General features: G+C 36.7%; 2 protein-coding genes across 2 annotated transcripts in view; both read left to right on the forward strand.

Annotated features, from left to right (window-relative positions):
* The first annotated feature begins 11167 nt into the window (after positions 1-11167).
* On the forward strand, positions 11168-44745 carry LOC132300390 (WD-40 repeat-containing protein MSI1-like). Its single transcript, XM_059797426.1, has 6 exons — positions 11168-11732; positions 20497-20823; positions 21222-21374; positions 23416-23540; positions 23998-24093; positions 44128-44745. Exons 1-6 carry the CDS (start codon positions 11388-11390, stop codon positions 44354-44356), a joined length of 1275 nt encoding a protein of 424 aa, XP_059653409.1. The 5' UTR covers positions 11168-11387; the 3' UTR covers positions 44357-44745.
* A 20830-nt stretch (positions 44746-65575) lies between these two features.
* The window catches only part of LOC132300391 (uncharacterized), a 12772-nt gene continuing 6258 nt past the window's right edge, over positions 65576-72089 (forward strand). Inside the window, exon 1 of the mRNA XM_059797427.1 lies at positions 65576-65877. The gene's annotated coding sequence lies outside the window, so the exon portion shown is untranslated. The remainder of the gene's footprint in view (positions 65878-72089) is intronic.

Here is a 72089-nt window from a genome sequence, read left to right on the forward strand (position 1 = left end):
AATAACCTACCACATCTTTTACCTAATATGAGCTGATTTTAACAGATTGAGTAATATAATGCAGGTCCACACATTCATATACTTTTCCAACATGAGGCACCACTTATATGGACATGTCATACAAAATCATTCCTAACATACTTCAACTGAACCTCATAAAGGCAAATCATTTCAAGTGCGAAGCAAATGCACTTTTGAACCTAACAACATAAACTTTTACAAATAGGTCTCAACAATCTAATAAATAAATTATCACAACTTTTACCTAACATCTTCACCTAATTTTAACAGATAAAGTAATATAATGCAAGTCCACACATTCATACACTTTTCTAACATGGGGCACAATTTATATGACCATGTTATACAAAATTATTCCTAACATACTTCAACTCAACCTGATAAAGGCAATTCATTTGAAGTGGGAAGTAAATGCACTTTTGAACTCAACAACATAACCTTTTAGAAACATATGTTAACAGTGTAATAAATGACCTATCACATCTTTTACCTAACATAAGCTGATTTTAACAGATTGAGTAATATAATGCATGTCTACACATTCATACACTTGTCCAACATTAGGCACCACTTAAATGGGCATGTCATATAAAATTATTCCTAACATACTCTAACTGAACCTCATAAAGGTAAATTATTTCAAGTGCGAAGCAAATGCACTATTGAACTCAACAACATAACCTTTTACAAACAGATGTCAACAGTGTAATAAATGACCTATCACATGTTTTAATTAACGTCTATTCATTCACTTTTCCCAACATGTGACACCACTTATATGAACATGTCATACAAAATTATTCCTAACATACTTCAACTGAACCTCATAAAGGCTCTTAAAGTGGGAAACAACTAAATTTTTTAACTGAACAACATATCATTTTACAAACACGTGTCAACAGTTTAATAAATAAACCATCACATCTTTGACCTAACATCTATTTATACACTTTTACCAACATGTGTCACCACTTATATGAACATGTCATAAAAAATTATTCCTAACATAATTCAACTGAACCTCATAAAGGAAAATCATTTAAAGTGGGAAGCAATTGAAGTTTTGAATGGACAACATAACCTTTTTCAAATAGGTGTGAACAGTTTAATAAATTAACCATCACAACTTTAACCTAACATCTTCACCTGATTTTAACAGATAGAGTGATATACTGCATGCCTACACATTCATACAGTTTTCCAACATATGGTACCATGATAAGCGCCGAATATTGCATATTCAAGCGCCCTTAATTGCATTAGTTAAGTCCATTGTTCGTTTAATTATGTAGATTACTTTCATTTGTATGTTTTTGTGCATTTTCAGGTTCAATTGCAATAAAGGAGCAAGAAGGGTGTTTTGTAGAGTTTTTGAATATCAAGGTGCCAATTCTGAAATTCTGGCAGCAGTGAAGCCCAAACTTTGTTCACCATTTTGACCTACCAAACTTAAGAACTGGACTTCCATCATAACATGACATATTTAGAGCTCTGAATTAGCTTTCCAAATCTTCAAGCAGTTCGTCATTCGGAGTTCGGAGCAAAGAGTTATGATCTTCTTATCATAGGTGCTCCGAACTGCCTGGCAGCAATGAATTTCTGCCTTGCTCTTCAATTTCGACCAACCATCCTTGAGAATTGGATCTTCACCAAAACATAAAGTTTTTAGAGCTCTGAATTAGCTTTCCAAATCTTCAAACAGTTCATCATTTGGAGTTCAGAGCGTAAAGTTATGGCCATTTTACCAAAGTAGGTCCGGGCAGAGCAAACCAAGCATAAGGCATTCTGGCCAATTTTGGAGTGCTCGAGGCCTTATTTCGAGTGCTCGAAATTAGGGCAGATTGCTTCACGAGATCAGCAGTGGAGTCAGGATTTTGCTCGCCATTTTGACCGAGAAAGCTCGAGAACTGGACTTCCATCATAACATGAAAGATTTAGAGCTCTGAATTAGCTTTCTAAATCTTCAAACGGTTCATCATTCGGAGCTTGGAGCAGAGAGTTATGGCCTTGTTACCAGAGGTGCGCAGAACTGCCTGGCAGCACTGAAGTACTGCCTTTCTCCCCATTTTCGACCAACCAGACTTGAGATTTGGGTCTTCATCAAAACATGAAGTTTTTAAAGCTCTGAATTAGCTCTCCAAATCTTTAAACGGTTTGTCATTCGGAGTTCGGAGCGCAAAGTTATGGCCATTTCATCAAAGTAGGTCTGGGCGGAGCAAGTGAAGCATGGAGCTTTTTACACTAAATTCGAGTGCTCGAGGCCTTATTTCGAGCACTCGAAATTTGGGCAGTTTGCTCCACAAGACAGCCCACTTGTGCTCTAAAATTTTCAACTTTGGATTTCCCTATTAATGAAGTGGTTGGGGATGTTTTTGGAGGAGAGAGAGAGCCTAGCTTGGTGGTAGATAAGAGGGATAAGAGCCACACATTTCATAATCCTACATTTCTACAAGATTAGAGGAGAGAGAAGAGAGCAAGAAAGGTGTTCTTGAAGCTCTAAGGAGGTTGCATGAAAATGGCCATGAAGATGGAGCTTCTTCCTTCTTCTAGCTTGGCAATGGGTAACTAACTCCCTTCTAGAGAGGTGATGAAACTCCTTCTTGTAAGCATGTCTTATTTTTTATTTACATTTGGGGATGTAATGTATATATATGACCTTTCCATGAACTAGAGCTTTATTTGATGTGAAGAGCTTCAATGTCTATTAATGATCATTTTGAGTTTAAGATCTTATCTTAAGATTGTTTCCTCTTATGATTATTTTGCTTCCATTTTCATAGTGACAATGAAGATGAGTTTATGGAAATGTTTTTATTGGCATGATGCTTGGGAAATTTGATAGTCTATAACTTAGGGTTCTCTTTTGATAGATTATTCTTGATTCCTAATGTCATGTGCTTCTACTATGTGATTAAGGGCTTGATAACTCTATGCTTAGTGAGTATGTCTAAGGTTGCAACCTAGTTTAGGTAACCAAAACATGCAATACTTTGATAAGTTATTCTTGCCTATTGATTTCATAAAAATTCTTGAAGGTAATGTAACAATTTTATGTTGTTGCATTTCATGGTTATGTGTATATATTATTCCCCAAGTAAATCATGTATTAACATGCTTATGGATAGGTAGTGGATTCACTTCCCTAGCCCTTTCTACCTAGATCTTCTTCCTTTACATTTACTAGCATTCTTGTTTTATGCACACTTCAATTACTAGCTTAGTGACAAACCAATCAACAACTCCTTATTACACCTTATCATTCTTAAATAACTCTAGATACTTAGGTTGCCTTAAGACTAGCGCAGTCCCAGTGGTTCGACTTACCCGACCAATAGCCCTATTTTACAATGATTCGTGCTATTGCGAAGGTTGATGTATAGTTGATCAACCGATCATACCACTTATATGAACATGTCATACAAAATATATTCACTTATTAGTCTAACTAAATTTTACATTCTAAACCAATTTCAATGACACAATACAATTAAGTTAATTTCAATGCAACAGTAGGGTTAACTGCAGTACAAACTATATTAACATTATCTCTCAATTTCTGATCGAAATTGTACTATAACTAAGTAAATTCCAATGCAATAGTACAACTATAAATCCAATAATCTTAATTTCAGTGCAACAATACACATAACTCCAATGAGACAAATATTATCACACTCACACTGTTTTGTTGGCTATTAATTTATTGAATCAAAACTAATTAATGGGTTCTTTCACAAACCACCTATAAATCAATTGCGCTAATATATTACAAATTCAATTACTATAATCACATGTAAAATAGACTTATAAATTACATGTAAACACATATCTCCGCTACGACATATATTATCACACTCACACTATTTTTTTGGCTATTAATTTATTGAATCAAAATTAATTAAAGGGTTCTTTCACAAACCACCTGTAAATCAATTGCCATAATATATCACAAATTCAATTACTATAATCATATGTAAAATAGACTTATAAATTACATGTAAACACATATCTCTAGGAGAAAAAATTATTATCACAGTTACACTTTTTTCTTGTGTCTTAACTTATTGAATCGTATATAATTTAGGGGTTTTATATTTCATAAACAAAATTACTAATATATCACAAATTTAGTGACTGTAATCCGATGTAAAATAGACTTATAAAAAACATGTAAATAAAACTACAGACTCTACAAATTGAACATACATATGCAGAACAAGAAACTAAGAAAAAATAAGCTTCACTAAATTATAAAAAGATGCAGAAAAACAAACAAACCAAATTCTTCTACAAATATATATGCTTCTTTGCAGACAGACAATGTTTACGCAGCTTGGTCTTTCACCGGATTCTTGATCAGCAGATAAAGACTTGAATTTCAGAGGGAGAGAGATATGAACGAAACTTCTATTTCAGACGGAGAGTTGAATTTCAGAGGGAGAGAGACCTGAATGAAGCTTGGTCTTTGGCCGGATTCCTGAGACTTCAAATTTAGAGTGACAAACACTTGAACGAAGTTTGGGCATTCACCGGATAGACAGACACCATTACCGGATTCTTCATCAATCGCCGAAATCTTGCTCAGTTACCGGATTCTTCATGAGTTCAATTTCAGAGGGAGAGAGAGCTAAAATTCAGATGCAAATAATGATACAAAATGATTAACAATTTTCTTTTGGGGGGAAATAACATCTGCCATTTGGAGGGAAACTTTTGGGGGGAAATTTAAGATTGTATGTATACAGATGTCTTGTACAGATACATAAGAGACCATTTATACATACGAGGTAAATACTTTTTGACTTTCACCTGCCATGTCACCCCTGCCACATAAGCTCCGGACACCCTCCAATGAGAGGGTGCATGGAGACGATTTTTTCCCCATATTATTGTAATGACCCGAATTTTCACGGATATATATATATATTTTTTTCCGTTGTCTTTCCTTTCTGAGTTCAGTTCCTCTTCGCTTAGTGTTGTCTTGAGTGCTCTGGAGTGATTTTTGAGACTCTTTTCTGTGGATTGACAACTTCCTTTAAGGACCGAATCGTTTTCACATTTTTCGTTTTTTCGACACTATTCACTTTTCGTCCTTTTTCTTATTTTGTCTTTTCCCCATTTGACACTTTGTTGGCCTAACCACACTTCTTGTGTTCAAAGTTTATTTTTGACTTCGTGTATCTCCATCTTGAGTAGTTTTCACGAAATATGTATCTTTACTTTTGCAAGGAGGTACTCTGGTTGCTCCCGGTGTCCATAGGGGCATGGATGCAAAGTTCTTTGAAATTATTTTCTTTTCTTGGGGTATTTTTCGTAAATATCTTTTGAAGATATTTTATTTCAGGGGTTTTTAAGAAAATATTTTTGGAAGATATTTTCATTCTGGGCCATTAATGCAGTTTTCACTTTTTGGAGGGGCCATTGTGCAATTAATGAAAGTTATTGCTAAATGCCTCGTTTTGAACCTGAATCCTCGTATGGGATTCATTTTCACTTTTCGTAATCATGTACTCTTAGAAATTCCTTCTGGTCATTGTTTTCCAGTTTCAGGGTTTCTGGCCCTAGTTAGCGCCAAACTTGTTTAGGGCATAATTTTCTGCTTGGGACTCGGTTTTTGACGCCATTTCTTCCGTTGTTCATATTTTTTCATTTTGAATCTTTTTTGTTCACAGAGTTTTGTCATTTGAGCGCGTCTGCTCAAATTTCACTTTTTCGGACCCGGCGGGACCCGTTCAAGGCACTTTTTGAGATTTCTATAGAAGGGGGGTGAGATATTTTATTTTTTCATCTTTCCCACCCTCTTGCACGACCTGAAGCTTCCATGGCAGCCCAAGGGAGGCTACCATCTTCTCTCTCCTCTTTTGAGCTTCATTCCTTCGTCAGAACATAAAAGGGCATTTGCGTTTAGTGTTCGTGTTGACTACGCGCTTCTTTCACCCTTATTAGAACCCATTTCTGACCATTCTTTGAGTTTGAGTTTGAAGTCAAGTTGTGATTTTGATGGGGCTTCCTTGGGGGTTATGTGTACGGTGTAGTCCCTGACAAAACCTAGAAGTTCCGTCGGATTCGGAGCGGTTTTCATTTGATGGCTTTTGAGATTTTCATCTCAAATTGAGGTAGGAAATATTTTAAGATTTTATATGTATTGTATTGAGTGTTTTTCATGATTATACAACTTATATGTATGCCTTGTATCAAATTTAGAAAGTTAGTAATTTTTATTTCTTTGTATAAGATTTAAAATTCATGATGATATATAACTTTGATTTGAATTGTGGCATGCTAGAAAATCATGTTTTAATATGTTTGTAAACATATATTAAATTGGCATTTATTGAATAAAAATTGCGTATTTTATTTAATATTTATCTTTTATGAAAGATTAAATCCCATAGCCGTACCTTGCATGAAATTGACTTGTAATATGCTTTTAAATTATGTCTTGGCATGTTGTTTAACATACTTTAATTTGAGAGTATTTGGACAAGTATGAAAATCTAGAGATTTTAAGTAAAATGATTAATTAAAATCTAATTAAGGGTTCCATTGGCCTAATTAAGTGTTTAACTTGATATTTGTGATAACTATGACTTATGTTCTAGCATATGTTAATTTGGAACCATTTGATGTTGTTATAGAAGTTAGGGATTTGATTATCATGATTTAATTAAATTCCACTTTATTGTTCTTATGGCTTAATCGAGTTTTGATATGGTGTATGTAATGATCATGCTATATTGTTTATCATGTATTAATTGGATGCCATTTGATTGAGATTTGAAACCTAAGGAATTTAATTAGTTTATTAATTAAATTCCGTTTCTATTGTATTATTGATTAACTCATGTATTTGACATTGATAGTATGTTTAAAGCATGGCTTTTGACTTATAATGGATTTATGAGTTATGTTTCAATATTGGATTATATTGTTATAGCGCGTAACGAATCGCGATCTGAAGATTCGACATGTGATGTTATTATAGTGCGTAACGAATTGCGCTTTGAAGATTTGACATTGTCATCCTATAGTTGTTGTGGATTTAGAGCATGTGTTGTGTGGTTACAACCTACTTGTGCATGAAGGTAGTTTCGTGTACTGTTTAATACGTATATAACTTGTTAACTTATTTATTTTGGAGTTGCTTGGGACATTGTTAAGCTGTGATGGCTAGGGTTTGGCTCTAGTACGGGGACAAGAGTTCTCTAAGTCAAAAGTTCGCGCGTTGGGTAGGCTGCCTGGGGGTTAGTAGCTCCAAATTTGCCTTGTCTCGACGGAAATCCGAGCTGTGATATCCAAATCTTCCACTATTTGATTTCGCATTGATGTTGTTAAGTACATTCATACTAAATTGATATATTTAGTTGATTTCACACTTTTAGATTGCTAGTTGATAACCTAGAGAATCTATGTCTTGACGTGTGGTATTAGATATTCTAATTATGCTAAATTGTTATATTTAGTTGATGTTGCATTTTAGACTTCAAGTTGATAACCTTGGGAACCACTATGTTGTTGCTTTGTGTAAGCATGCTCCTATGTTGTTGCTTTGTGTAAGCATGACCCTATGTTGTTAAAATTGCATGAATGAGGTGATTGATGCTAGAAATGATCTTAGGTAGCTAGGATGCTCCCTGAGTCTCACCTTGACATAGACATTAGGTGGAATGAACCACAATAATTAAATCATGCAACTTGTAAAACTTTAGGTCGATGCATGCTCATTTCTTACGAGTAGCTTTATGTTACTCACCCCTACGATACTGGGGCATATTTCAGGTACAGGATACAAGATTGGATATTGCAATTGCTTGGGTGATTTGCTGAGTTGAGCTTCTTTAGAAGCATTCTTGTTCACATGCAAGTGTTAGCATGTTCATGATTTGTCTATGAAATGTAATTTTTCTAACTTGGAGGTTTGACATGTCAAATGTTTTAAATGTATTGTAATGAGGTCATAGGCCATTGTAGCACATCTATTTTATCATATTACATACACTTGCATGCTTACTTTGGCAAACAATACCTTCCTTGATGAAACAAAAACCTAAAGTTGCATATTTTTGAGTTTGACCCTATTCTGTTACAGGGGCATTTCGAGTATTTTACAATGAGTTTTTTTTCATTTTTCCTCACGATTCACGTAGAAAACTTGATTTTGACGGGGTGTTTTTTTTTTTTTTTTTTTTTTTTTTTTTTTTTTTTTTTCCAGAAAACATCATCTTGGCCCTCAAAAATCCATATTTTTCCAGAAAATCCTTACTGCCAGGTTTTGCAAATTTTTAGTACAAATGTAGTTAGTACTATTTATCGACTTTTTTTTAAAAATCGTCACGACCGATCCGAAACTTCTGGAGGTCTTGTGGGTGTATTTTAAGATTGCTTTTTCAATTTAGGCAATTTAAAAAACCTCCCGAATCCCTATTTCCAAAACTTGGGCAGTAGCTCGGATTTTTTTTTTCCTCTTGACCTGATTTTCTCGGGGGCATTTTGGGCATTTTACAATGCATTTTTTTTTTGTTTCCGTCCATGCTCGGGCTAGGAAACTTGATTTTAGGGGGGGTTTCTTCTTTGAGTTTTTCCAAAAAAATCCGTTTAGATGCCCGTTTTTACTCTCAGTTGCAGCAGTGGTGGGTTGTTCTCGTCGGGCCGCCACGACATCATTTTTGTTTTTGACCTTTCTCCCCTGTCCGGATTCCAAATTGAGTAAACTTTTTTTTGAACTTGACTAATTTTTCATTGTCTTTCCAGCGGTGTGCTCGATAGCACCTGAATCCACTTTTTACAAAATAACTATTTTGCCCCTAGGTTCTTTTTGTTCGTTTTTGAAACGACACTTCTGCATTTGTTTCCTTTGGGTTCCGTAACCTCATTGAGGGTCACATTGGTGTCTTAGAGATGCATTGTATCTCTAGAGACCGCTGTTTCACTTTTCGCTTCCGCATTTCGAATCCATTATCGGGTCATTTTTTGGTCATCACTGACGTACCGGATTTACAAAACTTGGGTCGTCACAATTATATTATTCTAAATATATAAAAATTGGGTAATTTACACAGACCTCCCTATGATTTGCCATAATTACAGGCGGCACCCTTCCTGTTCTGGAAATTACGCGGACCTCCCTTACTTTTTAAAATATCCTATACGGACCTCCCTTCCGTTACGGTCAACGCCAGTCAACGACGGAAAATGACGACATCAGCTACTATTTTTCATGAAATGCCGAAAATACCCTTGTCCCCACCCATTGATATTATATATATATATATATAGTGTTTTTTTGAATCCATTGAGAAATGCTCGGTATTGAAGTTGGGATCAATTGAATCGGTTTTTTTGTAAATCATATCAAACTGCAGCAGTTGAATTTCAGTCGCAATTCTTGTTAATCTTTCAATCTCCACAACCACATCTCCGTTTCTTTCTGCAGCTTCCGGAACTCGTGCTTGCGGCGGCTGACTACTTCTTTCAGAATCTAGTTGGCGCCTGCAACATATGATGATAAGAAAGGCCAAAAGACCCACACCCGTCTCTATAGGTATTCATAAATATTATACATGTATATACAGACGCGCACAAGAGAGAGACAGCGTTTGCTTGGGTTGTCACTATGCAGGCTCTGTATGTAATCTATGTAATAGACGAAGATAAGAAGGGAAGGGGAGAGGCGATGACTGTTTTTAATTGTGTGTGTTATATATATATATATATATATATATATATATATATATGGACTAGTATAAAAAAATAAAAATAAAAATAAAAAACTAGTTTCTGTAATTAAGAAATACAAAACTATGAGCACTGCGACAAGAATTTATTTCCAGATATATATATATATCTCAGCTAGTAGCATGATCTTTGTGCAGAAACAAACCTGAAAGAAGAAACACAATTTGGTTGAAAGTTGGGCGAAGATTGAGGTATAAAGGAAGGCACCGTATGCGAGTTTGTTATATTTGGGTTGTTGTTATCTGTGATGACAGCTTAGCGAGGGGAAAGCGTAACGGAAGAAGATTACAAAGAGAGAAGAGACAAAGGTATAGAGAGAAAGCGATGGGCCACATGCCATGACACCAGTCAGAGTTGCCGATTTGCTCTTCCTCGCCGGCGGCTTGACCAGAATCCCCTTGCCGGTGTTCAAGTCGGCCTCGTTCTACTTCAAAACCTGCCTGATCTGGCATGACCTTCGCAAATTCGATTTCGCCAGTAATTGCTTTGAGAAAGCCACTGATCTCACCTCAAACATCGAGATCAGCGCCATATCAGATCACGAAGAGCGAAAACTTCTCTTGGATCTAAATATAGCGAGATCGAGAACGGCTTGGGAGATATCGGACCAAAATTTAGCAATTAGAGCAAAAACTTCACTAAATAGGCATGATAGATTTTCATTCCTCTCTGCCCTCTACTCGGAAACGCAACTCCCATGCTCACAGCCAGTTAAGAGTAAAAAAATCCACTCGTGTCTTTCTCCACCTCACTTTCATACATAAATCATAATAGTTGCCCTGTATTGAATTTCATGGATGAGAATTTGGTGCCAAATCAAGGTCTTTGTAACTATTTTTAGCCACCTGTAATACTCGGACCGGATCAAAAGCTCACCGGAGTTTGGGTTATATTCCATCGGAAACAAACGATGGTTAGGGTACATAAGTAAATTCATTTCATTTTTATTTACACTATTATATATATATAATATTATTTATATAGGTATTTTAGTCATTTATCATAAAAAATTGAGGGTATTTTAGTAAATTTGAAGTGTCAGTTAGTGCATTTGACTGTCGGTTACGGATAAAGGAGGTTCGTGTAGTATATTTTAAAAAATAAGGGAGGTCCACGTAATTTCCAGAACAGAAAAAGTGCCACCTGTAATTATGACAAACCATAAAAAGGTATGTGTAAATTACCCATAAAAATATATGTATACATACATAAATCTTACCTCATATTTACTTATGTATAAAATATAAATTTTATATAACCTCTTCTAAATATATTTTTAAATAAATAAATGATAAAAACTAAAAATTAGTTAAAAATTCTTTGTACTTTTAATAATATAAAATAGTATAAATATAAATATAAGTATATATATATACACACACACATATTAATTTTTCAATAGAGTGACATATCCCCCAATTACATTACGCCAAGTGAAACCCACTTCGCCCTTTCCCCTTTGTCATATAAACCCTTGAAATCACGCAAAATTTCTTCCCTCCAAATCTCCAACCATCCCAACCTTCGCTTATTCCCTTCGAAAACCACACCAAAAAAAATTTCAAGAGAGAGAAAGTGAAGCTCGAATCAGGAGCCCTCGTCGTCATCATCGAGTATCAGTGAGGCAAGTGATGGGAAAGGACGATGATGAGATGAGGGGAGAGATAGAGGAGAGACTGGTGAACGAAGAGTACAAGATATGGAAAAAGAACACGCCCTTCTTGTACGATTTGGTGATCACTCATGCCCTAGAGTGGCCTTCCCTGACCGTTGAGTGGTTGCCGGACAGAGAAGAGCCTCCCGGGAAGGATTACTCTGTGCAAAAGATGATCTTGGGGACCCACACTTCCGAGAACGAGCCCAACTACCTCATGCTCGCCCAGGTCCAGCTCCCTCTCGACGACGCGGAGAACGATGCGCGTCACTACGATGATGACCGCTCCGATTTTGGTGGCTTTGGTTGCGCAAACGGCAAGGTAATGTATATATATATGTGTGTGTGTGTGTATTAATTGCATATAATTTGTGACATTTATGAACTTCTTGGTTTTGATTTATTTATTTATTTTTCTAAGGGTTTTTTTTTTCTTTCTTGATTTCTGAATTGAGGCGTGATTAATTTGAGAAATCACAAATTATTTATACTAGGTAACGCTGCTAACGCAATTAGCACGTTTTCGGTTCTTAATGTAAACTGTAACTTGGATGTTTTATTGGTTGCTTAGGTGATGAATTGATGTTATTCTAAAAGGGTAAATCTTAGATGAGTTCGCGCGTCAAAGGGTACCCAGTTACCTGAGTGCCTGACTTACCGAAACTGATTTCTAAAATGGTGAAATTGAAGGTTTATTAGTTTGATTCTGAGTGGTTGAGTCATGGAATCGTGAAGAATTGGGCCTAAAGGATGCTTCTTGTTCTTGGCTTTTGCGTTGTGTTGTGTTGAGGCATGATTAATTTGAGAAATCACACTTTTCACTAGGTAACAAAATTAGCAAGTTTTGTAGTTATGAGTGTAAACTGTAACTTGGATGTTTATTTGGTTGCTTAGGTGATGAATCAGTGTTGTTATTCTAAAAGTGTAAAGCTTAGATGAGGTCGCATGTCAAAGGGTACCCAGTTACCTGAGTACCTGACTTACTGAATCTGATTTCTAAAATGATGAAATTGAAGGTTTATTAGTTTGATTCTGAATGGTCAAGTCAAGGAATCATGAAGAATTGGGCCTATAGGATGCTTCTTCTTGTTGATTTCTGCATTGCGTTGAGGCATGATTAATTTGAAAAATCACACTTTTCACTAGGTAACACAAGTAGCATGTTTTGTAATCTTGAGTGTAAACTGTATCTTGGATGTTTAATTGGTTGCTTAGGTGATGAGGGTGTTGTTATTCTAAAAGGGTAAAGCTTAGATGGGTCGTGTGTCAAAGGATCCCCGGTTACCTGAGTGCCTGACTTACCGCAACTGATATCTAAAAGATGAAATTGAAGGTTTATTAGTTTGATTTCAAGGGGTCAAGTCAAGGAATCATGAACAATTGGGCCTAAAGGATGTGCTGATGTATGCCTGATATAAGGCAAAATACCATCTTTTTTGTAATCTCATCTCAATAGTATTTTTTTAAGGGGAAAATGGATGAAATTAGAGAGAACACTGATGTATTGTTTCAGTTTTGGATAATTCAATATTAGTATATCTTTAGTCTGATAGAAGGCAAAATACCATCTTTTTTGTAATCTCATCCCAATAATATTTTTCTTAGGGAAAAATGAATGAAATTAGAGAGAACACTGATTTATTGTTTCAGTTTTGGATAATTCAACATTAGTGTATCTTTAAATATCTTTCAGAGATTTGAATTTTCAATGGCCCCTTTGCTACTTAAAACCGTGGTGTTGTGTTTTCACTTTCCACAGTTTTACAGTATGGAAATGGGTTTTTATAAATCTCTCAGAGATTTGGATTTTCATGGCCCCCTTTGCCACTTAAAGCCGTGGTGTTGTGTTTCCATTTTCCACACAGTTTTACAGTATGAAAATGCTCACTCAGTTAAAAAGTTAATTAAGTGAATCCATACACTTCCTGTTAAAAATGAAGCATTATTATTAATTAGTTTAAGTGAACAACATGTAGTTCGTTGGATGCTTTAATTGTATTAATTGTCAAATGTCACTTAAATGCCTAATCGGTACTTGATGGGCATTGGTTTTCATAGGTTGAATTCTAGTTCACTTGTTGCAAGGTTCTAAGTAGTTGTAATGATTGCTATAACGGTAACAGTTGTGTTGCAACATATGAGGTTTGTAACAAATGTAACATGATGGATGTGACTGCTATATATATGTACATATATTTAATTATTTTTTTGCATTGCCCAAATCCCTAAAAGAGCATGATATGGATGTTTTAGTCCCAAACTCTCACAATTTGAGTTTTTGGTGACTTCAATGAATTCTTTTGAGTTTGCAAAGATGATTGAAAATGGGTAATGGGCTTTGCATTATTTTTTAATTCGTCGTCGGCAATAAAAAGTTCACGAATTCTATTAATTACTTTTCTAAGACCAATGCTCTAAGACATGGTATATATAAAAGTATTTATTAATGTTAATATTTGCTATTAAAAAGAGAGACTTAAACATCATCTGATTAGGAACAAAAGTAAAAAATACGAACCAAATTAAAATTAGTAAAATAAAATGAATCATACTTATAAAACAACTCAGCCGACTAAAATTAGAAAAATAAACTGAGCATGATAAATACTAATTCTTGTTTTTTTTTTTGTTTTTTTTTCATAAGTAGCATAATGAGTAAAGTTAAATAAATCAGAAAATTTAAAAACTTCAATGTCATCCGATTTCTAATAAAAAGAAGAAAAAGACTTGTTAATGTACAAAATTATTTAATATATAAATATTGCATGGAAAATTCTAAATAATCTACTAAATTGTAGATGAGATTCATCAGAAAATTTGAAACGACATTCACCCTCTCGTTATTTATTAACCAACAAATTTAGGTGAGAATTGATCTAAACTAAGTGAAAAATGAAAATAAAAAGTTCTGAAACTTACTTGTTGAATAAAATGTAGTGAACTCTTTGATTCAAGATCTAAGCTTAAATCTAGTTTCTTTTTTAGTTTTTGAGAGTAGATAACGGTGTTTTGGGGCAGAATAAGAGCTTGTTTTCTTGTAAAAAAAAAGTGAAAAACTGAGAGAAAGTGGCACCATAATGGTATAATGGTGGTTATTGTTCATTACATCCGTGCATTGCGAAATTGTATATCTATAGAGGAGTTTGTTAATTTTTTTGGGTTCCTTGAGTCCTTAGGACCTCTCTCTTTGACTTCGGCCTTTGTGTAGCTTTTGGGATGCGTATCCAAAAAAAATAATGCAGCCGTGAATTGCTAATGGACTGCTATAGCTGTCCGCAGCGATATCATCTCCTGGTAATGCCATGATTTAACAGCTATTAGGCACATTAATAATTTTACTTCAGACCATTTTCTTTGGTGGAACCTGTTAAGAAATTAGCTAATGATATATTGGATAAACCAAAAAGTCAAGTCAAAGGGAAATCTAGATAGGTTTGTTGAGAGAATCTCAGATAGGTTTGTTGAGAGAATCTCTCCATTTCTCTCTTATTGTTGTAACAACAAACAGATAAGTTTGTTGAGAGAATCTCTCCATCTCTCTTATTGTTATAACTATAAATACACAATAGGACACCATCATTTCAGTGTGGTGAAAATTTCCCAAATTATTGTCTTATTCTCTTATCTATTCTCAGTTTTTCACTTGGTATCAGGGCCTAGAATACGTAGTTTTTTATTTATTATTTATTATTTATATTTTTTATCTCACAATTCCTCTCTTCTTTCTACCACAATATGATATCATGGCTTCTGATTCAACCTCCTCCACTTCAACCAATGCTTCACCTCTATCACTCCCCTCTCTTCCATCACCTATTCCAGGAATCCCAAACTTGGCACAAGTATCTATCAAACTTGATAGATTAATTATTTGTTGTGGAAGAGCCAACTCCTCCCCATTCTTTATAGGACTGAGATGTTAAGTATTGTTGATGGCACAATCACAGCTCCACCAACCACTATCTCCGAAATTCTGTAGTGGCTCCAAATCCAAAATACCTTGAATGGAAGAAGACAGATTAGATTCTTCTTAGCTGGCTACCTGTTATGTTAACTCCTCAAGTACTCGCACAAGTTGTGGGTTACATGACTTCAAATGATACATGGGCAACCTTAGATTGTGCCTACATTCTAAGACAAATACTACGTATTATCAGATCAAGCATGGACTTTCCAATATTTGGAAAGGATCTTCTTCAATCACTGCATGTATGGATCGTATCAGAATGCTCTCAGATGAGCTTTCTCTTATTCGGCGGCCCATGACCGATAGGGATTTGATTAGTTGTGTCCTTGACGGACTCGATCTTGACTGTGATGTTATAGTCAATTCTGCTCAGACTATGTCTATTTCTCCTTCATTTGAAGAACTTTATAGCATGCTTCTTAATCGTGAGAAATGATTGGAAATCTATCATAAACCAAATTCAGATCGTGAAACTATTGCTCTCTTCATGTTTGGCAACCGTAATCATGGAAATTCTTCCAATCGAGGAAGAGGTGCTTATCGTGGTCGTGGTTGTGGTAACAGACCTCCAACCTATTCTCAAAATTCCAACACCAATTCGCCTCTTATCTGCCAGATTTGCAGCAAGGTAGGTCATGGTGCACTCACATGCCATAAAGCACAACTATGCTCTTTTTATTTTTTTATTTTTTATTTTTAGTTAAAATTCATTAAAGAGCGTTCAAAAGGGGAACGCGTACCGAATACATAAACGAAACCAAAACCTACGGGCCCAACAAGGCCAAGGAGTCTAAGAACTCCTCAACAGATGAACAGTAGGTGCCCTTAACCCAACTAAAGATGGAACGAAGAATAAAGAGTTTAAGAGTCACCGTGGACGACTCCTTGCCTTAAAAAAGTCTGTTGTTCCGCTCTTTCCACGTGCACCACCAAACACAATGCGGTACATTCCTCTAAGAATCACGAGCAAGACCCCCTACATAGCAACCCCTCCACGCATTAATGAGGCCCCTTGTAGACCGATGCATTACCTAAGATATGCCAAACAACCCGAAAATCATGTTCCAACAATCAGATACCATAGGACAGTGCATGAGGAGATGATCCACAGACTCACCATCCTGTTTGCATAAACAGCACCAATTAACGATAATATTGCCTCGCCTCCTCAAATTGTCCAGAGTCAAAATCTTTCCCTAGACGGCTGTCCATACAAAGAATGCCACTCTAAGGGGAGCCTTAAAGCGCCAGATTGTCTTCCAAGGGAAACCAGAAATAGGTTAGTTGGAGAGGCACAAGAACATGGACCGAACATCAAAAATACCATGGGAAGAGGGAACCCACAGGAGAGCATCATCACCTCTACCAACTGCATCCTGTTGGTACAACAAATCTAAAAGGCTGCAAACCTCCTCCATCTCCCAATCTTGAAAAGAGCGCCTAAAACGCACATCCCACGTAACCTGATGATCTTCCTGTAGCATTCTTTGCCATGAGTTTCTCCTCTCCCTCAGATTCCACATGGATTCTAGATTTTGGTGCTACCTGACACCTGATGACTCACACATGGTGAATAGACAAGCATATACTGGTTCAAATCAAGGCGTGGTCGCAAGTAGTAATACCTTACCTATACTTTCCATTTGTGATTTGCATATTTCTACTACCACTAATTTTAAGTTAAAAGATACTTTACATGTGCCACATTTAATAGCAAACTTACTTTTTGTTTCTCGTTTTGTCCATGATAATAATTGTATCCTCTCTTTTTCTCGTGATGGTTTCTTTATAAAGGACCGACAGACAGGGAGAGTACTTCACCAAGGCAAGAGTAAAGACTCCCTATTTCCTCTACAAGCACATCCCCATTATCCTTCTCCTTCTTCCAATGTCATTGCAGCCATGGTTCGAAAGAATACTTCTCTTGATAATTGGCACAACCGTCTGGCCACCCTGGACCATATGTTCTTGATTATGTAGTTAGAAATAAATGTCTGTCTTTTGTTGGAAACAATAATATTTCTCGTGTCTTAAGTTGTTCCATTAATAAAAGAAGTCGCTTTCCGTTTTTAAGGTTCACTACAAAATCTTCTGCCCTTTACATCTTATTCACTCAGATTTGTGGGGGCCTGCTCTTGAATTATCTCATGGCGGTTTTCGTTTCAATGTTTTCTCTTCCTAGGCGATACAAGGAAAGACAAACTTTCTCCAAAATCGGTGCCATGTGTTTTCTTGGGCTATGGAACCCAACAAAAAGGATATCGGTGCCTTGACCCACAAACTGGTAAAATATATTTCTCTCGCCATGTTTGGTTCAATGAAGATGTGTTCCCATTTACTCAACTACTTACCACTGGTCCTCTTAAGCCATCCATATTGCTTGAAGATTGGGTTGCACTAATTGAACCTACATTACCTACATTTTGGGGTCTGCTCCTACCTCCATCGTTGTTACCTACACCCCCAGCTGTTACCACAGTCACACCAATTACCGCTCCTACACTGTCACCAACACCTCACACAGTCCCACCAATTCCCATTCCCACAGTGCCACCAAAACCTGTCATCACTTATCACAGGCGACATACTGTACCCTCACAGACTAGTGCTACAAAACATGTTGACTCATTACCACGTCCTAACTCAACCCATCCGCCATTAGACCCAGCCGGATCAAGATCAGTACATCACATGGTGACTCGACTTCGTGATGTTACTCTTCAACCTAAGACCCTCTTTATAGGTCATGTGAGCAAACAGCCACTGCCAAGATGCCTCCAAAGTGTGGTTCCTTCTCTTGTTGATGAGCCTACAAGTTATATTGAAGCATCCCCATCAACTCATTGGCGAGCTGCAATGCTTGATGAATTTAATGTCCTTATTCGTCAATGAACTTGGTCGCTTGTTCCAGCTTCTCAAGCCCAGAATGTCGTTGGATGCAGATGGGTTTATAAGATCAAACGATGTGCTGATGGCTCTGTAGAACGACACAAGGCCAGACTTGTTGCAAAAGGTTACCATCAACAATATGGGCTATGGGCTGGATTTTGATGAAACATTTAGTCCGGTTGTTAAACCCCCTACTATTCGACTTGCCCTCTCTCTTGCCATAAATCGACGCTGGCTATTCGTCAACTTGACGTTAAAAATGCCTTCCTACATGGCATTCTTCATGAAATAGTTTATATGAAGCAGCCACCAGGTTTTATCGACAATGTTTTTCCTAAACTTGTTTGTCGTCTTCACAAATCCATTTATGGGTTGCGGCAAGCACCATGAACATGGTTTGATGGCTTTAGTGCTGCACTATTTGAGCTCGGATTTGTTCAAAGCAGAACTTCTGCGTCTATGTTTCTCCACTATGCTGACCATGATATCACTATTCTTCTTGTCTATGTGGAAGATGTCCTCATCACTGGTTTCAACAATGCTTTCATCTCAACAGCCCTCACCAAACTGCACAAGAACTTTGAGATTAAAGACCTTGGGTCATTACACTACTTCTTGGGGATTGAAGTTTACCGTGATTCTTGTGGTATCCAAATGAGTCAAACAAAATTTGCTCTCAGCCTTCTAAAGAAAGCTAATTTCCTTTTAGCTAAACCATGCTTATCCCCCGTTGTTGGTGGTTCTAAATTATCCTTATATGATGCCGGTGGCCTTGTTAATGCCACATCCTATCATAGTCTCGTTGGTGCACTGCAATACCTCATCATCACACGCCCAGATCTTACGTATGCTGTGAATCAGGTTTGCCAATTAATGCACCAGTCACGTGAGATTCACTTAGTTGTCGTTAAAAGAATTCTTCGGTACATCAAGAACACTCCTCATTTTGGCATGAATCTTGTTAAATCTCGTGATGAACATCTGAGGGGATTTTCTGACACTGATTGGGCTGGTTCTCCGGATGATCGACGCTCTACTATTGGCTTGTTGGTTTACTTTGGTCCTAACCTCATCTCCTGAGCCATTAAGAAGCAAACCACTGTTTCTAGATCAAGTGCTGAATCAGAATATAGGGCATTAGCACACACAGCAGCTGATATCCAGTGGTTTACACACCTTCTTCGAGAGTTGAAAATCCCATTACACCATCCTCCAATCCTTCATTGCGACAATATCAGTGCTACATACTTAGCCTCCAACCCAGTTCTTCATGCAAGAAGCAAACATATTGAGATTGGCTATCACTTCTTAAGGGAACGTGTTTTACGTGGCTCTCTAAAAATCGTGTTTATTCCAAGTGCTGACCAGTCAGTAGATTTCTTCACCAATTCTCTATCAGTACCCTGGTTTTAACTACTAAGAGACAAGCTGCTGGTTCGTCCTTGCTCCACCATGATCTTGAAGGGGGGTTGTTAAGAAATTAGCTAATGATATATTGGGTAAACCAGAAAATCAGGTCAAAGGGAAATCTAGATAAGTTTGTTGTGAGGATCTCTCCATTTCTCTCTTATGGTTGTAACAACAAACAGATAAGTTTGTTGAGAGAAGCTCTTCATCTCCCTTATTGTTGTAACTATAAATACACAATAGGACACCATCGTTTCAGTGTGGTGAAAATTTCCCAAATTATTATCTTCTTCTCTCATCTAGTCTCAGTTTTTCACTGAACCAAACTGAAATTTGAAGTAGGCTGGTTCTGGGTATAAATGAAATCAGACTAATTCTGAACTGTTGACTTTTAAATGTCTCAAGGCACGGGGCATACGCTTATTGGTATTAATTTGATTTGGAGCATTGTATGAGTTCCTTGTATCAATAAGCACATAAAACATACTTTTTTTTTTCTTTGACCATGGAAGATCTAAAAGCTTGCTTAGCAATTATGTTTGTACAGTTATGCTTAGGAATGTTGAAGTAAGCTATATCTGCAAGAGTCTTTACAATAATGTGGTTATATTAAGTGTTTGTGGTTATATTAAGTGTTTGTGGTTGTAGTTATATTTTTACGTTTTTACTTTGGATCCATTGGTATTTGATTATTGAATTCTGATTGTAGAAACAGCTGTTGATGTGGTTTCTTTGTAATTATATCACGTGTCTGAGTAAACTATCAAGTATGCGATTTGCTATGAGCCTTCAGTATTTTTAACATTAATTTTTTCTCATGCAGGTACAAATAATCCAGCAAATAAATCATGACGGAGAGGTTAACCGGGCTCGTTATATGCCACAAAACCCATTTGTTATTGCCACCAAGACAGTTAGTGCAGAAGTCTATGTTTTTGATTATAGCAAACACCCATCTAAGCCTCCACTAGATGGCGCATGCAATCCTGATTTGAGGTTGAGGGGCCATAGCACTGAAGGATACGGTTTATCATGGAGTCAGTTCAAGCAGGGTCACCTACTAAGTGGTTCTGATGATGCCCAAATATGCTTGTGGGACATTAACGCGACTCCTAAAAATAAGGCTCTGGATGCTACAAATATATTTAAGGTATATTTCTCCACATATGTTGGATGTATTGTTCAAGATACTTGAACTACTTAAGTAGTTTACACAACATTCCTTCAAGTAAAAACTAAAAATTTTAACGAATTAATGCATGCTTATGAGTCAGCTCACCTGACGTCGTTAGTGAACCCGCTTCTCATACATGAAAAACCAACTTATGATCAAAATAAAATGTTTAAACATTTCAGAATTCAGGATAAGGTAAGCTGACAGTGAAAAGGTGACTGAATTTCTGTATCTGAAAATATGAATGCATAGAAAGCCAGAAATTTGCATTTTAAGCATGTGAAGATTTATTTATTTTTTATAGCTGCTACCTATGTGATTTATAGTGTTTTTATTTATTTATTTTATCTATGCTTTGATATGTGCTAAAGTAGGTTCATGAAGGTGTTGTAGAAGATGTAGCATGGCATTTGAGGCACGAATACTTATTTGGTTCAGTTGGAGATGATCAATATCTACATATATGGGATCTTCGGACTCCTGCAGCCAGCAAGCCTATTCAATCTGTAATTGCTCATCAAAGTGAGGTGGGTATCCAGAGTTCCATTACTCCATTACGTTCATGTATTAAAATATGTGGGCACACACACAAAGAACCACACAGCATTCAAACCATGGTTTCAAGTAACGATTGCAGCCACCTTAATGGAAGTGGTCATGGTGTGATGAATGTTGGGGTAATATGGGAGTCAAGTAATTACAACAGTCGCTTCTGTTGTGAATTTTTTGAACTTGCACACCTTGGCCAAACTGCGTCGATATAGTTTAAACCACAGAATCTAATAAATATAGGTTTCTAATGATATTTAGTGGATTTTTTAAATATTAAATGTGATGTAGTCACATCCCCAAATTTGAATGCAAAAACATCTTGTCCAATATTTAAACCTGGTGCGGGAAATGGAGTCACAATCCATCCATGTAACAAGTAATCATTATCCTCAGCAAGATTGGAATGACATCTCAAACATTTAATAATGAGTCCACAATATGTACATAATCATAATGTCTCCAAATAATCAGTATGTGGTAGTACATAATCAGAGTCCAGAATTATAACTCTAAACTTCAAATTTCTCCAAACCATAATGGAAAACAAATACAAACTAAGGAAGGTATGATAACAAAACTGCCATGTCCTTTACTCGCAAACAACTTGAGTTCCGCAATAGTTATAGGACATGCTTTACATACTCGATACAATATCTTCGCCTCGCCTAATGGTGTTACTATTGATAGAGTTTTACTATGTCTCGGGTTCAATCCCAGGGCACCCCTAATTCTTATTATAAACTAGTGTGATGCTCTGGCGTTAATTAAACCTCTAGCTAAACTACCATAAATAGTAAGTGTATCTTACACTATTTGCTCTGGTGCCTTGTCCTCTTGTTCAGCTGGTGTAAGCAAAGACCCTAGCTCTCCTTTGCTGCTATTGTGGTTCTGAAACCATATGCTTTCCTTTTCCTTTCCTTTGCTTATGGTTTGGGTCTATCTTCACCATATGTTTTCTTTACTGATATTTTCTTTGAACCATAAAAACATAATATGGTTTCAAAACTTACACTGAATTCCCTTGTTAGTGACGTCCCTTTAACGAGGTTAAAGTCTGGTGTGATACTACTAAAATTGAGTTAATATAACATTTGTTTAATAAACATGTCTTGTAAAATGAGGGCAATATTAGAATTTAAACATTTATTATAACATGATGTCGTCATTTTTTGGGCTTTGACCCATGTTGACTATCAACGAAGGGAGGTAACTGTTGCCAACTTTCGTTTTCTGGGGAGGCCAATGTATTTCGGAAACCATAGGGGAGATTCGTGTAATTTTGCCAAACCTCAAGGGAGGTCAGTCTATTTTACCTAAAACAATACATAAATTATTTATTTCTAAATGCTTTGTCACATGTAGTTAGCTCCTCACAATATTAGATTTTTATATTTAGTCTTCTCTTTTCTTTTTTTCGAAAGAAAATCTCAAGTCAAAGTTTGGATGTTTGGTTATGTAATGTCAACTTTAATATTTTATAGAAATATACGAAGGGTTCTACATCCGCAACCTTTTTATTCTTGCAAAACTTAATATTTTTGATAGAAAATCCCTTTTCCTATAAGCAAGACATTGAGTCACAGCATTTACTGACATCAACCTTTACCTCTTTTTTCATTAATAGGAAATGGATTGTATAATGTCTGTTTGCATATATTTTTATAGAGAGAGAATAGTTGAAGAGTACTGTTCTTCGTAAATGTTATTTGTCTGTAAAGATTGTTATGTTGTTTGTGGAAGGAATGAAGCATGTTTACGTATTGTAATATGTCTCAGTAGTTTTGAATAGACATAATTGTGTGTGCGTATGATATTAGACGGTTGGAAACACATTTCTCTCCATTTTTTTTGCAAATTTCTTTCTTGTTATGCATTCTTTTGTTGCTTTGAGAGCTGTTGACTTTTTGATAGATATTTTCACATTAAATAATTTATCCTTTGGGAGTATCTAGAAATTTTGAGGTTAATACTGTTTGAATATGATTAAATACTTTATTTTCCATGGTTTTGTGGTAGGTTAATTGCTTGGCTTTCAATCCTTTTAATGAATGGGTTGTGGCAACGGGGTCTACCGATAAGACCGTTAAGTTATTTGACCTACGGAAGATCTCCACTGCTCTCCATACCTTTGATTGTCACAGGTAAGGAGCTTCTCTCTTTCTTGTGATGTATTTATTTCTTGCAATATTTGTATGAAATTATTGTATATATCTTTTATCTTTGTTGCTATGACAATTAAGTGGATTGCTGTGATTCCTTAAGTGGGCGCGGGCAGGCACACTGCACACTGCACACACACATATAATAGAAATAGAATGCATACATATGGGTGCATATTTTTTTACTGAAGTTATGACATTAGACAAAGCAGAATTGCGAGACAAGGTCAATGTAGCCGACCCAAATAGTTGGGACAACACTTCATTGAGTTGAATTTAAGATGAGATTTTATGTATGTATATATGTATGAGAATGGTTTAGAGTTTGTCTTGGATGGGACAGGGGTAGGTGCCATACTTAGCAAAAGTATATGTAAAATATCTATATATTTATGGATGTGTATTTCATGAACTCAATATTTTCTGTGATGTGCAACAGGGAGGAGGTTTTTCAGGTTGGGTGGAATCCGAAGAATGAGACCATCTTAGCTTCTTGTTGTCTTGGTAGGAGACTCATGGTGTGGGATCTTAGCAGGTTTGTCCTCCATCCAACTATTAACTGTTTTTGACTGGATTGTTGTTGGAGGATTTTCTTTTTTCTTTACTATGTGGAATTGTTTGCTATAATCTAGCTTTTGCTTTTTATAAATTTTGTTTATCTTCATTTTGGTGTCACTGAAGCCCTTCCTGCAAATAAAAGAAATTTCTCGGAAACTATATAGGAAATTTCTAGTTATTATGGAAACTATGTAGGGGTGGGATCCACTCTTTTTTCACTATAGGAGAACACTTTGAGTTGGGTCAGCAAGGCAAACCATTTGAAAGACATTACAATTTACAAATGGCTTTTATACCAATTCTTGTGGGGTTGGGTCTTTTTGCATTAGTTTCTTCCTTAACATTTCCATTTGCTTACTTTCCTAGAACCAACAGAAAAATACAGGGGAGACTCTAAATTCAGCCTTTCTGGAGTAGTTTGTCCCATGGTTTGCCGACTTGGCCGGCTTGCATCGGAGACTCTATTGAGTTCGAGTTGGGCTGATATAGTGGTGGGACTCAAGACTCACTCGTGACTTGGGGTGACTTGGTGGTATTTAAGACGGAATCGGTGCAGTAGAGTTGGGGGTGACTCGCCCAATTCAGCGGTGAACTCACAACTTAGATTTGATCTTCGAACATCAACTTCATCAATTACCTTACCTTTTGAGTTCTGAAACTTAACAAATCTATTCTAGGTTGTTCTATGTAGGACCAATGAGGGTCCATAGGATTGGAATCGTAGGATCGGATCGAGAATCGTAAGATATCTTCGATATAAGTAGAGAATAAGGCTAAATAACCAACATGAGACACCCTAGAAAAATCAAATAACGTTAAAAGATACTAGGACAAATGGCATACACTTAAAATAAATTTCTTGATTTCAACAAAAGCATCAACATAACAATCAAGCAGAATCTCACAGAAGAAATTAAAGTAAAGCCTAAATAAATAGAAAAAGGGAACAGAGAAGCAGGGATAGAAGTACAATTTAGTTGCCTAATTGTTTGAGCAATTTAGTTGAAAAGTTTACTTTTTGGTTAAAAAAAGGGGAGCAAAATGAAGATGGAAAGAACAACGCAAAAAAATGAAGTCTAGCTTTGTTTTTGTTTCAAAATGGGGGAAAAAAAAAACAGAAAGAAAGAAGAAGAAAAATTAAGACGAATAAAACAAAATAGAGGAAAATTTTGAAGTTTTGAACCATACCATTGAAATTTAGAGTTGGATCATCTGTATTTTTGACGCGGGTCTCTGATTTTTATTTTTATTTTTTAATGCAATTAGGCTAAAGAGTTGGACTTTATATTTAAAATGATTAAATATATTTGTCCAAAATGAATTATAGACCCGAATAAATCCAGAAGAAGAACAAAATAACATGATTCAGTAGGATTGGTAAGATCATGTGATCCTATGCGATTCTATGATCCTACTTCCGATTCTACATATCCTACCGCGATTCTACTTTATAGCGATTTTCATAGGATTGGGATCGGTTTGACAATTTGGGATCTTAGAATTGTGAGATTCTATGATTGTGAGATTCTATGATCCGAATCGAGATTTTAACAACCATGGATCTATTAGGCTACAACTGCAAAAAAATTCCCAACACTGGCGTTCTTTATTTGCCTTTTTATTTCTTTCCCCCTTTTTAGCTGTGGCTCCTTAGCTTTTCTAAAAGATTAGGTAATTTTTTGATAAGCAAAAAAAAAATGTCTATATGCCCATTACCATGTAAACTTATTTATATGAATTTTGTTCCCTTGTAAGACGTAAGAGGAATAAGTGGCACATCTATATATATTCTTATAATATTTATCTCACATGAGATAGATCTTTATTTTTTATTATTATTTTTATTTTTTTATAAATCCAATCCACGAGCTTACCAAAAAAAATTCTAATCAACTCTCATAAATTATAAAAGATAATAATAGATAATTATATATATATATATATATATATATATATATATATATTAATAATTGTAAGTTTCTTTTGAGGTTTGATATAGTATTTTGGATTTCTAATATAGGAATTTTTTTTTTTTTTAAGTAAAATTTATATAAAAGACGCTCAAAAGAGGAGCGGATCCCAAAGAAACACAAAGGCCAAAAAACGCCTCAAGCCTTCAAAGAGGGCAAAAAAAACACAATCTCTTCTAAAGATCTATAATCTCTCCCTGAAACCCAACAAAAGAGAATGAAAATAATAGAGAACTTGAGCATAGAGACAGGCTTCTCCTTTCTATCGAAATATCTCTGATTTCTCTCCATCCAAATGCACCACCAAATACAAAGAGGAGTAGCCCTCCAGGCATCCCGAATGAGAGTCCCCACTGAGAAGCCTCTCCAAGCCTTAATCAAACCTCTAGTGGAACAAGGCATAACCCAGGGAACTCCAAACAAACCAAGCATCAAAACCCAGCAGTCTCTGGCCATACTGCAATGCAACAAAAGATGATCAAATGTCTCCTCATCACTCCAGCACAAGTAACAATGGTTAACCACCACCTGATTCCTCCTTCTCAAATTATCCTGGGTTAAAATCCTTTCCAAAATAGAAGTCCAAGCAAAGAAGGCCACTTTGAGGGGGGCCTTAGAACGCCAAATAGACTTCCAAGGGAAAGGGCCCCCAGCATCAACTATAAGACACCTGAAAAAAGACCTAACCTCAAACTGACCCTGAGAGCTAGGATCCCAAAGCCAACCATCCGAGTCACCATTCGTGATCACCTGGCTATACAAAACCTCCAAAAAACGAGAAACGTCCTCAATCTCCCAATCCTGGAAGTGCCGTCTAAAATGAACATCCCAAGTCAGTCTCCCGTTATCAAGATAATAACAGTCAACCACCATGGCCTGTTTATGCGAAGCAATCTTGAAGAGCCACGGGAAAGAGAGAGCAAGAGAAAGCTCCCCACACCAAACATCCTCCCAAAATCTAATCCTCCTACCATCCCTGATATGAAATCGAACATGTTTGCAAAAATCATCCCACCACCCTAGGACCACGCACCTCAAGAGAACACCACCCTCCGCTGCTTTCCCCAAATTTGCTTGCGATAACTCTCCTCCAAAGCCAATGCGTCTCAATCCCAAACCTCCAAAGCCATTTCCCGAGGAGAGCTTTACTGAAAGGCAATAACCTCCTAAACCCTAAACCTCCACATTGAATCGGACGGCAAACTTGTTCCCAACGAACCAGATGGTACTTGAACTCTCTCCTCTCTCCCCCCCACCCCCCCCCCCCCCAAAAAAAAGAAAATTACGCTGCAACCTCTCAATTCTCTCAGCCACAGAAGAAGGAATCTGAAAGAGAGAGATGAAATAAGTGGGGAGGCTAGAAAGGGTGCTCTTGATCAGAGTGATCCTCCCCCCCTTAGAGAGATACTGCTTCTTCTAACCCGCCAGCCTCTTCTCAAATCGATCCACAACCGGGTCCCAGCACCCCACACATCTTGAAGGGGCTCCAAGAGGCAAACCTAAGTAAGAAATGGGGAAAAAACCAGTGCGACATCCAAGAATCTGAGCAAACATCTCAATCTCAGGAACCTCCCCAACCGGAACTAGAACGCTCTTTCCTACATTCACCTTTAGCCCAGAAACAACTTGGAACCAAATCAAAACACATCTCAAATATCTCAATTAAGACACATTAGCATCACAAAGAACTAAAGTATCATTCGCAAACATCAAGTGGGAAATTTCTAACTGACTAGCAACATCTCTGCCCCCCCGAAAACCTCTCAAACCCCCAAATCAACAGCCCTCATCAACAATCTATTAAGAGCCTCCATCACAAAAAGGAATAGGAAAGGAGAAAGCGGATCCCCTTGCCTCAATCCCCTCGAGCTAGCGAAAAACCCCGCCGGAACACCATTCACAAGGACAGAGAATCGAGCGCTAGAGATACAAAAATGGATCCATCTCCTCCATCTCTCACCAAACCCCATCCTCTCCAACAAGTAGAGGAGGAAGTTCCAACTCACACGGTCGTACGCCTTCTCAATATCCAGCTTGCACAGAACACCCGGAATCCCACTGCTCAATCTGGAGTCCACACATTCACTATCAATAAGAACTAAATCCAAAATCTGACGACCATCCACAAATGCATTGTGAGAGTCAGAAATGACGCCATCCAGAACCTTCCTCAACCGAGATGCCAAGACTTTTGCAGTCAACTTGTAAAAGCAACCCACCAAGCTAATAGGGCGAAAATCCCTAACATCCAGCGCCCCTCCCTTTTTCGGAATGAGAGCAATAAAAGTGGCATTCAAACTCTTCTCAAAAGAGCCCTGAGAATGAAAGGCGTGGAAAGAACCCATCACCTCCTCTCGAACAACCTCCCAGCACTCCAAAAGGAATCTCATTGTAAAACCATCAGGACCTGGGGCTTTATCCCCATTACAGCTCTTCAAAGCGGACAAAACTTCCTCTTCAGAAAATGGCTCCTCCAAAATAGAGCTCTCCTCACTCGAAATAGAATCAAAATGAAGCGCAACAAGAAAAGGTCTCCAACCAGAAGGTTCAATGAACAACGTCAAAAAGTACTCAGCAAAACTTTTACAAATCTCCTCCTCCTTGCAAAACACCTCCCCATCCACCCGAATCCTCCCAATGTGATTGCCCCTTTTATGAGCATTGGCAAGTCTATGAAAAAACTTCGTATTATTGTCACCTTCCTTGAGCCACAACGCTCTAGATTTTTGCCTCCACGAAATCTCTTCCATGATAGCAATCTTAGCAAACTCTGCCTGACACTCCACCCTCCTAATCTTCAAGGAATCCGCCAAAGTACCCTGACCCTCCATCCTATCAATATCGGTTTTTTCTCCAAACCAGATTTTCGAAAACCTCTTTGTTCCGGTCTTTAAGATCATTCTTCAAAAGACGTAGCTTACTTGCAAGAGAATGACTAGGGGTGCCAACCACACCATACCCCAATCACCATGAACGGACTTGCTCCAGAAAACCGTCGGCCCGAAGCCACATATTCTTAAATCTGAAAGGGGTACGTCTACTACGCAAGCCACCACAATCCAACTGCAACGGGACATGGTTAGAAACAGGGCAAGCCAAAGTGGCCTGAACAACATCAGAAAACTTCTCCTCCCAATCACTCGATACGAGGAATCTGTCAAGACAAGAGGGGGTAGGAGGAGAGCGACCACTACACCAAGTAAAGGGCCCACCCACCAAAGGCAAATCAAACAAATGAAAATCATCAATGAACTCCGAGAAGGCCTCCAGTCTACCGTCCACCTACCCCCCGTCGACCTTTCAAAAGGAGAACGAACAACATTGAAGTCCCCACCAATACACCAAGGAAGCGACCATCTCCTTTGAACCTCCCCCAATTCCTCCCAAAGCAAATGACGCTCACAATCCTCTGTAGGACCATAAACACCAGAGAAGACCCAACAAAAACCATCCTCCAACAAAGAGAGAACGCATGAAGCAGAGAAAAACCCAACCCGAGAGTCCATCTAAGAGACCCACCGGTTGTCCCACATGATAAGAATGCCGGCCGAAGAACCAATCGCATCCAAAGCAAACCATTCCACAAATCTCCCCCCCCCCCCCAAAAAAAAAATCTACGCACCAACAAGTCTGTCATTGAAGCAATTTTGGTTTCTTGAAGACACACAACATGCCCACCCCCTTTACGAATCACCGACTTCACAACTTTCCTTCTAACCAGGTCATTGAGACCCTGGACATTCCATGGAAGAATTCGTAGCTTCATAGGGAAACACATGAGTTAACTGCCCCTCCCCTACCCCTTTCCCTCGGCCGCCCCCCCCCCCCCCCCCCCCCCCCCCCCCCCCTCCTCCTCCTCCTCCTCCTCCTCCTCCTCCTCTCATAAGTGACAAGAGCCGAGGGGCTCGGAACACCCCTCTCATCCATCCCCACCGGGAAGCTTCCCCTACAATCACCAATCTGCGAATCAAAAACATCTAGAAACATATTTGTCGCCTCTTCCAACCTACCCTCGAAAGAAACTCCCAAGAGGGAACCAATCTCAACTCCCTTTTCCCTCACCCAATCCTCCTCCATAACAGCCACATCTGCCTCACAGCCAACCCCCACCTCAAACTCCCCATTTGGTTTAACAATAGCCAAAGGGGCAACAAAATCATAATCAGTCTCACAATCATTCCACTGACTCATCCCCAAATCCCCATTAAAAGAAGAACACGACCCATCCTCCCCATCCTCAATAAACGAAGAGGTAGAGCAGGAGGCCAGTGGAGTCCCAAAAACCTCTTCAGACAAAGGACCGCTCGGGTCATTATGGAGGCCTTTCAAGGCAAGATGAGCCTGCAACTCATTAAGAAAAACAGTAGCAGTGGCATCGTCAAGACAAATCTGAACAGTAACACAGTCACCCTTTTGAACCACAGACTTCGGATGACTCCTCCCATAAACCTGATTACACTCAAGCAAACCCTCCAAACCACACAAGCCGTCCTCAAAAACCGAGGGAAGGTTCCTGGAAACGGAAGAAACAGACCCCTTCATCCTCTCCAATGGCTTCCTCAACACTCCTGAAGAAGGAGAAGGGGGAACAGAAGAGGGAGCAAACTGGGAGAAGTTATGCAGAGGAGCAGACTTACCCGGATCACAGTCAGCACAAGGAATCAATTTTTGTTTCTCCTTCCGAGTCCACCTTCGACGAATTGCAGGGAGAAGAAGCCTCTTAGCTTTCATACGTTGCCCTTGCGGTTGTCTCTTGACACTCCGTCCACCATTGAGAAGAGGAGAAACCGACTGCAGGGGCGCTGGACCAACAAAAGAAGAGTGAGGTTCAAATCGATTGGCCACCTCAGGTCCAGAACTCAATGACTTAAGCCCAGCAGGCTCAGAAATTGGCCCAACCAAAATCCCACAACCCAACCCAGAAGAAGGATCAAACGAGCAATCAGCTTCTTTAGAATGTGCTGTCCTATGACGTCCACTACCACTTAACAAAGAATCGGACAAATTGCAAACAGAAGGTCCAGTAGTAGGCCCAGAAACCGGTCCACAAGGAAAAGAAAATTGATCCCTGACAGCCCTCGCCCCATTCGCTGGCTTAACGGAAAGCCCATCAGCACTTGAACCCAAATTAAAATAACTCACCCACTGTTTTGAATTCAAATTGGATACAGCTGTATCCCTATTTGAACGGCCATCTCTTTTGCGCCAACCACGTGTTGGTTTGCCTCGTCTCTCCCTCCCACTCGTTGAAAGCATGTGCAATCCACCTTGTGAAAATTCCTGCTCCATCTTTGCATCAACGCCTGACGGCCAAGACCACCTCCCCTCTGCAACTTCCGACCACCGTCCGACGAACGAGAAAAGCTTTCCTTCCTTCGTTGAGTGAAAAAACGTCGGAAGAACACTGTGTTTCGATCCCAAAGCTTATCCCTCCACTCCTTCCATCTCTGAAACTCATCCATCCCCTTATCACCCATTGAAACCCATCTCAACCACTCCGCCTCCTTCAGCAGGTGAAAACTATCGCCCCCTTTAAGACTGTCCGTAGTCGGAACAAGTTGTGGAGGCGATTCCTCCCAAATAGCCACCTTAAAGCAAAGACGATCATCATGAACGAAAATGAACGGCGGGCAAACACGACCGTCAGACACCGTGATACGAACTCTTTCAGCGTCAAGGGACTCATCAGCATCCACCCAAATGAAACCTCCACACAAATTACCCACCGTCACATAGAGAGCATGGCTCCAAAGGTGAAGAGGCAGGCCGTACAACGTCACTCTCTTCAGCCCTTGCTCTTTCAACACCTTGGAACATCCCACCCTGAAACACCATGGATCCACACTAAGGGTGGCCTTCCCCTAATCACGCCTACCTTCCTTAAGCACTCTCTTTGCCTCCGCCGAAGAAGGAAAACGAAAGAGGAGCAAAGAGTCCGGCAAAGGTGACACTACAACAGCCGGCGAAACCTTCCAAGCACGTGAGGCCCAAGCTGCAATTTGGGCTCGATCACCTACTTCTTTGTCAAATTTCCCCACCAAACAAGACTTTAAATCATCTCTTCTCTTACCAACCGAGTCATCATCCAAGAAAACTGAACAACCTCTGTACGTAGATGCTGATCTTGCAGAACCACCCTGAAACAGACAAGGCAGTCTAGCAACCTCCAAAAACGAACGCATAACCAGAGAGAGAAAAGAAAAACACCAAGGAAAGTAGCAGAGGATTTCACCGGAGTTGATGACTCCGGTGACTGGTCGGAGCAGTCGGCTCAGGCCGCGTCTCTGTTACGAGAAGTTTTCTCTCTAGGCCATTCGTCTACTTACCTGAAGGATGGTGTTCTCAGCTTAATTAATTAGTTAATGGTTTTCCTTCCAATTGTGAGGAAAAATTTTCTAATTTAGGAAAATTAAAAATAACTAAATATTTAACAACTTAGAATTCATGTACAGCTAAATGAGCTTAAAAATTGAACAAATATCTGTAAAATTCATTAAAAACTCAAATTTATTGAATTATGTTGTAAAAGGTTGCATACTTGTGCGTTTTGGCTACTTGGTCAAAAAATATTTAGGACTGCAATAATTTAATCCGTTATGTTATGCCGGATACGCTTTGCGGGTCTACGAACCATGCTATGTCCTAAAAAGCTTCTTTCTATTACTTGACTGCAAATGAAGGCAGTCCTAAATATTTGACTTATTTGACAATGCACATGGTAGCCACAAGGTTAGGTGTTAGCACTAAATAGGTCTCAAAAATCTTGGAGATCTATCAGTTGTCTGTAGAAAGTCTGTGATTATTCATTTTTCCAAAAGTAGATGTCTACTAAAATTAGTACCTTAGAGGGAAAGGGGATTCATTTGTGATGAAAATATGGGAAAGATAATGGCATGTTCTTTTAGTTTGATGTTTGGGAGTGAACTTCCTGAAACGGTACAACATATCATTTCAGAGAGCAATTCTGCCGCAAAGAGAGGAAGGATTTCAATTGCAGAGTCTTGTTCGGGAAATAAGACTTTTGATCTCTATGACTGATAACCTAGTAGGAAACCACAATGTTACCTTATGCCAATATGGGAATCTGTTATGAACAAAATCTCTTTCTTTGAGTACATTCATTTAAATGCCTTGGACACAAGTAGCTAGCTTAAAATCCAATTCACTCTGCTAGTTGCCTTTCAATCTTGAAAAGGTAAATGAAAAACTATATGAGACACTATTGGTTGATTGGAACCATAGACACATATTTTAGTTAGATTAAAATTTAGTTTTTTTAGATAAGGTTAGATTAAAATTTTGTTGTTTATTGATATTTCTTTTCTTTTCTTTTTTCTTTCTTTCTTTTAGTTTATTTTATATTTTTCAGTTGTTTGAAGTGCGGAGAAAAGGGGGGAATGATAAGTCCCCCACCCCCAAGAGGAGTATGTAATAAATAATATTAGTTATATTATAAAATTACTTTAATAATTAATTATATTAAACTGAGGAAAGAGATGCATTTTGACCCAAGGGATCATTCTATGCGCATTTGAATTGGTCCGTATGTGGATGACATCAGTTCCTAGATTTGCAAATGAAAAGGATTACATTTCAGTTATTGAGAGCCAGCACTGAATTATGTAGCTATATTTGGCTGGCAATTATTAGTTTTTATGTTAAGCCTACATTGGTAGGAAGGAAGGAATGAGGAGGGAGAGGAGAAACAAGGGAAGGAAGGAGGAGTCAAAGAAGAGAGGAGGGATTGGCTGAGCTTCCATTGTTTGGTAGAAGGGAGATTAATGCTCTTGCGATGGAAAATTGAATGGAAAAGAGATGGGGAGGGCTGGATGAGGCATCCCTAGGGAAGTGAGGATGTTCGTCCTTCCTTTTGTTTGGTTGGATGGAAGGAAACTAAATAGATACCATTATTATTTTACTAATATACCCTTAAATATATAAATGAGAACATTAAAATGAGGCTAAGGACGTCTTTCCAAATTTATCTAACTCTTTATTTTTCTCTCCACTTCCTCCCACTTCTGGATGGAAGCAAAATGGTGGGCCAGGAGGGATGGCTCATCCCTCCACCCTTCCCTTCCCTGCAGCTCTCCCTCTTGCCAAACAATGGAGCCTTGTTCCATCCTTCCTCTCTTCCCTCCTTCCTTCATCCTTCTCTCCTGCCAAATGAAGCATAAGAGAGAAGGATGGGAAAGAGATAGAGGTATCCCTCTAGATCCACCATTTTGCTTTCATCCAAAGGTGAGTAAGAAAGGAGAGAGAAATAATTATATTTGACAAATAAAATTGCAATGACATGATTAATGTCATTTAATGTATAATTTATATATTTATGGGTCTAATGATAATATTTGTTAGGTCAATAGGACTTAAGTTGGCAACTTTCGTTGGACAAAACTGGAGTCCGCAACTTCTGCTTTAGTTTCTAGCTCAGGTTGGAAGTTTTTAAAAGTTAGTGTTATTAACTTAGTTGTTACCTCCCAAGGTCGAAGAAGAAAATTGAAGTTATTCAAGGCTAATTCAGTAATCTTCCTCTGCAGAGGTAAAAAGGTTAATTTAACACACCCACCAAAATTAGGGTTCTCATGCATAATTAGGGTTTCTAAGTTTTCATGATTTTGAATCTTATTTGATTCCCTAAAGCTTTCAAAACATGCTTTAAAATAGTTTTTTGAAACTTCTGGTTTGAGAAATTTTTCTAAGTTTACATTGTAGTAGACTTCGATCGATTGAGGGTTTGGCCGAAGGCTTCTGGTCGTCGATCGATCGATGGGTATTTAGATTGATTCAGCTTTTTGGGAAAACAACTTCCAAGTTGGTTTTAAACTCTTCCAGCCCTATTCTCTCTATACTTCTAGTTTGCCGATTTTTGTACCGTGCTAGGGTAGAGTACTAGACACAGAGAATGCATATAGAGAGAGCATATCGTGAGCTTTAGAGTGCTAACATTATTTTTTATTTTTTACATTCATCATACTTAGTTTTGGCGAGTGTTCCTCAATTATGTGTTGGCAGCTGTTGATGCAAACAAAATTGAAGATTTCATCACCGCATTCAACTTTTAATCTGTAGGGCTGTAAATGAGCCGAGCTGAGCTTTGGGCTGTTTGGGCTCAGCTCGTCACAGTAAAAAGATGCTCAAGCTCAATCGAGCTTTGCTAGTCTAGGATCAAGCTCGCCTCGGCTGCTCGTTTATTTATACCAATAAAAAAACAAACTGTTATACTCCATATATGTGTACCCACTGAAATCGATTTCCATATCAATATTTGTTTCCATCTCCAGAGTCCACTAATATAGATTTCCATATCAATCTTCAAAGTTTCCATATCAATCTTCAGTGTTTGATCTCCAAATCTTACACACTTAGAAAATACTCCCAATTTTGATCGTGTCAATACGAAGAGAAGTGAGGCCAGATGAGAGAGAGGGAGAGAGAGGGAGAGAGACAGCACTAACCTGACAGTACTGTTTTGCAAGCTGTTGCTGATCTCGGTGGGTTCGTTTTTCCGATTAAAATTGCCGCTGCTGTAGGATGTTTGGGGAGGGGGTGGTTAAATAGATAATGATGTGGTTAGGGTTTATAAAAGGGGGAATGGGCTTGGAAAAGAAATGGGTTTGGGTTAATTTATTTTCAATAGGGTGAGAGAGCTAAGGGTTTTACACACAAATGGGCTTGGGGCTTGAAATGGATGAAATGTTATAAATGTTGGATTGGGCTGCATCGGACTTAGCCTTATTTAATGGGTAAAAGTAAAATATTAATGTGGATTAATTAAATATTATGAACTCATATATATATATTTATATATATATATATATATATATATATATATTATGAACTCATAATATATATATATATATATTTCGAGCTTTAAACAAGCCTGTTCATGGCCGCGTTCACGAACAAACGAGCCGAGCAGAATAGTGTTTGAGATTGGCTCGGTTATTAAACGAGCCTAAAATTTTTCTTTGAGCAGTTCATTTATTAATCAAACGATCACGAACCGAGCCCTTGGCGAGCCGAACTCGAGTTGTTTGTTGAACGTTTGGTTCATTTACAGCCCTATTAATCTGAGATTGAGCCTGGATGATTAGTGGCTAAGATCAGTCATTAAAGGAGAAGCAGCTTCGTGAGGACTGAAGGCTGTTGACAAGCAGACAGACAGCCTAGAGATTTTTGGGAGAAAATTTGGCGTCATCTGTGTCAGGGAGGTGACTAGGGAATTCGTTGGTTATAGTATTTAACCTAGGTTATAAACTTCCTTTTTCATAGTGGATTTTGGTTTGTTTGGACTTAAGTCCTATGTTTTTTCCTTTGGTGTTTCCACCTGAAAATCTGTGTCCTTTGCTTTATTGTTTTATCTGCTTATTATTGTTGTGTATTGATTGATTTTTGTTTTTTTGCTATGAACTGAATTAAAATTCTGGTAATTTAATTTTAAATATCGTTAAATTAGGTAGTTACTTCTGCAAGACCTATTTGTCCCTCCCCCCGGGGTTCTAAATTACAGATATTGTGCAACTCTCCGTCAGTGCCTTGAGTTCCAGTCCTTCTATCAATATTATTCATTTCCTTTCCTTCCAGTTAACTATGATGGATACTCTTCCTTCCCGAGGGTTTTGTCCATCACTTCTTCTTTCCCATCCATCTGTCTTTCCATCCGTTCTACCAAACGAAACATAACTGACCATGAAAGAGGTCAGATTTTGTGTGGCACACATTGTAGATGGTTGAAGGTTCATCATATCAAGCCTATGAGTAGATTCATAATATCAGTATATCTTTGGGGAGGGGGAGGGGGTTCTTGTGGAAGGAAATTTGGCACCCCAAAGCCCCTCTAAAGGTAGCTTTCTTTGGGCAGCCCTTGGAAGGATTCTAATGATAGACAATTTGAGGAAAAGGGGACAGATAATTGTTAACTAGTGTTGTTTGTGTGCCTTCTCTCGCATTGCCCTATGGCGAGGGATGGATGGGCCATGTTTTATGCTATTTTTGGGTCATGCCAGAGGCTGTTAGGAGCATGCTTGAGGCTTGGAGAGGTTGACAGTGGGGTCTGAAGCGAAGGTTGCCCCCCGCTTGTGGTGGGCATCGTGGAGGGTAAGCATTAGGAGATCGTTTGATGGGAAGGAGACTCATATTGGGGTAGTTTAATTCTCTGTTCTTAGTTCCTTATTTTTGTGGGTTCGTAGGAGGGATTGGAAATCTGTGGAGATTCTTTTGTCTTTTGTGGATAACTTAAGAGTATAGTTTTTTGTGGTTTTGTGATTATTTGGGCTGCACTCCCCGTTTTGATTGCTTTTCAATGAAATTTGCTAATTTAAAAAAGAAAGAAAGATATAAAGAAAGAAAGAAAGAAAAAATTGGGGTTGATATTGTTCTATGTTGGGTAGGTTATTTGTAAAAAGCAGCTTTGTACTTTTAGGGTGTTGTAAGCCTATAAATAGGTATCTTGGGGGATAATTGAGTTACGCTATTTTAGATAAAATAATGAATATTAGAACACCTTTAAGCTCTCTCTCTCCTCCTACCCCCAACCCACCCACCCACCCACACACACCCCCTACTTTTACCTTTATCAATATTTTCTCTTCTCAACTATTTATTAGGCACAGAAGTGGCTTCTTGCAGTTTGCCTCTCTTCTCTCTTTTCTCCCTCTTCTCTTGCGAACGGGAGGCTTGGGAGATATGATGCATGCTCTCTCTTCTATCTTATTCTCTCTTTCGTTTTCCCCTATTTTCTTTCTTTATCTCTCATCATATTAAATATTTGCAATAAATAAAATACAATCAGCGTCCTTTACCACCCTTAAAGTTCTTGTTAGAGTTGGTTTATATCGAGGTTGTAATATCCTTTTAAAGTTTTTGAGCCAATGGAGAAATTGCTATCTTCAAATAATGCTATTGTAGTGAATCAAGATGCTTATTATTCTGCAATCAATGACGTCACTGTGTGCGATTTCACCACATTAGGGGCGATTTGTGGGGCGATTTGTGTGATTGCGGTATTGTTAGGTTCGGGATGAAATCCTTTCTGGAAATTGCAAGATTACCAAGAATCTCGCTTGGAGGGGTAGTGAAGACGGCAATTCTTCACCAAGGGCCGTCGTTGTACATAGACGGGGAGTCCGTCGAAGGAAGTCAGTTCTCTCATCCTGTTTGGTCGGACGATTTGATAAGGAGGTTAGGGGTTGTGATCGAGTAAAAGAATGGGTTGCGCGGCTTGGAACACGATTTGTGGAGTGGGGGTAACACCCTTATCCGACTCACTGCTCCTTTTCCGGTTTCCTTCTCAGGCAGAGGCCAAACGTGTGCTGAAGGAAGGGTGGCGAGAATGGGGATCTGCAACTCTGAGGATCGACGTGTGGTCCTTCAGAGTTGGGTGCTGTGGCGTTCTTAGCAACAAAGGTCTTAAACAGATCGGGCTGTTTGGCCTTCCTTTGCATCTCTGGTGTCATACTTTGTTCATCGAAGTGGGAGAGCTTTGTGGTGGGTACGTGAGATCTGATGCAGATGAGACTAGGGACGCCGAAAGTGTTCGGATAACAGTGAGATCCGGCCTTGATTGTCTGAAGTTCGTGTTTATTAATGACGACACCTTTTTCTAGAAGGTCGCAATCTGGGAAGAAATCTCGCCGGAGCTTGTTCCTTAAACGGAGAGCCTTGAAGGTAGTGACAGATCACACCTTATAACGGAAAAGGAATGGAATAAGATTCTCAATAAAAGAAAAAAGGGGGTTCTCGAGATTCAACAGTGGTTGAAGGATAGTGAAATCCAACGAGCAGTGAAGTATATAGGGGGTAGAAGACGAAGTGTTCATCACGCGCCGGCCAAGCGCGTTGATGATGAACAGAGAAGGAATACACGTGGAGGTCGACGGGATGCTCATCCGGATTCCCCCTTATCCTTATCTCGCGTTGATGATAAGATAGGGGAGGAAAATTCTAATTGGGCTGAGATGGGCCAGAAGATGTCAAGGCAGGCCAGGGGTGAGATCCGGCCTGGTCTTAATTTTGGACTCACTTAGCCTAAACCCAACAGAGCGTTTATTGGTTTTCGGCCTAATCGACGGGTACAGACATGGCTGAATGGATCCGGGCCAAATAGACAGATCCAGACAGGGCTATTGGATCTTGGCCTAATAAAAGGGTGCGGAAAGGGCTAAATTCTTTAACCATCTCTTTCTCAAACACCAAACCAGGCCCTAATCCTTTGGGGGCCATGTAATGAAGTTCAAGCCCATGCTAAGCCTTCGTCTCATTTGCCTAAGTTTAGTCACGTGTCTTCATCGGATAAACCTAAGCGGAGGATGATAGATGTCTGTCGCCATGGTTCTCGGTGGACTCGGACTAAAAAGCAGAAATGGGTTGCACGACCTCATGCCTCACATTCAGGTTTGATCTCTGTTCATTCTCCAAGTTCTCTTTCTACTTCTACTCCTCCTTCGGGTGGAGTGGTGAGAACTGGGGGTGATGTGGAGGATGTAACGACTCAACAGAGGGGTTTTCTTGGGTCTTCAGGTTCATGGTGTGATGGGTCAGTGTTGGATGCCTCAAAAGCCACAACTAGGAGTGTAGGTTGTTTCAATGGGGTGACAGTTTGCGTTGGGAAAGACCTACACTTCAAACTGACTAATGACTCAGTTGTAGCTGCTTAAAGAGCTTCGGCTCTTTGCTGCGTTTGAAGGGCTGAACTGTCAACCAGAAAATACAGAACCTAATCGAGGCACAAAAGAAGTCAAAGCCAGAAAATAGAATGGGAACAGGAAGTGAAGAATCTGATTTCTTGTGTTAATTATGACGGGAAGGATGGGACGACTAAAGAAAGGGGAAGGACCAGAAGTGGTAAATGGGGAGGAGGAGGGGAGTTGATCGTTTTTGGTTCTTCATGAAGCTACGACTTATAACGTGGAATGTTCGTGGTCTAAATGATCCGGACAAAAGAAGAGTAGTCAAGGTAGCTTTGAGGAAGTGGAGTGCCTATGTCGTATGATACAGGAAACTAAGATGGCTTCTATCACTGTTGAGATTGTCAGGAGTCTTTGGGGTGGAAGGTTTGTGGAATGGGAAGTGTTAAACGCCTCTGGCACTTCGGGTGGTATTCTTATCATGTGGGATTGAAGGTGGTTATCAAGTATGAACAGTTGGAAGGGTATCTTCTCTGTGTCATGTCTGTTTCAGATGGAGGAAGACAGTTTCAGATGGGTGTTTTTAGGTGTTTATGGGCCTGTTATTGATAGTGACAGATCAGTCTTGTGGGAAGAGCTTTGCTACGTTAAGGGGGGATTGTGGTCATTTCCTTGGTGCTTAGGCGGGGATTTTAATTTTGTTAGGTCCCCGTTTGAGAGGTCCATAGGGGGCAGGTGGTCCTCTAAAATGACCATGTTTTCGGAATTCATTGATAGTCATTTTCTCATTGACCTACCATTGGAAGGAGCAGCCTTTACTTTGTCTAATGGTAGGGAACCGGTTACTTTTTCACGGTTGGATAGATTTCTGATTTCTGGGGCGCGGGAAGAGCATTTCCCGAATGTTTCTCAGGTTGTTGTGGTTAGAGTGACATCTGATCATGTGCCTTTAGTTTTTGATTGTGGTGTTATGAGTTCTAGACGCACACCTTTCCGTTTTGAAAATATGTGGCTGAGATCTGAGGATTTCCAATGGAAAGTTCAGTCTTAGTGGGAGGAAGCGAGTTTTATAGGCTCTGCTAGCTATGTGTTAGCTAGAAAGTTTCAGTTTCTTAAAACCGAGTTAAAGAGGTGGAATAAAGAAGTGTTTGGGAATCTTTAATGGAAGAAGAATAGCGTTCTTGCTGATATTGCTGAACTTGATCGTCTTGATGAGGTGGGGAAGGATGGGGAGTCATTACGCTTTAAACGAGCCTCTTGTCAGCTGAATTTTGCTAAGATAGCTGTTATGGAGGAGATTTCGTGGCGCCAGAAGTCTCGGGCATTGTGGTTAAAAGAAGGGGATCGTAATACAAAATTCTTCCATAGATTTGCCAACGCTCACAGAAGATGTAATCACATCGGGCGTATCCATGTTAATGGTTTTGAGCTATGGAGAGAGGATGAGGTGTGCGGGGGAATTGTTTCTTTTTATCAGCAGCTTTACACTCAGACCTTTTAACTCTATTTCTGTGTTGAATAGTGATAGGATTGAGGCTCTATTCACGGAGGAGGAAGTGTTTAAGGCACTTTCTAGCTGTAATGGGGACAAAGCTCCAGGACCAGATGGGTTTACTCTGTGGTTTCTTAAGGAGAGTTGGGAGGTGGTGCAAACTGAGGTGATGGGCACCTTTCAGGATTTTTTTTCTCATGGCACATTTGAGAAATCATTGAACGCATCTTTTATTACTCTCACTCCCAAGAAGGGCGGTGCCTCTGATATTAAGGACTTTCGGCCAATTAGCTTAATAGGATGTTTGTATAAGCTTATTGCCAAGGTTCTTGTCAGGATGAGTAATGTTTTGGATGGTCTGATTTTAGAATCACAGAATGCTTTTGTTGGTGGACAACAGATTTTGGATTCTGTTCTTATCGCAGGGGAATGTGTTGACTCTAGATTGAAAAGTGGGGTTCCTGGCGTTTTATGTAAGCTTGATATTGAGAAAGCCAATGATCACGTTAATTGGAAGTTTGTTCTGTATCTACTTCGGAGGATGGGGTTTGGAGATAGGTGGATAAAATGGAATGAAACTTGTATCTCGTCCGTTATGTTCTCTGTGCTCGTGAATGGTTCTCCTGCGGTGAATGGTTCTCCTGTGGGTTTTTTTGCTAGCTCGCGTAGTCTGAGACAAGGAGACCCATTATCGTCTTTTCTTTTCCTTATTGGCATGGAGGGATTGAGCAGATTAATGAGAAAAGCGGAAGATTTGGGTTACATTAGGGGGTTCAGAGTTGTCAGAGATTTTGAACATCAGATGCAGATCTCCCATTTGTTGTTCGCGGATGACACTTTGGTTTTTTGTGATGTCGAAGTCTCTCAACTCAGATATCTAAGGTGCATTCTTGCTTGTTTCCAAGCAGTTTCTGGACTAAAGATTAATGTTGAAAAGAGTGTGCTTGTTCTAGTGGGGGATGTTCCAGATATTTCCTCTTTAGCTGTTGTTCTTGGTTGTGGAGTGGGCGCTTTTCCTCTTCCTTACTTAGGATTGCCTTTGGGAGTTTCCTTTACGCGAGTTGGGAATTGGGACCCAGTGATTAATAGATATGAGAAGAGATTATCAGGATGGAAAAAACAGTATCTTTCTAAGAGAGGGCGCCGAGGGGGGGGGGGGGGGGGGGGGTGTTGGAAAGTCACTCTCATTAAGAGTACTCTCTCATCCCTTCTTACCTACTTTTTATCTTTGTTTCAAATTCCATGCTCTGTTGCTGAAAGGATTGAGAAAATTCAGAGGGATTTTCGATGGGGTGGAAGGGGAGAGGAGTTTAAGTATCATCTCGTTAATTGGGAACAAGTCTGCTAACTGTTGAAATTAGGCGGGTTAGGCATTCGAAAGCTAGTCCCTTTTAATCGAGCTCTCTTGGGAAAGTGGTTATGGAGATTTGGAAAGGAACGCCATCGTCAGCGGAGAAGAGTTGTCTCGTGTCGCTTTGGAGAGGAGAGTGGGGGTTGGTCCTCTCTCCTAGTCACTATTACGGGAGGCGTTGGTGTGTGGAAATTCATTCGGGGCTGTGATGTTTTCTCCTCACACATTAGATTCAAAGTTCGTGATGGTAGACATGTCCGTTTTTGGGAGGACCTATGGTGTGGAGATCAACTGCTGTCTCACTCCTTTCCTAGACTTTACAATATTGCAGACAATAAGCATGTCTCCGTAATTGATTGTTATCAACTCGATAACAGTGGAGTTACGTGGGATGTGCATTTAGGCGCCCCTTTCAGGACTGGAAAATGGAAGAAGCTTGTGTTTTTTTGGATACGTTGTCTAGACAGAAGGATGTTGGCAGAGGGTGCGATGATATATTATGGGTTTCTTTAGCTCATGGTTGGTATGGTGTCTGATCCATGTTCTTGTTTTTGTCCAACTTCATTGGTCACGATTTCCCATGAAAGTCTGGTTGGTGTACTAAAGCTCATCTTAGAATCGCATTCTTCGTTTGGACTGCCACATGGGAAAGATTTTGACATTGGATAACTTGAGAAAGAGAGTTAACATCATCGTTAATTGGTGTTGTTTATGTAAAGCAAATGGTGAATCCGTGGATCATATTCTTTTGCACTGTCTTGTGGCGTATGATTGTTGGAGTATTATCACTTCTCTTGTCCTTTCATTCTGGTTCAAGGTGTGGGAGGTTGGAAAGATAAACCACAGACGATGTTTATCATTTGGTAGTTATTCATTGAAGTTTGTATCCAGATGGCATTGAATTGCATCTTTTGGCATTCATTTTGTTAGACGCATTTTTGTTTTAGGCTTCTTTTAATTTGAAAATGAACATATGCCACGTAATATTTCATTCAGGTTTAAAAAAATACTACACATTGGCCAAAAAAAAAACAAAACAGAGAGAGAGAGAAGAAAAGAAAAATAGAGCGGTATTACGTTTAGGATTCATAGTAGTTTGTCACTGCGACTTACAGATTTCTGGATGTACTTTGAATTTGGTACTTTGCTACTGTGCTTACTGTAGCATTTTTACTCATGAATTGTTTTTCAGAAATGAAATCATTAACTGAAAAAGAATAAATGAGTCCCTTAATAGATATCCAGTTCCTAAATGACCTATCTTAAACAAATACCAGAAAAAAATAATACAGAAAAAACTGTTTGAAATGCGATGGAAGTCATGTCTGTTCCTGGATTAAGCACTCTACTGGTAGTTTCACTTGACTTGGAATGCTGATAGTTTCACTTAATTGTGCTTTGATTCAATACTGAAATTAAGCTTTAGGAATATTTATGGTTTATCTGAACTGATCTATCAGACATTAATAATATCACGAAGCGTGCAGTTGGTACTGTTAACATATTCAGCACGTGTAAATACAATGATGTCCTTGCTTAGATAATTTAAATTGTGTTTTTCCTATCCCAGGATTGATGAAGAGCAGACACCAGAGGATGCTGAAGACGGTCCACCAGAATTGCTCTTCATTCACGGTGGTCACACGAGTAAAATTTCAGATTTCTCGTGGAACCCATGTGAAGATTGGGTTATTGCTAGTGTAGCTGAAGATAACATTCTCCAAATCTGGCAGATGGCGGAGAACATCTACCACGATGAAGATGATCTACCCGGAGATGAACCTACCAAGGGTTCGTAATCAAAGTACCCTATTTAAACAGTGCTGAAGGAACTGAAAAAGATCATCATCTGTTAAAGGCGACATCTAGGGTTTTCGATATTTTCTTTCTTTAATTGTAATTTTCATTTTCTTTTTGCATTCCTTCATCTTTGTGTCCATGAGATGTGTTCTAATATGTTGTTTCAACTGCAGTGTTATTAGTTATGCAGTCATTGTTTGTAAAACTTAGCTTAGAATTTATAGGAGGATGGTCAGAAACTGGGCTTCAGGCTTGAAGCCCTCTCAAGTCAATCCTACCTTTTACTTGCCCTTAATGCAGGTTGCTAGTGTTAAACCATTAATCTTTTTCTTAAAACAGATTTTATAAACTTATTGAATAAAATTGTCTCTGAATTGCCTGTCAAAAATTCAAACCGAATTGTCCATATTATATGGTTAATCCATATCTAATATCCGTATCGAATGAACTAATTTCTATCAGATTTGGGTAAAACCATATCCATCTTTTAACATCAATATACAGATCCAATTCGGATTCAAGATGGATGTTCTAAAAAAAATCCATATTCGAGATGGTGTCAAATATCAAAGGACATCTAATCTAATGTTATAATCTCTTCTTCTTTATTTCTCAAAGAAGAGGGGAGGGGTTTGAGTCGGGTTGTAAGCGAAATGAGTATGAATTTATTTCTTGTCAATAAAATATATATGTATATACACACACACATGTTATTATACCCTATTTGCAACACACAATCACATATTATTATGTCCATAGGTAAAGATTGTCAACAATGTGGCTGCTCTTTTGTACAATTTTTTTCATTTATTCCTTGATATCAGTTTTTATTTATTTATTTATTATTATTGTTTTATTTATTTATTTATTTTTGTTGTTAGATTGTGTGTGTGTGTGTGTATATATATATATATATACACACATATGGTATTATACCCTATTTGCAATACACAATCACATATTATTATGTCCATAGTTAGGTAAAGATTGTCAACAATGCGGCTGCTCTTTTGTACAATTTTTTTCATTTATTCCTTGATATCAGTTTTTATTTATTTATTTATTATTATTATTTTATTTATTTATTTATTTTTGTTGTTAGATTGAATGGCTAAGGATATGTTACTTATTTAAAAGATTGTCGACAATGTGGCTGCTCATTTGTACATTTTTTTTTAAATGTCTTCCTTGATACCAGTTTTTATTTATTTTGTTAGATTGAAAGGCAAAGGATATGTTCCATATATATTATGGCAGTAATGTTAGAAGTTAGTGGTTAGAGGGGAGGGGATGGTACAAGCTTTGAACACGGACTCCCGAACAAAGGTAACAACCCAACTGCTCAGACAACACAACATTTTGTGTTAAATGACGTAACGTGATTTAATGAAAGTTTAATCCGACATTTTTATCTAAAAACAAAAAAAATAAAAATAAAAAGAAAAGATAGTGTCATCTGACATGACCATAGAGGAGGAAAATAGTAAGAGAGGAACCAGAATCAATTAGAAAATATTAGCAGAAGATACTAAATCAAATTAAATTACATAAAATAAATTTTGCATGTGAATGTTAACTAATTAAATTGTTAAGCATGTTGGACACAAAATAAATTAAATTAAATGTCACATGAGATGTTAACTAATTATATTGGTTACGCATGTTGGAAGCAAAATAAATTAAACTAAATGTCACATGCGATGTTAACTCATTATACATGTTAAGCATCTTAGAAAGGTCAAGTTACATTGAACACGCCAAAGGTTTGACACCATAAAATCGATCTCTATCATCAACAGTTCTCTTTCATGATATTTATACATTTCCACCTTTAATTTTAAATTTATTCTTTCCGTTGACAAGTTAACTTTTAAGTTGAATATTTATTTCAACGATTTTTATCGTCGACTAGTGTTGATTATTAATGAAAGGAAAAATATGTTACCAATGTTTAAATGTCAAAAGAGTTATGTGTCTTTTTCAAGATATATATATATATATATATATATATATATATATGTTTTGACAATGTTTAAAATTATTCACTTTAAACTTTGAATACCTACAACTACTTCCTAACCACATAAATCAAGTGGAATTGGACATCTACAACGTCCAACCTCCAACCACATGTATCAAATTAGTATGATGTAGAAGTTTAATTTCAAGAGCATTAAATTTCTGCATGGAAATTAGTAGAGAAGTAACCAAAGGATCATGAGAATCCACTAAGAGTAGATCCGCCCTTTTAGACAATGTCTTGTTGTAACAGGTTTCGATGTTCTACCTTCCAAGATACAACATCAAAAATCCTCTACAAACGTACACTCGTAATGCAGAGAAAGTTGAACAGCTTCAATTTGGCCCTCTGGTGAATGGAATTGCAAGATAAGAACAATGGCTAAACACTCCGAACAAATAGTAGTCAAAACAATATCGGGTAGAACACTCAAATAAGTATTTGGAATTAACACTCTAGCCAAAATAGTATTTGACAATGGACAGAACGTGAACAACAATATCTGGTTGAACTTGAACGAGGAAAAGAATACCAGATGAACAGAAAGTATTATGGATTATATTTTTCTGAAGAGTGAAAGACTCGTGTCTTGTATGTTAAAACCCCAAAGCTCACCCATGTTTATAGCCAAAAATCATAACGACCATATGCAAAATATCAGGAACTGAACGTGATATTGTGAATATTTGTAGACCCAGTGTAACGCATAAATATCCTCAACGTAATGGATATTTGGGAGACTTGGTCTGTTTAACGTATATGATGTAATTTTGAAATACTCAACTCTTATTAAGGACACTAAATATACAACAATCCTCACATATTTCAAAATACATTAAAAAATAAATAAATAAATAAACTATGGAGGGTAACCAAAGAAGAAAACATGGGAGTAACCATGGAAATTACCAGAGAAGTAACCAAGGGACCATGAGAATCCAATGCATCGAAACTATTATGTTCCAACCCTAAGGGAAGTAGGCCATCATTTACACAAAAAAAAAAAATTCTACGACGACTGTGGTGAAAATATGTTTTTATGAACCAAAATTTCTAATTGTAAATCATACAACTAACCATGCACATTGTTATCTCTATATCGAAGTTGTTCATAACAGGTTGGCATAAATAGGCCTTATGCCCTACTTGGATTTTCACGAGTGCTTTAGAGAGCCTGGCTAAGCTCTCATAGGAGGCGGTCCCACCTCCACACTCATATAGGTCAATCCATCAAGTGTGTACCGCAACTAGACACACCACTCATAAGGGATATGTAATTCATTAAGAATTTTAATTCAACCTTTTACGCTACAGTTTTGCACTATTTATATCATAGGGAGGGATTCTAAAAAATAAAATTGATAGTGCACTCTGTTTGATCAACCTTTAACTTATTTTTACGTTCATATAGGTTGGGCTACCATCACTGTTGACCTTCGTTATAGACATAAGTTCTATCCCCCTTTATTATCACTCATTATAACCGAGTGATTTTGTCAAAGAATCAAGCAAATTCATCACTGACCATACAAAATCTATAGATATCACCCTAGTCTCAAGCAACTGCCTCACAATATTATGTATTAGGCGTACATGCATGTTTTCCCATTATATATATTTTACTTTTTACTCTGGCTATTGCAGCCTGGCAATCACAATGCGTATATATGGACGGAGACAGTCTCATCCATATAAGGATATTTGCTAAGAGCTTTCTAAGCCGCTCAGCCTCAAACCTAGCCTTTTCTAAGGCTATGAACTCGAATTCCGTAGTCGACCGAGCTATGCATATTTGTTTAGAAGATTTCCAAGACACTGCACACCCAACGAGAGTAAATACATATACATTCGTGGATTTCATCTCATTTGAATCAGAGATCCATAGTCATGAGTACCTCTCAAATATTTAAATACTCGGGTTAAAGTTGTCCACTGATCCTTATTACGATTCTGAGTGTACTCACTCAATCTACAATCTGCATATGCAATATCAGGTCTAGAAAAGTTCATTAAATACATCAAGCTACCAATAATTTGAGCAAACTCATATCGTGATTGTGACGGCCCTGGTTTTTCAAGCTAGTGCGTCCTGTGATGAACCGTAATTTGATCCGATAACGGATCCGAAATGCGGAAGCGAAAACAGAAAACAAGACTCTAAGAAGTCAAAGTGACCTTCCATGAGGTCGTGGAACTCAATGAGAACTAATGCGGAAGCAAAAGACCAAAAATATGACAAATAAGTCCCCAGGGGCAAAATAGTTATTTCTGAAAACTATGGACTCGGGTGCCACCGAGCACACCGCTGGAAGGACAACGAAAAACTAATTAACATGGACTCAAGAATCACTTGATTCAGAGTCCGGATGAAGAAGATATGAAACTCCAAAGTTTCATAAAATCAAACTTTTGGGTTTGAAATTAATGCGGCAAAGGTACTTTATAAGGGGTAAAATGGTCTTTTTAGATATAATTTGATACAACCATGTATACCGTCATATAGACCAGCAAAAATTAATAAACTTAGCCTCAAAAATCACTTAATTTGGAGTCCGGATGATGAAGATATGAAGCTTCAAAGTTTCAAAAAAATCAACTTATTTTCTGGGTAAGAAATTTGGGTAGGAATAGTGTTTTTACAGCAAACAACATTTGATTTTTTTCTCGTAACTGAGGCTAAAAACGGACCCTTAAACGAGTTTTTCTAGAAAAACACGAAGAAGAAACCCCCCTTAAAATCACGTTTTCTACCCGGCATCGCAAAAGGAAGGGAGAAAAACACTCTGTAAGGTCCCTAAAATGCCCCTAGATCAGCCTAGGTCAAGAGGGACCCAAAAAATTGCTACATGAAATTGCCTCAGGATCAGTCCACAATTGAGAGCAAAAACGGGCTATCAAATGAATTTTTCTGGAAAAACACAAAAAAGAAACCCCTCCCAAAATCGAGTTTAAAAAAAAACTCAACGTAGAATGCCCAAAATGCCCCTCCATGAAATCTGGTCATGAGGGTTATAAAGCTGCTAAATGTAAAACTGGAAGCTGAACTTTGCAATGGATTTCCGGTATCAAAACGACATTTTCTGGAAAAACACGAAGAAGAAAGCTCCTCTAAAATCACATTTTCTAAGCGACCATGTTGAAAGAAGAAAATAAAACTGATGTGAAAAGTCTAGAAAGCCCCCAGATCAGATTATGTAACAAAGTTTCAAAAGCCCATAGGAGGCTCATTTCACCAAAGAAGAAGGTTTGCCGGGAAACAACCATGCACACAAACATAACTTACCTATTAGGATGTGCTACAATGGTTCATGGCTTAAAATTACCACCGATGCAAAATCCGATCCCCCAACGGGCAAAAAGGCAAAAATGAACAAGAAAAGGGAAATTTGAAAACCAAAATTAACAAATGATTTCAAATCACCATTTAGCCCTTGGCCACACTTCAAACATGATTTATAAGACCCTATGAAAGAATAAAAATGGAATTCCCACACCCGATGCAAGCATAGTGAAGCAATGACTCGGCATTTTTCAATATTTTCATAATATTTCATGAAGTTAAAAGTTACATAGGATACAAATTAGATATCATTGGCCTATGGCCTCATCTCATACATGTCAAATACATTGTAAAGAGTGTACTTATGTACACATTACAAAAATAGAATCAAATTTACACATTGTGACACATTTTGACATATAAAGCTATAAATGGCATTTCAAGCCAACATTTACAAGAAATGAGAACTTCAAGTTTACAAATCATCCAAGCATGATGTGAATCCCGAATCTTGATCCCGGTACCTGAAAAATGTACCCACTACGTGGGTGAGTAACATAAAGCTACTCGTAGGAGATGGGCATGCATCGACCTAGCAGTTTATAATTCTATCACCTTAAGGTGAAACATGTTAAAGAGGCTCATGCCACCTAACGTCTATGTCAAGTGAGACTCGGGATCATCCTAAGCTACTCATGCAATTTAAAGTGAACAATGACACACAAGGATACATGCTCAAGTATACTAAGCATTGTTAAAACATGCTACACAATATACAAGCATACATTTCCAAGTATACTAAACCATATTAAGACAAGTCATGCAATGTCTAAGCACATGTACACAAGTATACATTTTATATGGAAATCTCGTAAATCAAGTATACGAACACAAGTATACTAAGCTAAAAGAGATACGTCTAAAACAAGTATACACGGCACAAGTATACTAAATGAAATTTAAACTCACGGAGCAAGTATACAGGTTCAAGTATACTAAATAGGATTCAAATATCCAAAGCAAGCATCAATTCTCAAGCTACAAGTAATCCATGATTAACAACTTGAAATTAAATGCGAAATCAAAGAATGGAAAGACTAATACATGCGGTCGCTAGACCAAGCAAGTGTTTTCGGGTAATTACGACCCACAAGGCACTACCTAGTGCGCACATGCATAAGTTATTCCGGGCAATTACGACCCACCAGGTACTACCTAGTGCGCACTTATAACTTAGAAAACTCTTGTCTCCGTACTAGAGCCAAACCCTAGCCATCACGTGAAATATGTCCTTACAAGCTTCCCAAAATCAGTAAGTTCAAAACTTATACCAAAATCAATAAGTTAGACCAAACTTATATCAAAATCAATAATGCATAAAATCATCTTCCATGCACAAATAAGGTTGAATCCACACAAACCATGTCTAATGATTCAAGTCTAAATAGCATATGACATGTCAAGTCTCCAATATGCAATTATACACAAAGTAAGAATATTTTACAACAATTGAGTCACATTACTATCCTAAGCCACAAGTACTAAATAAGCTTCAATTTAGTAACAAGCTTTTAAGGTAAACAATTGTAATATTCTAACAAGTTATATACCTACACAAGATATATTTAAACAAGCTTTACAAGTCAGTGATATTCTAAATCATGCTAAGTCCAATTACCATTTTAAGAGGCCCCAAGTACTAATTATACATCCAATTAGCAATATGCTCACAAGGTAATTAATTCCACTACATTAAAAGGGATTTTCAACCTAACATGAAAAGTCTCTAGATTTCATATTAATCCCAAATAAACTCAAATTAATATATGTTAAGGAAGATAGCATAGTCTTTACATATATTATACCAAAAATTAATTTAAGTGACTACAACACTTAAAAATAAAATTAATTAAGTTAATTAATTAATTTTCTCTAGATTTTCAAACATATCTAAATGTCCTCAATTTAATATATGTTAAAGAACTCACCAAGGCCTACTTTAATATCACATTACAAGTTGATTTCATACTTGATACAACTAGGTGAATTAAACTTTCACAAAAGATAAATATTAAATAAAATTTGCAATTCTTATTCAAATAACCCCAATTTAATATATATCAACCATTATACCAAGGCCTAAATTTCTAACATGCCACAATTTAATTTTAAGTTGCCTAGCATTGTGAGAATTAAATCTTAAACAAAGAAAATAATTAAATTAAATTCTATAACTTGAACAAGGCATGCTCACAAGTTGTATATGCTCATATAACAATCAATACAACATTAATATAACCCTTAAACATCCCCTACCTTGATTTGAGATGAAAATCTGAAAAGCCCACCAAAAAAAAAAGTGTTCCGAATCCGACGATACCGCGGGGTTTTGTCGGGGACAACACGATCTACATGAACCCTTAAGAAGCCCCATCAAAATCATAACTTGACTTCAAACCCGAACTCAAAATTTAACCAAAAACGGGTTCTAATAAGGGAGAAAGATGCGCATGGTCAAGACAAACACAAAACGCGAAGGCATTTTGACTTTTTAACAAAGGGAAGAAGGTTCAAATGAAAGAAGAAGGGTGGCAGCCCCCTTGGGCTGCCATAGTAGGTTCCGGTTGTGCATAGAGAGGGGAAAAGATGACTTTTTAATTTTAAGTCCCCCTATTTATAGAAAATCTCAAAAAGTGACCCGAACGGGTTCCGCCAGGTCAGGAAAAGTAAAATTTGAGCAGATGTGCTCAAACAACGAAATTCCATTAACGAAAAAGATTTAAAATGAGAAAATATGAATAACGGAAGAAACGGCGTCAAAAATTGAGTCCCGGACAGAGAGATATGCCCCGAACAAGTTCAGCGGCAACTAGGGCTAGAAACCCTAAAACTAAATAAAAACGACCAGAAGGAAATTCCAAGAATTTACGAGTCGACAAAAAGTGAAAATGAATCCTGTAAGAGGATTCAGGCTCCAGACGAAATATTTTACAATAACTTTCATTAATTGCAAAATGGCCCCTCCAAAAAGGGTTAATTGCACTAATGCACCAGAATAAAACTATCTTCCAAAAATATTTTCTTAAAAACCCCTTAAATAAAATATCTTCAAAAGATATTTACGAAAAACACCCCAAGAAAAGAAAAAGATTCTGAAAAATTGTGCATCCATACCCCTATGGACACCGGGAGCAACTAGAGTACTTTTTTGCAAAAGTAAAGATACGTATTTCGTGGAAACCACTTAGAATGAAGATACGTGAAGTCAAAAACTAACTCCGAACACAAAGAGTGAGGTTATGCCAATAAGGTGACAAACGGGGAAAAGACAAAATAGGGAAAATGACGAAATAGGGAAAAAGATGAAAGTGAATAGTGTCGAAAAACGAAAAATGTGGAAATGACTCGGTTCTCAAAGGAAGTTGTCAATTCAAAGAAAAAAGTCTCAGAAACCATTTCCGAGCACTCAAGACGACACTAAACGATGAGAAACTGAGCTCATAAAAGAAATTTCAACGAAAAAAATTCATCCGTAAAATTCTAAGGAAAAAGGAAAGGAAGGAAATGACCGGGTCATTACAGTGATACACCATGTTCTCTTTTCTTTTTTTCTTTTTTTTTTCCTTCTTTTTTTCCTTAATTGGGAGTTAGTATCATAAGGTGTGGAATTATGTTTACAATCAAAGTGATCAAAATTCCTTAGTATATTTTTAACAAAATGCTCTTGAAAGAGCATGATACCATCACATATCTAGTTATTTTTATTCTTAAAATTATATCTACTTCTCCCATATCTTTCATATCAAAGTGAGAGGCCAAAAACATTTTAGTCTCACTGACTATCTCAATATTAGTTCCCATCTGCCTCATTAATCTATAAACCATTTGATAATAACACACTGTCAAATTTATTATACCATTGTTTGGGAGTTTGTTTTAGGCTATATAGTGACTTAACTAATTTACACACTTTATGCTCATCGCCCGAAACTATATAACTTTCAGGTTGATCCATATAAATTTCTCCTTTTAATTCACCATTTAAAAACGCAGTTTTAACACCCATTTGGTAAATAACAAGATTATTAATTGTACCTAAAGCAATCAAAACTCTAATAAAATAAATTCTAGTTACAGGAGCAAATGTGTAAAAAAAGTCCATGTCATTCATTTGTTTATACCCTTTAGCAACCAACCATGCCTTATATTTATCTATTGGCCCATCAGGTTTTAACTTTCTTTTAAAAATCCATTTACAGCCAATGGATTTAGCACCAGGTAGTAAGTCAACTAACTCCTATATATGATTAGAAATAATTGACTACAATTCATTATGAATTGTTTCTTTCCAGAATGGTACATCAGGTGAAGTTACTACATCATTATAAGTCTGAGGGTCATTATCAACTAGGAAGGTACAAAAATCATCTCCAAAATTAGTTTATTTCCTTCTTCTTTTACTTCTTCTAGATTCTCTATCAAAATGCTCAATAGTTTCTTTTTCAGTTATGTTGTGAGGGACATTATCGAGCTTTTCCATATCATATTTCATTAGAAAAATATTTTCAAATAAATCTACATTTTTTATTTCAACTATTGTATTAACCACCATTTAGGTTAATATCACTGTTAGGAATTTAGCAATTCTGATATTGTAATTGGCAAATTTCATAGTACAAAACTCACTCTTGTAATTTAATGATTATATGTTTAGTGAGTGAGATAGAAATATATTAGGTAGATGATTTAAGTGTGAAGACTAAGATTGCTTGAAGGAAGCTACATCAAAAGGGTAAAAGGCAAAATAGTCCAGAGTTCTACTACAAGTTAGTCCAAGAACCATTGCAAGGGAAAAATCGTCTGGAGTTCTATAAAGAGGGGCAGAATAGTTCAAAAATCAACTTTAAAAGTAAAGATGTCAATTTTCTCATGTATGAACTTCAAAGGTAAGAATCACACTTGAATTTATCTATCACCATTGAAGTTCATACATTCATATTATTTATGATCAAATGTTTTGAGGTGCATGGTAAATCCTATAATTATATATATATATATATATATATATATATATATATTCCTAAATGAAGAATATTTTTTAAATATATAACAATATAGTACAAAGCAAAAAGTAAAGACATTCCCCCACTGTGAGCATGTACCTATGAAAGAGGACCAAAACAAAAACAGGGAATGACTCCTTGCTACAAGGAATAAGAACCTAACCCAACCTTAGTTTAATATATCTTGGAGACAAACCCCCAAGACATCCAAAACATCCCAAACAATACACTTAATAAGCACTGTTGGGAACCTAATTGTATTATTGTGTAGTTTTCCATTTCTTTCATTCTAGAGATAGTACAATATGGCTGAAAAAACAATCTTGAAGAACTTATGTCTGAAGGACTTCACTGCAAACTATCGTACCATATCAGAAGCAAAACTTCTTAGATAACCTTGTTTCTAAACCCTTCATTTGAGTAAATGAGCAATATCACACTAGACTTGCCAAGCATAATCGCAACCCAGAAATATATGATCAACAGTTTCCTCATACTTGTAGCAAAAACAACATACTAGAGCTAGGGAAATGCCTCTCCTCTATAAATTACTACCAATCAAAACAACATTCTGTAGAATTAGAGCACTATAAATAGACCACCTAGGTCTACCTCCATTCCAAACCAATAAAGACCAAAAAACAGCTAGATTAGTTATTCTACAGGCCTCTTAAGCTGCTTTAAAAGTAAACATATTGTTCGGCCACAAAATCTAATCCGTTTCTCCATATATTTTAAACTGTTGCATACATTGTCAATGAACCTGCTCAGGGCAACCTTCTTATCAGTAAACATAAGCCTTAAAGTCCTCAAGCTAAATTTTTCTGATAGAAAAAGCCCATCACACCAAGGATCAAGAAATAGTTTTATCAATTTACCATTTCCAATATGATACCTGCAATTGTCTTTCAAAACCTCCTTAACTTTCTACTAAATATACACGTGATATATATATTTTCCTATAAGTTTATAGAAAGTCAATATTGCTTAAGAATTAATTTATTACGAATGTTAATACCTTCCATATTGATATAGTAGCATATACTTGAGTATCAAGGATATATTTTTTGAAAGATTGCATATACGTTATTTTGATAAAGTTCTAAGTTTCCTTAGATACTATATATAAGTATGCATCATGAAAATATTGCTCTAGAATCTTTTTGCATAATTTTCTATGTTTAATACACGTGCATAATTAGTTTAAGTCAGTCACTAATTAATAATGTTGAAAATAGGAAGTTGTTGTCTCGATGGAACTTAGCACTTTTCAATCGATCGATACTATTACCCAATAATTGACTCTAGAGGGAGGTGAATGGAGTCAATGGCTAATTTTCTTAATCTATAGAAAACATTTTCAAGTAAACTACTTATCACAATTATGCAATAATCAAATTAAACAAGTAAGCAATTTATAGCATAATCTAAGAGAGATAAGGGAAGAGAAATTGCAAATTATAACACATCAATTTTTGTGAGGTTTGGAAACTCATATTCCTCAGCTCAAAATCCCTTTTGAGACTTACCGAATCCACTATGGCTTCTTCTTACGGGTAGAGAGCAAACTTTCATAAGAAGCAAGACATTACTTCTCCTTTGCTTGCTAAAGAACAACCTTCTCCTAGTCTTCCTTTGGGTCACACCAACCCTTACAATAGTTTGTAAAAATAAAGATGAAGTACAAGAAGCATCTCTCAAAGATTGACGTACAAATCAAAGCTCACAACTAGAGTAATAAATAAAGCTCAAAACTCTATAATGATATGAGAGGATTAAAGATGAAATGAATGCTCAAGTGGGGATCTTTAATGCTCTTTGAATGCTCTCTCAAAGTTGTGTATATAACACATAAATGTCTTATGTTTATATAGGCAAAATTCTAGACAATAGAGTTGTTATTTGGTAGCAGGGAGCATTAAATGCAGAAGATAGCCGTTGCATGTTGCAATCTGCCGATCTGTCTCAAATCGGTCGATGGATGAATATAATCGGTTTGTCGAATGAACTTTTTCCTGAGCATGGCTACTGTCTAATGTTTCTTTTATATCGGTTGACGGATAGCTTATGCCTATGGAGAACCAGTTCATGGATACAACACTGAGTTGTATTTTGATTCCTCATTTGCCTTAGGTCTATGGTCATATGATTTTGTAGTTGATTAGGACCATGAGAGAGGGTTGTGTACATGATCATGAAATGAGAATATACATAAGTATATGCATGATTCGAAAGAGATGAGCTTCAACGCATTCATAAATACTTTAACAAAATTCCTAAAACACTCACCAATCTATCTACCCATTTTTTCGAGCTTTGGCATGATTTTTTAAGCTTTGAGATATCTTTGCTTCTTTGAGTGTAACTTGTGTTAGGATCTTGCAACCTCAAGTCTTTTTTGTAAGACTTACTTACCGTGATGTGTTCCTTGGATGATTAGATGGTGTCTTTGCTCATCTTAGCTTCCATTGTTGTATATCATCATTCCTTGCATTAAACTCAATGTAGACATTAGTGTATAAAACACTATTAAAGGTTTGTTATCATCAAAAGTACTAGATTGCTCGTGTACAAAATCCTTAGGGTCAATAGACACCTTCACAACTTCAATCAACAGAATACGCCAATGACATCGATCGAACCAAAGAATATCTCGATCAATCGAAGGCCCAAATAGTTAGATCGACAACAAACATTTTAACTATAAAACTTAATTTCTATATTGACTTTACTTGATCAATTTTAAATGTTTTAATATATTATGTGGGTCTAGTTTAAAATATTTTTCATAAGAAAAGATGCGTGTCTACTTTATATAATATATTCTTTGAATTATCTTTTCTTATATTATATTGTGGTATCTTATTTACAACTTGGTAAATGAGTTTACTTGGAGACCATATTATTTGAGTGGGGAATAAGTATTTGTTCTCTATATATACACAAGGTCTGAACATTTAGAAAATGTGTCATGCTTTGCATCTCCTGTGTGCCAAATAAAATAGCCCTAGAGTGCTTAACACCACTAAGAGCATTCTTTTATTTGTTTGTTTATTCACGATGTTCTGTGTGAGAATTCTACTTGTGTGTATCCATAAGAGAGTCTGTGTGAGAGATATTTCTTATATGAGTTGAGGGCACCACACTTGATATATCTACACATACACCTTATATATCTTGTGTTTTTTTTTTTTTTTTTGGCATCAATCATACATATCATACACTCTGCAATAGATATGGTGATTATGATGTATTCATTGTATTGATAATTTTGCTATAGTATGTGATGAAAGTTTAACATCAACACAAGGCTTAAAAATGCATATTCACAAAGCCAAATTCAACCAAAAACAAAATGGTTAAGGGATTGGTTGACGGAATGGTGAAAAAACTGTGCATGATGGGATTGATGTGGATCAATATGATTATGTAGCGGTTTGATGGATCAGCTGGAGGACAACTGAATAGATCTTCTAGAGTATACTAGTCGAACAATTGCCTAGATAGTTACTAAAGAGATCTTCTGGAGTGTGCTGTAGTAAAGTGAGATTGAACCAAGCATTGAATATTTGTTGTCTTGTTATTAATCGTGAACGACACTGAGGATTTGTTGTCTTGCTGGGCCTAGAGGTTAGCTGGTGTTCATAGTGAGTGAACCGGAGTAGTTGTAAACTTTCTTTCTTCATAGTGATTTTCTTGGCCTTGCCAAGTGCCGAGATATTTTAATCTACCGTTGGGGTAGGTTTTTTCTCGTAAATCTGGTGTGTACCTCTCTATCTCTATTTACTTTACTGCACATATTAATTGCTTATATATTGCTATGTGATTGATATATGATTGGATGTTTATCATGATAAGATCGTCACATACATATGCATAATGATTGAAAGCGCACAATTAAGAATATATTTAGCACTTTGATAAGTACACAAAACCTATTATTTCATGTACCAAAATAAGCTTGTAATTGGACTTTTATATTATTTAAATATTCTTATATGTGTTTTTTTTTTTTTGTGTTTTGTAGGCGTTAATGCATGAATGGAAAGAAAGCAAGCAGAAATGGAAAACAAAGCATAGAAGGTTATATGTTTTACTAAGCAAAAGAAAACACAAGGAGCATTGTAGCTGAGATGGAATTGTGTTTAAATGTCTTTCATGAGTTCCCATGTTCGAATCCTTACAAAGACAAGAAGCATTATTTTTTTGGTCCTCTATCTAGTCAGCATGCCACATCATCATTAGCATAATATATATATATATATATATATATATATATATTGAAAGAAGACTGAAGAAGCCACATGAAGAAGGAGAGAGAAAGAAGAAAAGAAAAGAAAAAGAGAATGATGAAAAGGAGGAGAGAGAAAGAAAAAATCAGAAAATGGGTAAGGATTGAAGTCAACGGAGAAAAGAAAGATGAGGAGTGGTGGCGTGTAAGGAAGTTACATGTCAGATTAGGCAATAAAGAGGAGTGGCCTCTGATGGAAGAAGTAGGAATAAGCAAGTGGATCCACACACCATTTGTGTTGTTCATTCGGCTATAAATAGGGGACCATCTTGCACAAGAGAGAAGTGTAGAGTTGGAGATAGAATAGATTTGTAGAAAGTTTTTCTTGCTTGTTCTAGTTGTAATTTCATTCTCAGTTAATGCATTATTGTTTTATTACTTATCAGTTCTTGCACTTGAACTTTCTTATTTAATATTGCTTTAAATATTTGTTTTTCAATATTTCTCTATTATTTGAGTTAATTCTAGTTAGTGACAAACTCTAAAATCAATGTTTTTAAATCTCTTGTCCGAAAATAAAAACTCACTTGAATGCGTGGTTCGACCCTACTTACCATTTGACATTTTTACTTAAATGGTTGTAGGTATTTTATCTTGATATGGAGTGTATTTGACAACGATAAGTCCATAAATACACGCCTATCAAATGGTGTGTACGTCTCTATCTCTATTTACTTTACTGCATATATTAATTGCTTATATATTGTTATGCGATTGATATATGATTGGATGTTTATCATGATAAAATTGTCACATACATTTGCATAATGATTGAAAGCGCACAATTAAGAATATATTTAGCACTTCACTAGTAAATACTTAGCTAAGCTAAAATCAACTAAGGGCTAGTTAAATAAGTTTGTTATTTGTTTGTTTAGATCAGATTTATTTATTTTTTAAAATAAATAGTTTATTTATTTATTTCTGATTTATTTGTGTAAGGGTTTATTACTTATCAAATAACTGAATATAAAGATTGTTTAATTAGATTCACGAACTTAACATTGAATTAATATGTTTATGATATATTATCTTCCGCATTCAAAAGATAAGATAAAATAAGTTTGTGTGATTTATAAGTGTTGAGTGATATAAAATAGTCATGGTTTGTTGAACTTTCTATGAGAAGAAAAACCTACTCCTTTTTCATGTTAATATCTTATATGTATACATAAGAGTATATAAATAATGAAACACTATAATACCCCTGTGGGTAAACTAATTACAAGTGTGTTCTAATAATAAATATTCTCACACTCCCCTTAAGCTGGAGAATATATATCATATAATTCTAACTTGGAACAAATAACTTTTAACCGATTATGACGAGAGCCTTAGTCAACATATCGGCCAATTGATCTTTAGACTTCATAAATGGAGTAAAAATGTTCCCACTCAATATCTTGTCTCGAATAAAGTGACAGTCAACTTCAATATGTTTGGTCCTTTCATGGAACATTGGATTAGAAAAAATGTGGATAGCTGCTAAATTATCACAAAACATCGAAAGAGGAGTATGAACTCCCAGACCAAGCTCTTCAAGAAAATGTTATAGCCATGTCAACTCACTAGATGTATGCGTCATTGTTTTGTACTCTGTTTCAGCACTAGATTATGCTATAATTGTCTCATTCTTACTTTTCCACGTAATAAGATTGTCTCATAAGAAAGTGCAGCATCCTGTAGTGGATTTTTCTATCTGAGGGTGAACTAGCCCAATCAGAATATGTAAAACCTTTCACCTTAAGGTGCCCATTGGATTTGTATATCAACCCAATACATGGAGCTTGCTTTAGATACCGGATAATATGAATAACAGCATTCCAATGTGGCACACTAGGAGCTCCTGAATCATTAGACTAACCGCATACGAGATATCAGGTCGATTTATAGTGAGATAAATTAGTTTTCCAACCAGTCACCGATATCTGCCAGGGTTGTTAACTAAATCACCATCATCAACTAAAAGTTTTGTATTCGGATCCATGAGGACATCAATTGGTCGACTACCTAACAAACATGTTTCTTCCAATAAGTCCAACACATAATTTTTTTGTGACAAACTTATACCTTTGTTCGATCTAGCAACTTCAATTCCTAAAAAATATCTGAGTTTACCCAAATCTTTGGTATGAAACTGATATTATAAGAACTCCTTCAATTTAACAATGCCCACAAAGTCATCACCTGTTATAATAATGTCATCCACATACACAACAAGGAAAATGGAACCTGTTTTAGTATGTTGATGAAATACTGAATGATTTGTATGGCATCTACGAAGACCAAATTTGAATGCCGCCCCAGAGAATTATCCAAACCAAGCCCTTAGTGATTGTTTCAAAACATAAAGATCCTTCTTTAAGTGACAAACACTATATTGATACCCCCCCGAGTAATAAATGTAAATGGTTGCTCCATAAAAACCTCTTTAACTAAGTCGCCATGTAAAAAAACATTATTATCATCCAATTGAAATTGGGGTCTGTTACGATTAACAGCAAGAGAAATAAGAACTTGAATAGACGAAATCTTTACAACAGGGGAAAATATTTCATCATAATCAACACCATATAAGTTTGTGTGTACCCCTTTGCAACTAGTTGCGCCTTTAAACGTTCAATAAAACCATTAGGAAGGTATTTCAAAGTGTACACCCACCTACAACCAACAGCTTTGATACCAAGAAGCAAAGGAACAAGATCTCATATCCTATTACGACGGAGGACATCCATTTCATCTTCCATTGATTTTCTCCAACCCGAATTAGAAAGAGCATCCTGCACATTCTTAGGAACAAGGGTAGAAGATAGTTGGGATGAAAAATGTTGTAAGTTTAGATATAACCACTCACAAGTGCACGAATTTTTACAGATTGGGCTTTTTGTAGGGGTGTCGTACCCAAGAAACTTGTATTAATTAAGTTGTTAATAGACTTCTTAAATTCTAAATTAATTTGAAGTAGGACAAAGAGTTATGATAGAATAATGATTTAATTTAATGAACTAAATAGAAAATTAAATTAAAAGAAAGAATTAAATTAGATGAGGAAAATATGAGAGAAGAGACTAGGGGCATGATTTCACCACTAACGTCGCACTACCAGTTAATTGCATCAATTTATTGAAGAGAGATGAAACATGCATAAGAAATTAATCATAACTACAAACACATATTAATTTAGCTAGAATATAATATAAAATTAAAGCGAAGCATGGATTATCTTCGATTAGTATAAACCATCTACCTAGCTACTCTACTCTATGATGTAGTATGGTCTATCTTCTTTAAGCATAATCCATCAAAATCCTAATATTATATTCAGTGAAAAACTATTGCATAACCATCTCATTCACAACTACAAAAAGTAAATAAGTTGTGTTCAATTACAAGCATTAAATACCCAAGACAAGATAGAAAATACTTTACAATTGAATTAAATATTTGAAAATGATTTCTATTGAAAAGTCAAATAAAATCCTCTAAGTTACACAATCATGCTTGAAAAATATTGTTTTTCCAATAAACAAATACAATCAAACCAGTACTACTAAGTTAAGGCTACATCACAGCCCTAGCATAGCTTTTAGCCGCTCATGACTGGAATGGACTTCTTCATGGTTGGGAAGAACATCTTCGCCGCTATACGTCGATCCTTTATTTATTCTCCTCCTCTGAATTTAGTCTCTAGCTCCTCTGTATGATGATTTCCTAATGGTGTAAAGAACTCTCTTTAAATAAGAGAAGAATAGTCCCAAAGTTACTTTTTCCAAAATAGGACATATATGAAAATTCTGCCAAACTAGGACTTCAAAATTCGTGCTGACTTCTAGCCCAGTTTTAACAAGGTAAACAGTTGTTTCATGAAATCTTTGTGAAATACAAAATTGTAGATCTTCAAATTTCCTTACAGTTTTGCGCGAAAAATTGAGTCATTTTGACATTCGAGGAAAATGATACAAACAGAATACCAAAACGGGATTAACTTCCCAATTTTAGAGAAAGTTTCCTAATTGGAGAATGATTCTTCTTTTTCTTTTGTTTCCATTCTTATCAACTTGTGGCTTCTCTTGAGCTTTTTTCTATGTCTAATTTGAGTTGGATCTTCATCATTGTGTGGCCCAATGGATTTGGTTTTCTAACCTTTTGCATATCATCTTTTAAAGCCCAAAATCACTGGTTTTGACTGATATATATTATAATTAAAGTCCAGAAATAAAGAAAAACACTAAAACAATATAAATTCACAAATAAAACTATTATTAAGAGAATAAAACATGCAAGTTAAGGAGCTAAAATGTATAACATTCAGTGCCTAACACACCCCCAAACTTATATATTGCTAATCCCTTAGCAATAAAACTAAAAAAACATAACTACTCCTGACTCCACTTTCGTGGGAGATACGATTGCATTTAAGCGCACACAAAGGTGGTCACGAGTCTGCCTTAGCTTGAGGTCTTGTGATCAATGGTTAGGATGGAGGCGTATATTCCCAAAAAAGATAGGTAACTAGATTTAGTGATGTGAGTGCCCTGGTAGAAGGAGGACTTATGACCACCTTTGTGTGCGCTTTGCATGAGATACTCACAATTCGGTTGAGTCTGCCTTAGTCAAATAAGAGTTTGTAGTGTGTTTATTATATATACCTATCGACTATGTAGCTATTGCATGAGTTAACAATAGATGTATAGTTTCTTCAGGTCTCTGTTTGGGTTGTCGTAGAAATGATTTGTTGTGGGTTTTGACCCACCATTATTATATCTTTCAGGTCCTTGTTCGTAGCAGGATTAACAGTTGTTCGTGTAAATTAGAGACTTGGCATCATCACTTTTCCAGAGTCATCGACGTAGGATTCTTCTTTATGACTATTTATTTCCGTTTAGACAGTTATATTTTATTTCGGTTAAGGGATTATTATTAGGGGTCCATGCTGAGGATTCCTGAGTTGTATTTTGAGGATTATTTACATTTGGGATTTAATGGATTTATTCAGAGGATTATTATTTAATTTATTTTTTCCCTTCAGTGATATTATTTCTTTATTATCTATGTTTTTGTATTATGTATTTGTTTATTACCTTAATTATTTAATACTCGCCTTGGTCTCGTGCGCGGACTTAATCAACCCGTGTTCTATTACCTTAATTGTTTAATATTCGCCCTTGGTCTCGTGCGAGGACTTAATCAACCCGTGTTCTAGAATCGAGAGGTATCACATTTTATTACCTGATTAACTCTTACGTAAAGGTTTATTTATTTATTTATTTTGCTTATTTGATATAAACTCATCAAATAGTGTTAAACGGGTTTGGCAAATTAGATTGATATACTTTAATCGGTATTAAGATTTAAATTGCTGAATAATAAGGAAATTTATTGTTTTGACATATTATTTACCTGTTTGCTCTAAGTTGCTTATTTGATAAATCTGTTTATTTATATTAGAGCATAGTTACTTGTATTCAATGGATTTCCCATAAGAAGAGAATTCAATTAATAGACCCATAAGGTAAAATATTTTTGCAAGCCTTAGGTGAAGATGTTTGGCAAATGATTGAAGAATGATATAATCTTGCTACAACTGGAATTCGTATAGGCAAGTATATTTTTGACTATACAGAAAAAAGAAAGTAAAAAAAGAACGTTAATTATAAAGCCTTACATACCATAGCGTCTGCCTTAGTACCTTCCGAGTATAATAGGATTATAGATTGTACAACCGCGACAGAGACATGGAACATATTAGAGAAAACACACGAAGGCATAGATATATTGAGAAAGACAATGGGTATAGGTGGGTGAGAGAGATCATGGGGTGTAATTTACCCTAAAATAATAATAAAAAAAATTAAACTCTCTCTCTCTCTCTCTATATATATATATATTATGCTCCTATCCAATATATTGCAGTGTAGTATAATTTTATCATACATCTTTCAATATTGAATAAATGTACGATGTATATAATTTATACTCCGTAATATATATAGACCTCTATATATTTATTAATTATGATTGGATATGATTTAGTTCGATGCTTTTAAAATCAAATTCAAATTAAAATTAAATTGTAGTTTATAAAATTTTAATTTTTAAAATTAAAATCGAACAATTTCATTATAAAATCCAACCAAACAACGCGATTGAATTAGGTACAGTTTAATTTACCAATTCTAACTGTTTACATGTTATATACCTTAAAGTTACACGCTTTAAAACTTCAGAAGATCCAATCAAACATTATAGTCATTATGTGTAATTGTGTCAGAAAAAAAAAAAAAAAAAAATCAAGCATTATAGTCACGCCCTCCCATGTGGAAGTTTCCTGCAGCACACGTCATGTATTTGAAAAACACCCTCACAAACGCATGAGAGCGCGTGACTTATCTCCTAACCAATAAAAACTTAAACGATGCCACACCCATCTGCATCACTTGTTCCGATAACATCGCGCGTTACAACCACGTACCCAAAAAGCGCGTGTAGATTTCACTTCCCAACCTTCCACATCCCACCACTCTCTCCGGAGCGTCGTTCTTGCTCCCTCTGCAAGCGCGTCGAACCCCCACTCTTCCGTTTTCTCTCTCTAAAAATTTCACCATTTTAGCCACACTCAACAGAGAGAGTAGCGTACACATGACTCGACGAATCCGATAAAAGTTGCTTCCTCTCTCCTCTCTCTTGTATTTGGCGAACAGAGATTACGAAGGAAAGTAGAAATGCTTCTCTCCCGCTCTTAATCCCCTCCATTCCTCGATCTCTTCGCCTATACCCTCGATTTCGTGCTATGAAACCCTAACTTTCTCTCTCTAAAATCATCCGCTCAACATCATTCATTCTACACATCTTCGAAGAATTCCCCGGTACGATGCTCGATTTTAATCTCTCTCTATATCTATATCTATATATCTATATCTGTATATTTGTAAAAAAGAAGTTTTTTTTTTTTTTTTTGAAGAATAATTCCTGTAACATTATATTTTGAATATATATGATTCATTTTTGGGATAAATTAAGTATAGATCTCAGATGGTTGGTTAAAGGTTGATTATTAACTGTATGTAAATATAGTTTGCTTAGCTTTGTATGGTTGTTATTACTTTAATCATTATTGTAATCGTCTTCTCGCGTGATTGTTTGGTGTTGCACGTTGTTTCTTTTCTTACGGAAGAGTTTTGCGAATCTCTGAGTTGCGTGTGTGCTTATATGTGTATATGGGTTTACTATTATTGTTGTGTATATGGCTGATGCATTTTGGTCGCTGCAACTAACTTTTATTGGATCTAGATTTACTCAAAGCGCGAGGTCAGCATTGTTTTGTTTGATTTTTATCTTCGTTTTTTTTATTTTTTATTTTTGCTGAATTATGAGCTTTAGAATTTGCACAATTTGGGAACTAGTTTTTTTTTTTTTTTTTGATAGTGTCCATTGTTTTCTGCTCTCTAATGTACATTAACTATTCACAAATGTTAATTGAGGTTTTTCTTAGGAGGGGTTGTGGACAAATTGACTGAATTTTCGCCGGAGCTATAGTTTAATGGTTTGCTTCCCTGTTTTAGACCTCAATTTTTTAGCTTTTTTATTTATAGTTACATCATTTTGGATCTTTAAGTGTTACTTAGTTTTTTAGTTACATCAGTTCGTCAGTGTTTTCAATAAATAATGCCATAATTATTTGAGGTTAGTTATGTTAAGTGTAAAATTTATAGGAATTAGTGTGAAATTTATATATGATTTGAGACCAGCTTCAGTTATGTTTAATGCATCTTTCATTGATTTTGTGAAATGTTATTGAAACAAGAGGCTTCGTTATTTGTGATTGGGTCATTCATTGGTTCTCTGTTAGGAAAGCTCTATTTCCTGAGATATCCTTTTACCCTTTTCACATAGTTGTTATTTGATAACTTATTTCAGAAATAAGTTATTAACCAATTATGTATCCAAGTGTGTTTGATAATGCAATTTGCATACTACTTATAAAAATAATTTTCACTTAAAATGGGTTATAATTTTAAGGGGGACTTCACTTATCCATAAACACTTAAATGTTGACGAGTATCAAAAAAATTATTAAGTTGCAATTAGCACTTAAAACTTCAATTTAAAATTCTGCTCTGGAAATTGTCTGTTCTTAATTTTCATATTTATCAAGCAATACCTTAAAGAATGTTCCTCTATGGAAATGAATTAGCTGCTGTTGATTGCTGTAGAAGCAATAATAAGCTTTGGCATATGTCTAATCCCCTCTTTTTTCAACCTTTTATATTTATGAAAATGGTTGGGGCATTTTTTTTTTTTTTTTTTTTTTTTTAAGTTTTCATTGATTTTACCTTTTCACTTTTTCGTTTCACTTGTTTTTGCATTTGAAAATGGCAAAAGATCTTGGTAGATTCTGAATAGAAATTATAATTTTCAACTTTTGGAGTCTTTCAGTTAAGTTTCTTGGGCTGTAATACAAATATTAGCCTTTGGGAATCTGTCATTGAAGAGCGTACCCGGTAACACTTTCTCTTAGAGGGTAACTCATACTTGATTGCAGATTCTGTTTTCAGATTTGCAGCCCTGCAGCACCTTGACTGTATGACACGATTCTATCCTTTCTTTTGGTGGTTTTTGGTGTATGTCAAGGAAGTGTGCTTGTAGTATAATTTGACCATGGGAAAAGCAATGGTTTTGGGTATCACTTCATTGTTGCTTTTCTCATCCTTTTGGCTATATGAAGGCATGTTCTCCTGGGCCTCGTCAGGTGAGCTGGAAGAGTGCATTTATAGCCTCTTTTGATGGTTAATCTGTTGAGGATAAATATCCTTTTGGTTTCTTTTCATTCCGGTTAGTTCTGTCTTTATTTTAAAGATCAAGGCCAACTGATAATGGGATATGGATGGATAAATTTCATTAATACAATGGAATTAATTTTTTTTTTTTAAACTCGTTTAATGAATTTCTGAATTGTGCATTCTTTTGTGCAGCATGTGCAATAATGTTAGTGACATTGATTTCCCCTTTAATTCTTTTTTATTTTCTATTAGATCCGGTCATTTGATATTTGGTTAATTACTTCAATGATGGTTGGTAATGTTATGATAGAGAGAAAAAGGAGCAGAATTGGAATATTCCACACCCTAACCTATTACTGTTATATAAGTTCCAAATTCACTTCACTTTGCACCCAAGTTTTACTGGATAAAAGTGTTGGAAATGAAGGTTACGAGTTATTGATTTTTTAGTAAAAACGTATTTTTTTTAAGACTAATACAACCTTATCAATTGAAAGATTAATTACACAAGGATAGTTTTTTAGATGGCAGAAGTGACAACGAATATGTGTTGGTTAAAAATGTTTTCTGGTTAGATATCTATAGGAATCCAATTCTTATGATGTGTGGTATAACTGAGGTCTGTTATATATATATATATTGATGGTATGTTGCACATCAAAACATATTAAGGACAAATTTCAAATAATCAATGTTGTGCAACTTTCCTTTTAACAACATATCATTCTGTCAGGACGTTCTTAGATATGGATGTGTTAACAGTTTGAAGAGTACAAGAAAGTTGTGTAGATCCTTTTCTCAGAATAGCTGAGAGATGACTAAGTAGTAAGCAAAAGAAGATATACAAAACAAAGCATAATTTAATAAGAGAGAAAAAAAAAAAACACAAAAAGATGCTCCCTTTTTGTAGAAAACAGAAAACATTTGGCAATTTCAAACGTCCCTAAGGTGGTAGAATTGTCTTTGGAAACTTTTTAACATGGTTGCTCCTCTTTGAGCTAAAGCATTCACCTAGTCAATCAAAGATTAACCCTTGAAGACTTGCGAGCTAGTTGAGTGGATACTGGATAGGTTTAAAATTTCTGTCAGGCAATAGGAGTGTCTCCAAGGACATAGAGAGTTGAGCTTCAATTTTATTAGTGGACTGCCCCTCTGCAAGTATATTGCTGCAGCTAAGATGCTTAACCTCTTCTTGGCGAATTAGTAGTGCTAATTCAGTTTGTAGTAAAGGATGGATTGTTTTAGATTCCCATGTTGTGTTATATTTGTGTTTGATGAGGTGGGCATTACAGGATTGATTAATAGTATTGTGAGGGTGATGGGGTAAGAACCGGCACTTTAGGCTCTGATAGAGAATATGCAGCAGGTTTGTGATCTAGACCTAGAGGGGAGGTGAACATGTTGGTTATCTTAAATAATTTTGGCTACTTTTTATGTTTTATCTGAATTACCAAATAACAAAAATTTAAACTTACACAATCTCAATGGTCAATCAGACCATCATGCTTTAATCATAACATATCCTATCATAACCTAAAGTAAATAAGCACAATGGACACCAAGATTTTTATGTGAAAAATCCTTTGGAAAAAACCACAGGACCTATTATAGCAAGACCAAAATACACTATAAGAAAGAGATTGCAACTAGCTTGACTGATCCACCAAATCAAACACAAAGTCTCCCAACACACAATCTGCTTTGTCAACAAATTGCGCTCTTCATGCGATCTGCTTCTTCAAAAGCACTTTTGGTCTCTAGATTAGTCCTCCAGTCAATCTCATTGATTGATTAGTTGTTGGTGTTGAACTTCAATCAAGCTCCACAACAATAGGATGTCAACATGCTCATATAACAACTCAACAGTCTTACTGAAGAAGAATTGATGAATGCAAAAACAAAATATATATGCACTCTAGCATCTCAATAAAGCTCAGAATCTCTCTAGTTTGTGTGTGTATGGTTTCCGAAATAAAGAGCTATTTGTAGGCAAAAAGGAATAGTAGAGAGAATAGGGTTTTAGAGTATTAATCTAAAAAGGAAACTAGCTTTCTAGAAATTTGATTGATATAGGATTCATGTCGATTGATCAACATACATCCGGTGCCTTTTGATTTCTATCGATTGACGTGCCCTATTGTAACGGGTGGGGGTGCTTTGCGATCTGACCCAAAAGCCTAAGCTATTAGGTGGGGCTGACACTCAGCTCATGTATACCTTATCACTCTCCCATCTGGATCTGATGTGGAACAAGCTCTCCCTTGTTACATTCTCCCCCACCCGAACTCGCAACGCCCTCGTTGGGGCTCGGGCCACCCTGCCTACCTAAGGTCCAGACCCGGACGCCCTCCAGGCGGGGCGCTTGGCGTGACACCGGATCAAGGACTCGGTCTGGCTCTGATATTAATTGTAACGGGTGGGTGCTTCGTGATCTGACCCAAAAGCCTAAGCTATTAGGTGGGGCTAAAATCCAGCCCATATATAAGCAATCACTCTCCTATCTGGATCCGATGTGGGACAAGCTCTCCCTTGTTATTTATCGTCTTTACTTAGAAAGTTTCATAAAAAGAAGTTTCTAAAAATGCTTTAATGTAATTCAATTAGGATTTTTTCAAATCAAAATATGAAGAAATGTAAGCCGAATGTATGCATGCATGAACTTTAATTTGGTGAGTGCACCGTTGGCTGTAGATTATTTCCAATTCTGCCCTTGGACAAGAGATCAGGTAACTAACTTGACACTAACTTTGGCAAACTAACTAAGACTAAAATTTGAACATTACATACTTAAGTTTTGATCCAGAGATATGTCAACATAAGTCCTGAGAATATTGTTGTTTGGATTCAAAATGGTTAAGTGAAAAAGGAATTTAGAAGTGATTTTTATTCTTGAATCAAATGGCAGGAATTTCAGTTTACTTAGATTTCCATTTCTGATTTCACTCGAGGGATGCTTTCGCATTTGTTGTTGGTGGGGTGTAAATGTAGACCATGTGTTGCCCCAACGTGATGTTTCTAATATTGCTTTCATGTCACACTATTGATAATAGTGCTAGCAATTTATTGAATTTGACTTTCAAGTATATAAACCAATTGAACTAATATGATTTCTTGCTAGCACCCTGGGTCAATTACTTTATGACGTTTAGGGACCTAATACTAAACATGGAACAGGTACAAAATGTTGATAGAATTTTTTTTAATCAGGACAGGGATGCACAAAACTAGATCCAATATGATTTACCCTCTAACGTGTTTTTCTTTGAGAATAGTCCAGGCAGACCCTGTCACATTCTGACTCACAGATATATTCTAGTTCTGTCTTTGAAGGGCTTGTGTCAACATTGGGGCATGTAACAAATGTTCAGGAGTGTATAAAAAGTATGAGACGTGTTTCTATCTTACAGAATTTAGAATGGATACTTGGACTTCCTATTGTTGACACTATGCACAAAAGGCTTGAAAGGGAGTTTGGTGTTATTTCAATATTTGAATGCTGTTTCTGCTCGTTACCAACTACCTCGAGAAGTTTTCTGTTATTTGGCCTTTTCTCTTTATATATTGTGGGACGAGTCTGTTGCTATTAATACAAATACCATGCTTTATTTGCTTCCAGTGTATTAGGGTAACTATACATATCATTGGAATAGAATTGTATAATTTAGCCACCCTAAACATGTGCCTTTTTCTCTTTCCTTGTGTCCAAGTCAGATTATTTTATTGAGGCTTTCATGTGTATCTTGTTTTTTTGTATCCATGTGGCATGTGCTGTGCTTGAATCTACTTGTAGTAGAAACCCTTTAAAGAATTCATGAATGATATCAATCACGGAAAGCAGATAATATGTCTTCGTTTTTTTTTTTTTTTTTCCTAGTTGGTACTCACACACACTTATGTCTTTTGAGACTTGAACCCCTGACCTCCCTTTGGGAGGTAAGAGACCGATATCGCTAGGCCACTGACCCGTTGGTACAGATAATCACGGAAAGCAGATAATATGTTTATAATGTAGTGGTGTCTTGTATTTTGTTTTAAAATATTCATTTACTAGTGAAAAATTTGGCATAGAGTACTTTTCCTTGAACTTATTAGTGAAGTTCTATAGGACCTTTTTACCCTCATTTTCTCATATTTATTGAGTTTTTGTTGAACCGAAACATACATAATGTGAGATGAATTATGAAGTGGACACTTTTACTAAGGTGTGGTGTCCGTATCTGTCACCAACACTTTATGGGCAGTCTTGGATATGGTTTAACACTTCATTGACTTGAATGACTTCTCTCTCTCTCTCTCTC

The sequence above is a fragment of the Cornus florida genome, unplaced genomic scaffold (genome assembly GCF_030987335.1).
Source record: "Cornus florida cultivar Cherokee Brave unplaced genomic scaffold, ASM3098733v1 CherokeeBrave_3.0.0_Hap2_Chr03, whole genome shotgun sequence".
NCBI classification, from domain to species: Eukaryota; Viridiplantae; Streptophyta; class Magnoliopsida; order Cornales; family Cornaceae; genus Cornus; species Cornus florida.

Bases quoted from the DNA above. Each gene is read 5' to 3' on its own strand.
- LOC132300390 (XM_059797426.1), top strand. From the start codon at position 11,388: ATGGGAAAGGACGATGATGAGATGAGGGGAGAGATAGAGGAGAGACTG. The intron at 21,375-23,415 runs GTGGGTATCCAG...GTTTTGTGGTAG, and splicing joins TAATTGCTCATCAAAGTGAG to GTTAATTGCTTGGCTTTCAA. The intron at 24,094-44,127 runs GTTTGTCCTCCA...TTCCTATCCCAG, and splicing joins ATGGTGTGGGATCTTAGCAG to GATTGATGAAGAGCAGACAC.